The sequence below is a fragment of the Dipteris shenzhenensis genome, chromosome 15, assembly GCF_047967505.1.
Source record: "Dipteris shenzhenensis isolate YYH24624 ecotype China chromosome 15, Dip_SZ_1.0, whole genome shotgun sequence".
NCBI classification, from domain to species: domain Eukaryota; kingdom Viridiplantae; phylum Streptophyta; class Polypodiopsida; order Gleicheniales; family Dipteridaceae; genus Dipteris; species Dipteris shenzhenensis.
In genome coordinates this window covers 37,077,502-37,142,311 of record NC_141610.1, presented here as the reverse complement: position 1 = coordinate 37,142,311, position 64,810 = coordinate 37,077,502, and the positions used below count along the sequence as shown (strand labels likewise).

The window sequence follows — 64,810 nt, the reverse complement described above, 5'->3', positions numbered from 1 at the left end:
GGGAATAGTAGCCTTGAGGAATATAAGAGATAAGAGATGAACCTCGGCCTCTTTCCGAACCTCTCTCCTCTTCCCCCAAACCTCCAGAATGCCTCAACTCCCTCTGAACCTCCAAAATGCCTCCATCGGACCTCCACAAACCTCCCTTCTCTCACGTACGAGATTAGTAGCCTTAAGGAATATAAGAGATAGCATCATAATGCATCCGATCTACCAGTATGCTATTCCTCTCTCAATACCGTCCCCACTACAAGAAATGGTCCCATTATCGATGTTTTTTTAAACACAAATTACATTTTTTTTTTAATTATAACTCTGAAAACCGTCGATATTACCGAATATATTTCCATCGAAAGGACTGCGTTGATATTGCCATCAATATTACCTTGGATATTTGCGTATTGATGCTATTTAGTGGATATTTCCATTGCAAACGATTGTCCCTCCTATTATTTTGACGTATTTATCGATGTTAATATTGACCCAATTAAATTTTCCATACCTATTTTCGACAGTAATATCGACGCTGGTAAAACATCCTGAGAGTGTATCGATGGAAATATTGATTTTTAAGGGGCAGATTAGGGCAAGCCCTATTCTTCCCCTTTGTATAATAAGGTGTTTTTGCAAAATTGTTTTGGCCATTTACAAAAGTGTAGGCTAGTCTAAACTCCCATCCTCATCGTCATCGTCGTCGTCATCATTGTCATCATCATCCTCTTCCCCCCTTCCAGCTGCTTCTTCACAACGATTGGCCTGTTCCAAGAATTCATCTCCATCCTTGGGCTATTTAACAAGCCAACGTGTTAGAGAGGTTAGTACATCTTCACCTCTATTCTTGCATTTGAAAATAAATGTGTGTACTTTAAAGCGCTTATGTCAACAAATGGCATGAATTCCTTGGCTTGTTTGAGCATCTCGAAGAGTGCGGTCATACCATTCTCGTAGGCGTATCTGTATTCATCTTTCGAACATACCTTGCCCATTTTTGTGGACTATCATTTACAAGAACACATGTTAGTTTAAATGATCTAGATTCTATATTCAAAAATACTAAAAGAAGAGAAACAATAGTGAGCTTACGAAGAAATGGAAGAAGGAGTCCTTTCCTCCCGAGCCTAAGTGGGAATGGCTCACTTTAGCCTTCCTAGCAGCCACCGCCTACTTCTATTGGTTGTACTTCTCGGGCTCCTTCTTCAACTCTTTCTTTGAAATCTTCCAGTCCTCATCATGGGCCCAAGCAATCTTGCCTTCCTTTTGTTTGGCTACCTTGCGTACTTGGTCTTTTCTAGATTTTAGCACCACAACCATTTTGGACAACATCCACTGGGAGTCAAACTCCTGCTCCTTCGACATAGAGAATTCCTCCCTTAAAGAAGTTAGTATCCAATCCTTCTTCTTTGAGGGTTGGTGCCGAAAGTCACTGATGACCTTCTTGAAGGCCGAGCTGCAAAGTTGATGCACCCTAGTGATGACTTCATACCTCATGAATCCATCATGATGTGGTTCTGGTCATCCACATCATAGGGGAGATTGGTGGAAGCCTAGGAGTCAGCTTGGTCTCCCGAGCTTGAGCATCTATGATGCATGTTCTCTCTCTCCCTAGTCCCCGAAGTAGCTTGGGAGCTAGTTACGGAGGGAGGTGGCTTACCCTTGACTCGTGCTCTCTACCCTTGAAATCCATGGAGGAGATTTTCCACCTCCGATGGGTCCATTCGAGATAGTAACTTTCTCACTTTCTCTCCACTACTACTTGAACATTCAAACATAGCCTACTTCACTATGGTTCTCAAACATTCATTTCATATCATCCATTTCAAATATCTTACCTCAGGTAGTGTCTTAGAGCCTTTTCCTCCCTCTACCCAAACCTTCATCTGTAATTCAACTTGCCATCTTGCATTCAAAGGTACCATAAAAATTTATGCATAACCCAATAAAAGTGTGAGTCATTCTTAAATATCAACGTGAAAATATTGAATGGACACCATGAAGCAAGGGCATGTAAATTCATAGAGTAGGCTAGACCTAGTACAATGTCACAACAATTTGTGAGGCACAGATTTTAAGGAAGAAGGCCTTCTTCCTCGCAATCCGTGCACTCACGAAATTTTGTGATGTTGTATGAGGTCAACCCTACTCTCTGAATTTACATGCCCTCTGCTCGTGGTCTTCTTCCACGCAATCCACCCATCACATTCTTCCTCGCAATCATTGCTTCAAAAGGAGAATGCATATCTTGATGAAAATAACAAGGGGGAGAAGGAAAGAGGAAAGGAAAAGGAAAAGAGTAGAGTGAAAGGGAAAGAGGAGAGGAAAAGGAAAGAGTAGAGGGAGAGGGTAGAGGGAAAGGGATGACATGAAGGAAAACGGAAAGAGGGAAAGAGAAAGGGGGAAAAAGAGAGGGGAGAAGAGAAGAAAAGAGAGAGGAAAAGAGAGGAGAAAGAGGGAAAAGAGAGGAAGATAGAGGAAAAGAGAGGGAAAAAGACAAAGAAGAGGAGAAAGGGAAGAAAAAATGGAAAGAGAAAGGGAAGAGAAAGGAAAATGGAAAGAGATGAACAGAAAGGGGGGACAAAGATTCAAGAGTAGAGGGAAAGGGGAAAGGGATGGAGAGGAAAAGGGGGAAAGGGATGAAGAGAAAAAGGGGAAAGGGAAGAGAAAAAGGGGGAAGGGGAATAGTGCATTCTCTTCAGAATCTTCCTCTTCATGAAACCAAAGAACGAAGCAAATGAATCTTCCTTCCCCTCTTCCTTTTCCTCTTCTTTCAAAAACAAAGCAAAGAAACCCCCAAAAACCATGAACATGAAAAAAGAATGCAAAGCTTCAACAAAAAGCTCACCTCAGACACTTCTTTATATTTCATTTTTTGGGTGTTCTCCTCCTCGGTGTAGCTGGGACTCCGAAGTAGTATGTGGGAGAGAGCTGGGTGCAAGTTTTAGAGGGATGAGAGTAAGGGATCTAGAGATGAGAGTATGTACACTGAAAGTGACAGGTTACGATATAGAGTTTTGGCCATTAACAGTGTCAATATTACCGTCGTCATTCGTCAAAAATCACTGTACAAAAAATTAACATCAAAATTGTCAATTTTTCCAAATTTGGCAAATTTTACTCACTTCTAGTTCTTAATAGAGTTAAAATAAATGATTACATGTTTTGGATCATGAAATTTTTGCACACGGGAGCAAAACCCTAGTGGGATGCACGGGGACACCTGTGAAGACAAACATCGGTTTTGCATGGGCATGTTGGACATCGGTGGCCGAAATGGTACCAAAATTGGTAGGCTCTAAATCAGTATGGTACAAAGATTCATGCTAGGTATTTTTGCATTTGTAGTAGTGCAAGGCCTCGTTTTAATGTGTGACTACCATTTTTTGTAGCACCCTAAGCTAATTAATTTTCGATAGGGTAAGGCCAAATCCATGGGGTAAGCTGATTAATTTTTGATAGGGTAAGGCCAAATCCATGGCTCTGTGTCTTGTAATGGGACAAGACTTGGTGTGCCTCTAGGACACTAGTGGATCAAGCTTTGTGCCAACTATTGTCCCATAAAAATGTATGCAACGAACAAGAAAACCCTAGGGGCATGTATGATAACACGTGTGGGTCCACAAATGTTGGTTTTGCATGGGGATGTTAGGCATCAGTTGCTGAAACGGAACCAAAACTAGTAGGCCTCTAAATCATGATGGGACAAAGATTCATGGAGAACTTTAAGCCAAGGTCCCGGCCTATACGCTTTTATAAGAAAATATTACTTGGCATACACAGCGTATGGCTTCATGTGCGGGATTAAGGAAACCAAAATGCTAAGTGATTATGGCAAAAGAGAGCTTCTAACATTCAAATAGCCGATAGCTTCTCCAACACCAAAATTGCTATGTGATGCGTGGATGAATTTTTCATTTTTGTTTTGTTAAGAAGTGAAGCTTCTATATTGGTGACAAAATTTTGTATGCCCTGATAAAAATAAAGGGTTGAAACATTCACCAAGATTTGAAACTTTTATGAGGAAAATTTACAATTTTGCAAAATTGTAATATGTTCTATCAAAATTATGAATAAAAATAAAATCAATAAAATTTTGCTAGGATTTTATATGAATATATAAGTATAGCTTTGACAAAACATCCTTGATGTAATGTGTCTGAGGAGTAGTCTTTTGTTTCATGTACAATCTTGTGACATCACTCCATGTATTTGTGATTCTTTCTGTAACTTCCATGTATGGACTTCATTGCTCGCACATTATCTTTGCATATATGTGAGGATCACCAATACATATATCTTTGCATATATGTCAGGGATCAACCGCACATATATCACTACACTAGAGCTAGAGTTCCAATGTAGCAAAGAAAACACACTGATAGAAAATACTACCCACCTCAGACAAAAGATGAAGCGACACCATTGGGAGGTGGGCATGTCAGGTCGTATGAAAGTAGAATCAGAAAGCCAAACTCAATGAACCTCTCCCTATTTAAGTGCACTGGAGAGACAACTAAGAACCCATTCTAAAATCTAGCCCCGAACCTCTGTAGACCAGTCCACCCACTAGAAATCTATGGCACACCCAAAAAACATTGGAATGCGCATGTTCTATCTGAGAACACTGTTGGATGACCTCCACACAAAACCAGACCCAAAGACAAGGGAGGAAAATAGCTACAAGAAGGACATGCTTCGCAATTGGCTATATGACATGGAGTCGATAGATACAATGACTATTCATTCTCTTGGCTATCATTTTTCATGTTCCTTTAAGGTACTTGTCAAGCTCATGATGAAGGTTTCTTTTGGTAGGACATGGCGGAGGCTCAAAGATGTATAGAGCGCTGAGACCAGGATGAAGAGGACCCCGAGCAAAAGAAGGAGTTACTACGGGCATACAAGACAATAGAGAGTAGCAAGCAGTTTGTGAGAAGAGGATGTGCTGAGGTCTACAATAGTGCAGTAGAATGGCCTAAAGAGCTGTCAAATGCTTGCTTCAGAGAGGTTCATCAGATAGTCGAGAGTTTGGAATTTCCCTGAGCCTACAAAATGTAGTATTTTAGTTTTAATAAAAATCTTCTAGGCATTTTGTGGACATCTTGGACTGCCATCATCCATGATCTATGCTAATCTACTCATTTTGTAATACCTGATTTTGTGTCGATCTACTTCCTCATGTTAATACTTAAATCTCTTTGGAATGTCAGTTGGTTTTTTAGTGACAAAATATGTGAGCGTAGTATTTTGTGAGCATATATGAATTATCTGAGTTTTGCCCATGTAAACTGCTAACTGATCTTATTTTACTCGACCAAAGTACACTTGGATCTTGATTTAATACATGACTACTTATACGCGAGCTATTTGAATCTAAATTCACAAGTTGAAATGTCTGCTACCTTGCATGCCATTGCCCCTCAAGTAATAAAAGCCATGGCAGCACGGTGAAATTGTTAGTCCGTGTGTCGAAAACAAATTAAAGCTCAAGACCTATATGTCATATACATGCAAACATCTCGTAGTTGCATTTACTATTTAGGCAATTGTCTTGAGAAAGCCATGCATGTGTGAAGCAAAATGAGTGGTATGGGTGTTTCAGGGCAAAATAAAAAGATTTAGCATGTCACCATCTTCAGAGATAAGGGCATACTGCAAGAAGTCCAATTGTTGGCAGTGACAAGAAACAAAACTTTGCAAAGCAGGCGAAGCAAGACATTGATTAACCCTTGAGAGTGGGGTTCATTTACCCACTTGAAAAGGTCAAATGGCTCCCCTCAATTGTGTTCATGCTAAAAAATAATGATAAGCTATAGATTTGTGTGGATTATCAGAAGCTAAACGCCACCACAAAATCACTAACCCATTCCCACTTTCATTGTGTGATACACTCTTGTTGTCTATGTTTTACCCAAGTGTAGGTTCTGAGGGTGTTGGTCACCTACACTCGTGTCATTGCTTGTTGTAGCATAGGTGTTCACAAGTGTAGCATAGGTCCTCGGGTCATGTTCCGATGAGAGGTGTAGGCTAAAACATGGAAAGCACATCTCATGCGCTCGTGGGTGAGAAAGAGGGCTCGAGCATAATGATTGGTGGAGGCTCTCGCCTCCACCGGAGTTCAAGGGTTTAGAAGGGGATTTTAGGGTTCGAAAGGGGGACAGGGTTGAGAGAGCTAACTAGGAGTTCTAGGGTTCAGAGGGGATTGTAGGGTTTAGGAGGAGTCCAAGGTTGAGGAGTGGAGAGCTAGTCTCCTTCGCGGATTTGAGGGGTAAGAGGAGGAGGAGGAGGAGGAGGAGGAGGAGGGAGGAGGAGGAGGGAGGAAGGAGGAGGAAGGAGGAGGAGATGGGAGAAGGAGGAGGAAAGAGGAGGAGGAGGAGGGAGGAGGAGACGGAGGAGGAGGAGGAGGAGGAGGATGAGGGAGGAGGAGGAGGAAGGAGGAGGAGATGGAGGAAGGAGGAGGAGGAAGGGGGAGGAGAAGATGGAGGAGAAGGATGAGGGAGGAGGAGGAGGAGGAGGGAGGAAGGAGGAGGAAGGAGGAGGAGGAGGGAGTACAAGGGTAGAGAGTGCAAGGGTAAGGGCATGCTAGAACATGATAGTGTAAGAGAGCATGGATGCAATGGAGATCAATCGCATGAACACAATAGTGAGCTTGAACACTGAACCCCAAAGATAGGGAGCTTCATTCCATTGAGAGATATTTATACATGTTGGTCTCTACACAATCTGTAGGTATCTCCGTGGTGGGACCTCTTTTGTAGGAGACCTTTTGGACAGGAGTCCCTCCACTTTTGGGGGGGACCTCTTGGGTCTCTACACAAAGTGGAGGGACCTGCGAAAGTGTAGGCTTTTAGTATTTCTCTCTCTAGATTTAGTCTTTCTCTCTGGATCCTAATGTTGCAAGTATGATTGGATCTTTTCTAGAGAGGATTTTGGCTATCCTCGTCCTTTTAGATTTATCATACCATCTTTCAGGATCAAGATATTACAAGCAGAGCTTTGCCGCTACTCTACACACACAATGCTCTCATAGTTGTTGTCCTAGACTACACTTTTGGCCCTTGTTGCCACAGGGTTAACAACTCCCTTGGACCGATTTGATTACCCATCCTCGAGTTATGGTGGAGTCTATAGATGATGTTGTGATGCAGTTGTCTTTACCCAATGAGTATGGTAAAGATGGCAGCAGTGATAGACGGAGCGAGCTTGTTATCAATCTTTTCCTTGTAATCCACGAACATCGTAGATTGCTTGCTCAGTTTTTAAGAAGCCAGTGTCAACCATTTCTTCAAACAAACACACATAACGCCCTTGAAGAGATATGGATCTTTGAAAGAGGCTACTTGTCGTTTGGGCATCTATTTGTTGATTTGGATTGAAGCTGAGGTTGGGCAAATGGTCATCAATGGTGAGGGCCAACCTCCAAGATGACTGCTAAAGCTTCACTATATTTTGCACTTTCCTTGAGTGTTTTGTCATAACTACCTTGCATAATTGATGGATGTTTGTCCAAGGCTCTGATGAGTGTTTTTTGGCTTGTCCATTTAATTTTAGAGTTTCGATTGATTAACGGCCAATTGCAAGGAGCATTTGCATTATCTGGATCATGATGATTTGCATCCCACTAGTAGCGACGGGGTACCGCATCAAATGTGGGATGTGTATGAAAGGAAGATGGAGCCTGTATGTAGTCAAGGAGGTACTTTTCATTGAGCAGCTTTGGTCTACGCCAAGCAGGCTGTGGCTCCAATTTCATGCTGATGTCTGGAGTGATTTGTGCTTGGTGGATACTCATTGAAATCAGAGAGGTCCCATCCTCCTCTTGACTGCATGTTTGGGTATTGCCTCCAAAAATCACCAATGGGATTACCGGGCATGGGAATCCTATATGTATCTTGTTGCAACTGCCTTGTGGGTGTGTGAATTGGATTATTCAATTCTTGAAGCTCATTGATGGAATCATTAATGGTGTCTTCCATTGAAAACTCAAGGGAGATTGGAGGAACATGTGGTCTTGGGGGAGAGGAAGAGGTTATAGGCGAAAAGATTGAGGTCAAAGCAAGTAGTGAATTTAAGAAGTAGAAGTAAGGATGTTGGTGAAAAGTGGAGAGAGAGTAGGGCAAATTGATTTAGCAACTTGATAATCCTCAAGGGATGGATTGTCAAGTGTTGGAAAAAAGTTAGGTGTAACTGGATGATAGGATTTAGATTCTTGGATTAGGCGATAGTGTTGAGAGGCATGGGCAAAGAGGCATGGCAAGGAATATGGATTAGCATGGATTTCTGGAAAGGCATGGAGGATAGTACTAGAGTTAGGTAGGGATGTGAGTAGATCAGAATAGAGAGTGGCAAGATAGGGGAGATTAGATTGAAGGTAGACCACATATTCCTTCGGTAGATCTCTGTCGCTTCTGGTAGGCATTGACAGCTTAAATTTTGGATTTTTCTGGGAGTTATATCCCATGGAAGTTGTTGGTGATTATTGCAGTAAAGGTAGGAGTCAGGCTACTACCCAAAGAGGGGGTTCGGCTACTACCCAAAGAGGGGGGCTTCCCATCAAGCATTCATATAGTAGTATTGCATCAGCTTTTAACCGTATGAGATTTGCATGCACTGAGAGACAGAACACATTCTTCTCATCTTCATCCATATGATGGCATAGATCTTGAAGAGTCTTGGTGTTTACTCGTCTGGTCCAATCAAGACCAGATACTGCATGTAACATTTTGATTTTGCAAGTGTTTCCAGAGTATCATTAGGAAAAAAGGGAGCTCATTTTGGGGCCTTTTAGGGTTTTGGAAAAATGTCTCTCAAAGCCTGTGCACATGCTAGCAAGGAACAAGAAGAAAAGAGTGAGCAAAGCAGATCTATCCTGATGGAGATCAGGAAGGCTCAGAAAGCCATAGGATATGCAGTACCCATGGCACCATTCCAGAGGCTAGTCAGGGCAGTATGCATGAACTGGCATGTGGACTTTAGATGGCAAAGGACTGCACTACTTGCTCTCCAAGAAGCTGCTGAAGAGTGGCTCATAGAGTTTTTCATGGACACCATGATGGTAGCAGCACATGCACACAGGGTCACCATCATGAAGAAAGACATCCAAACACTTGTCAAGGTCAGATATAGATATGACAAGATCCTTAATGCTCCCAATCCGAAAATGAGGGATCTCTTGTTGATACCTCCAGCCAGGAAACCTAAAGATGATGGATTCAAGGTTGTAGAGGTGTTTCACCAACTTCATACCAGAGGCAAGGTTGCCTATGAAGAGTCCCTAAGGGAAAGAGTCAAAGAAATAGTATCTGTCTTGCAATCCCAGACATTAGTGAGGATGGTGCAAATTCAACAAAAGCTCCTACAACTTGGACCAAGGATCAAAGTAGCCATCTAGACTGTGAATGATGACCTGACCTGGGACTTGACAGAAGGCTGCATCATGGCTTTAGCACAAAAAGAAAAACATGTGACTTGCACAATCATGCTTGTAGCTCTATAGTAAGTATATCTTTATATGTCAATTGTGTTTATGTCTTTGTAGCATTCACTTTTTCATAAGCTAAGTGAAGTTATTTTTTGTAGTTTTTTGAAGAGTCAGATTCACCAGAGCCTTTAGCACTCTGTGTATATAGTTGATCCAGCTATATCTTTCAAGTTGAAAGATAACAAGACATCAACCAAAAGCATTTCCAAGTGGTTTCGTTATTGTAATTTTGATGTGGTTGATCCGATTCTCCTCCCACATTGCTCTAAGTATGTTCCCTGACCTTTTCCACTACTACCCTCTGTTGTTAAAATCCTGATTGTATGAATTAAATTTACACCCTCTTGGTCTAGTCCCCTCATGTTATTTTGTTTCTCTTGCAGCAATCATTGGATTTTGATACATATAGATATACAACAAAAGCTATGCTATACATTCAACTCCTTAAAGGGTACTCACCAGGACTTGGAATTGTAAGTCAGTCATTGCCTATATTTTTTCTCTAAAATGTGATTTTCAAGTTTTCTCTTGAAAAGTTAGCCATATTGCATTTACTTTGCAGAAGTGTGACTTTTATAATTTGTTGCCCTTCATTCCCATTGCAGTTGTCTCAAAAGACTAATGGATGCACTGGACATCCGTGATCCAAAGTTAAAGATGTTAGATTCAGCTCACCCAATGTCATTGCAGGTACAGTAGTCATTGTCACTTATCTTTATCTCCCTCTTATTTTTGCACTCTTCATAGTCCAGCATACATCTTAGCTTTCTATTTTGATAAAACAGACACCACAACAAGAGGATCCTTTTTCTTGTGGATGGAGGACTCTCATCAGTGCCAAATATATGATTGACACATACTTTTCATAGAAACAACCTGAATTTGTGAGTGCTTGCATTGCATACTATTTGAGAAGTTCTAAATTTAATGCATTGATACAAAAATGTTGAAAATATTCTTTGTTTTTATTGTAGATGAAAGAGGATAGAGTGCTAAGGAGGAGAGAGCTGAGAGAGGGGGCGAAGGAGGGAGGAGAGAGGGAGGAGAGAGCCCAGAGAGGGATTGCCGAGAGAGGAAAGGGGAGCTGTGTGAGTGCTAAGAAGGAGGAGATGGAAAGGTGGAAGGAGGGAAGAGAGAGCCAAGAGAGGGGGCGAAGGAGGGAGGAGAGAGGGAGGAGAGAGCCGAGAGAGGGGGCGAAGGATAAGGTGACCACAAAAAGCCGAGAGAGGGGGCAAAGGATAAGGTGACCATGTTCTTGGACTGTTATCATTAACTAGTGTCAGATTGTGGTGGCAAGGCATAAAATCCACGTTCCAGAATCAATCTTCTCTACCCGATTAATCGTCCCTATAATAGCATGTTGCTTTTAAGGCTTAAGATTGTGGCATCCTGGCATAATCCAAGTTTCTGAAAGAATCTCGGCCGTCACCTTTCTCACCATCATTCCAGCTCAATGGGTTGTAATGATGGTCACATGGCTACTTCTGATTGTGGTGTCAGCGCATAATCGACATTGGAATTAGCTCAAACACCACCTGTATCACAATCCTCTACCCAATGAGAGTGCTCCACTATGTTCTCTACCCATTTTCAATATTTGCACTCTGCTTTCTCGTGACCACATACCTTGCATCCTCATACTACTCTCTTGTCATTTTCTCCTCTTCATTCTCTCCCACCATTACTTTCTAAGTCTCTTTGGTTGCCTTCTAGCTTTGCATCACATTGCATTTCTCTCTTTCATCCCTTCTTATTTTCATGATCCATGTTGGGTTATCATCCCTCTGCTCTCAATGCCATGTTGGATTACCATCCCTCTGCTCTCAATGCCATGTTGGATTACCATCCCTCTTCTCTCAAGATTGTTTGTATTCTCTGAGCTCCTCTAATAACTAGTTTCACTGAAGCAAGGCTTAACATATATCTGTCTTTGGTACCTTTAGTTGTGTCATCCATAATGGCTACAGAAGAGGCTTCTATTGAATGGCATATTGAAGGAGTGAATCTATCACACTCTATCCCGCTCAAGGATGGAAGAAAGATTGTTAGTGCACATTTCCTTCAAAGCCTTCTTCCCCATACGCACAAGCTCATCTGCCTTAAGGCAGTCATTGAAGCTGAAGCAACAATGAAGGTAAAGGTTTCATTTGAGTGGGATATTGATGGTCAAGAGCATTACATACTGGGTGCCTCCTTGATCCCTCCTTGACAAAAAGGTATGCTCTCATCCACAATACAATCATGGCAGCAAGTACTACTAGTGATCTTGAAGAGCTTGGTTCATCGCATTGTGTTGCTAGTAGAGTTTACTCCGAAGATTTTGGCAAAGAAGGAAAGAAAACCTCTCAACCATCTCCTTATGTCGATCTTGAAGAGTTAAGTCCCATTGAGAAGCCTGGTATGTACCACAATTCTTATAAGTCAAGGACTGATGTTGACATTGAGATGATGCATACTTCACACATTGACCTTGAAGGCTCAAATGAGGACCAGTCAAAAGATGAATGTCAAATTAGCAAAAGCATCATACCTTGGATCATGGAGAACAAGCAAGCCAATATACTCAATTGCAAATATAAAGCAAAGGGAGCAAGTCATTGAATTACCAAGGGTATACAATGGAAGTATGCTATTGGAATTTCCTCCAACTTTTGGAAACATCAATGGCATGAATGGCATGGAGCAAAAATTTGATGGCCACATATGGACCAAACCATCAACCACAAACATGGCTATCTCATGTACAATAAGGCTTAGCTACTGTGTTGGCTCATTAGAATGCCATAGGATTACTTGCCCTTATTTTGCAAACAATAAGAAGTTTGACACATCCTTCTTTAGAGGCTACCTACAAAAGAAGATGCTAATGGTATATTATGTAATGCCATTTGATGAAACAATGACTAGATTGATGGTCCATGTTGGTGAACATCACCACAAGGCAATGATAGAGAAAACAAAGAAGCTTGTTGCAGATGTTTTGAAGGTGGATAAAAAAGCTAGACCACACAAAGCTCAAATAAGTGTTGCCAAAGAGCTCTTGAATTCATCCTTGATGAGAGGAGGCAATAACGAAGGGGCAAGTGTGGGACATATAGAGTTGACCAACTTTCTTGAGCAATTGGTACCCCTAGTTGAGAATCAACGGTATGTTTGTTTGTAGCTAAGTGATTTTTAGTTTACTTAACTTTAGAATGGCATAGGGACCTTCTAAATAGTTGACTTGTGATGTTACAGGTTCAAACGGATTGTTGCACAAGAGAAGAAGGCAAGGTTACCTGTTGGGGAAGGCTATGACAACCTTCTTTTACTAAAGAAAAGGTTGATGTATTCATTCTTCCATGGAAGTCGTTTTCTAGGGCAAGGCTTGCCAGATGAAAAATGTTTTGTTGTTAAAATGTCAACCAATGGTCCAGCATCTGGTCTGGATCTTGTCAATCGCATGAGAAGAGGTGGAAATGGTGATTTGAGGAATTCATGGGTACAATTTGATCACACCCATCGAATGATTGGGTGGAGCACAATGGCATGTCATGTTTATGATCCTAGGTATAACTTCCCTCCATCCTTATGTATCCATGTTGCTATTATCAAGAGAGTTGTGGTATAATATTTCATAATGTTGACTTTGTCTACCAGTGTGCAGGAATTAATGACCATCGCCACATGTGAGATGAAAGATGAAGATGCTGAAAGCCAAATTCTATTTTGGGAAATGTTGAATGCCACAATGAAGCAATGTGGGTATCCCCCTGTAGATTTTCATGGTTTCATGTCTGATGAAGCTGGAGAAAATTGGATAGCTGTGAGAACTATTTTCAATGGGAATCCAAACAATATAATTATTGGGAGAGAGCACTCATGTCTCTTCCATTGGGAACAAAGCTTGCATAAGCACACAAGGAAATTCGTCAAAGAGGATATGAGGAATGAGCATATCACCATGTGTGAGAATTGGAGATTACGTAAGACAAAGCAAGAAGCTACCAATCAAGCAAAGCTCATTCGGAAGTGGTGGCATGCAGGACATGTCCGTGAGGCTGACATTCCTTCAATGGACATATGGTTTAGTTGGTGGGATGTGCGGATTGCCCATTGGGGGAATCTCATGAGTGCAGTATGTATTTTGTAGATAAATGTAGTAAGCTAAATAAATGTAATAAGCCAATTCTAATTACCTCCTTTTTTACCATAGGTAACAAAGAGTTCCTTGGAGGAGGCACACACTCCAAGGTCAAATCTAGCTGAAAGCATGCATGGTAGTTGGCTAGCAGGAGAAGGGTTTAAGACAAAGATACAATCATATGATTGTTGCATCTTGGACATGGCAAATGCCCTATTACAAAGTGCCAAACAATATGCATATATGATTGGCAGGCATGTTGGGGATGGTCCTAACTTGGAAGCCCTGATGCAAAGAGTGGCCTCAACGAGTACACCTTCACCACCACAAGTTGCACAAATGGTGCATGAAACAGTTGCAGGGACATAATGTATGAAGAACCAAGACCATTACATGGGGATAAGGTAACAGTCCAAAGAAAGAGAAGCAAGTCATCAAGTATACATTTAGAAAACACCTCACATAAGCTAGGGTATGTGATGGAGACCAAAGATCGTAAGCAAAGAGGGCGATCGAGAAAAATTAGGTTCAAGACAGAAGGTGGAGATTGGTATTCAATAAAACCGCAAGGTAATACCCAACCAGTGGATGTTAGGGCTTCCACAATGGAGCAAGGTGGAGTTCAAGGGGAGTCTACAAAAACATCATGGGGAAAACATGGCACTGTAGGGGAAGCTGAAGGAGCTCAGAATGAGACCATGCCCACAAGAGAACAAGCCCCAATGGCTCCACCTATGAGACAAGGAGGCCTTCCTAGTGGCCTCTCTATTGTTGAGGTGCCTATCCACTGTACCTTTTGGGCAATTCGAAGGACCTCCAAAAACTCTAAACTGAAGTGTCTTGGATTCATAGATGGAAAGGTTAAGTGTAATCGATATATACAAAGTATTCACAAGGAGTGGTGGCATCGTGTTTCTACTCTGAATGGCGGCATCCAGGGGTAGGAGGACCAAAAGCACAATGGATGTGGTTTTGTAATGATGATATAACTCCTACATGGCACCCAGATCATAATATCATGCATGTTCCTAAACATCCATCTGTGTGGAAGGTGGATGTGGAAACAAACATCATAAGTGAAGAGATAGGCAATCTCATCAAGGTTGGTTTTAGATTGCAAATAGTGGATCAAGCCCATGTGAATTGGAGGACACCAAATGTACCTCAAGGATCAGCACTGATGCCAACTAATTTTTGTGATGCACATGGAGGGTCGGCATCCATACCAAGGAATCCAGCTCAACACACATTGGTAAGAACCACAAAATGGAGGCATGGCATATCTAAGGAGGTTGCAAAAAGAATAGCTAGTGCTCAATCTATGCATGCTGTTGTCATGGGAGAAATGACAGTGGAGCTTCTTCATCATAGTATTTTCCATTTGAGAACAACAGGGTCTGATAAGGCTCAGATGTCTTATGATGTGCACATCAAGACTAAACCCATGTGTACATGTCCAGATTTTCAAAAAAGAGAGTTGGGTCAAAAACCTTACCTGGCATGCAAACATATCTATTACATCTTCATCCGTGTATTGGGATTGGATCCAAATCAACACATGCTTATTCATCAACCAACCCTTTCCACTATTGATGTTTCCTCAGTCCTTAGCCGATCAATCCATAGACCTGAATGCAAAATATAAACTTGGTTGGTGTTATGATAGCCCACTTTTTGATGTGACACTGTTTTTTGCATCGACATGCAATACATATTGCTCAAAATTTGTTGTGTTGAGTCAACACAATGTTCTTAATGTGGAACATTTTACTAATTGCTTTGGCCTTTTCAAATAATAGAACTACATGAAAATTGGAATATGCTTACTTGAAGTTTCATTAAACCTTTGTTGCCTTGACAACAATCCATAGACTTGAATGCATAATACATATTTGCTGGTATTGTGATGGCTCATTTTTATATATGATATCATTTGATACTGACTTGCAATATAAATTACTTGGATTAATAGCTTTGTCTTTTTTAGTCCATAGAATTGCTAATTCCTAATTGCATTGGTATTTCCTAGGATAAATCCATAGATACAGGATAAGTAATTACTTTGTTGTTTTTTGATTAGTAGGCCTTTTTTTATGGGACTCTAAAAAAGCTCACAAACTTTGATAAATTTCAAAAAAATCTCGCATTAAAAAGCTCACAATAAAATTTTCCCCAAGCATTCATACCAATTAATAAAAAGTTGATCAACATGCATGATCTCATCACTGAATTGAAAAGCATTCTTGGAAATCCATATGAACCATAGTGCATAAGCTCTGATATGTGTGCATTTGGCATAAGGTGTTTTGAGAGCATCCCCCAATAGAATGGCCTTCCAATGTATAGGCTTCCCAATTCTGATTTGCACATACTTCCATACTTTTCTTGCTCTGGGGCAAGCAATGAAGAGATGAAAGATGTCTTCCTTACTCTTCACATAGTATTTGCATGCACCATCCCCCTTGCCAATGCTGAGACTTCTACCATTAGTCTAGACTACCTTATGTAAAGTTATCCATGAAAGAGTAGACATTTTCTCAAGGATTCCTTTGTTCCATATCAACTCAAATATGAGTGTCCATTTTCTTTCATTATCAGAGCTGTTCCATCTAATGTTTAGCTTAGCTACAATCTCCTCTATACCTTTAGATGGTGTGGGTATAGGTAAGAGGGATGAACTGCCAATCCATCCAAACTCTCTAGTGTAATTAAGCACTCTGCCCCCTTCCAAGTGATGTCCCCATCCCACAATTGTAATCTTCCCATGATCAGCTCTTGGTCTAAATTTATCTGTCCATGGGGTATCTTCTTGCATCCAAGCTGATTCAAAAGGTTTAGGTTGTCCCCAGATAGTAAGGCATACCCTATTTTGGAGTGGTTTATTCTTGACCTAGATGCTCTGCAAAAAATGTCTATGCATTCCATTGCTCTTTGTATGTCTACATCTGTGTTTCTGATTGTAAGAGTAGTGTCATTTGCAAATTGCTTATTAACCAACTAGTTTCCTGAGGGGAGTTCTATACCATTGATTTCTCCTGTATTTACTTGATCTTTTATCAGCCATCCCAAGGCATCTGCAGCAATAGCAGATAAGAGGGGGGCTAGAGGGCTGTTGAGATATCAAGCTCCACTCGTGATATGCCAAGGTGACCGTTGTGCATTTATGTCACCGACTTGTTAGCTGTAGATGTAGTTGGTACACCGCCCATGAATAATAGCTAGATGACAGCTATCTTTATGTACTCTAGTTAGTGGCTCAGTTAGTATGCCACCTAGGTTAGCTGAGTTTGGTTTGAGACCCACATATAGGGTTCACCTATTCCTTTTGTACTAAGAGAGAGATTTTTTTGGCTTTTACAACTAAGAAGAGGAAAACTATTTTCAGCCTCCACCTTTGTGTGTATTCCCCCATTGTGTATGTGAGAAAGCTACAAGTGAGACTCCTTACTTCTCTCCCACTCTCTTCACATGGTATCAGAACTTGGTTCATGGTAAGGAGCTCAAGAAAGCAAACCAAGTTCGTGGTGTCTTGGTAAGAGGATTAGTGTTGCTTTCTTTCGAGTTTGGGAGCAAATCTCTGTAGGTAGCATAGTCGGAAGGTGCAAGAGTGCACTGTCTCAGATTGGGATGCCCTTCGTAGTGTGGTGAGAGGGTAGTATATGTTGCGGGCAAGGGCAAAGCCCTTGGCCACATTATTTTTTTGATTCGAGGCCCGTTTCGATGGCGAAAGTTTTCCGCAGGCACTCAAAAAGGTGCCCTGTTTTTGCTGTGTGACCATTGTTCCGCAGGTTGGTGAAAAGTTGCCACAGAAATTGCATCCTATGCCTGTGCGTAGAGATATTGGGAGTGACAGAATCATTCTTATTGCCTGTTGATGCAAAATCGTCACTAAGAAGTGACTGTGTGGTCAAATACCACTTTCGTCAGTTTTGCAGATTTGCCCTTGTGAGACAGAAGTTGTGTTTTTTACAGTGACATAATATTTTTGCAGTGTTCTGTAATGGCGTCTGATGCTCTTTCACAGATAGTCACTGAAAAGCTTGACAAGAACAACTTCCAAACATGAGAGTTTAGAATGACAAATTTCCTTAGAGGAAAAGGCTATTGGGAGTTCATTACTAGAGCTGAACAAGAACCAGTTTTTCCTAATGTTCCCAATCAACAGGAGTTGCAGGCATTTAAAGGATGGCATGAGAGAGCCATAAAAGTTATGTACTGGCTGTCTATCAGTCTTTTAGATTCTATGATTGTGCATATTCAAGATGCAAGCACGCCAAAGGAGGCATGGGATACTTTGACAAAAATGTACATCACAAATATGCAAGCCAGGAAAATGCAGCTCAAGCAGGAGTTGCATAATGTGCAGAGAGAAAATATGAGCATCAATGACTACCACATGAAGGTTAAGAAGATTGCAGATGCACTTGCTTCCATTGGGTCGCCAGTGGAAGATGATGATTTAGTTTCTGTGACCTTGAATGGGTCTAGGAAAGGATTATGCACAATTTCAGACATCCATTGCCGTCTGTGAAAAATTTCTTGATTTTGAGGAGTTGATTGCTCTTCTAATTTCTGAAGAGTAGAGAAATGGTGGTGCATCTTCTTCAGGAGGAACTTCAAAAGAAACTATCTTCTACTCAAATGCTGGAAGAGGTAGGGGCAAAGGTAGAGCAGGCCGCGATCTGGAGGCCATGGCAGAAATCAGAATATGCAGAAAATTCAAGAAAACCAGTTCTATGGAGGAGGACGTGGTAACTTTAGAGGCAGGGGGAGCCAAAGAGGTCGTGGTGGATGGCAGAGAGGCCAAAATGCAAACAACAATGTTAAATGCTACTACTATGGTAAAATGGGTCATATGGCTAAAGACTGCTACAAATTATAATGGATTATATTTCTAGTGGATTTATTGAAGTACATGGCTCATCCTATGTGTTACTTGTCTCAGTATTCTGTGAAGTATTAGGAAACTGTCTCCTTCATCAAGATCACATTGGCCCCACATCCATGAATGGTGTCTCAATGTGACTGGTATAGTAGCATACTTATTCGCTATCTTCCTTTCTTCTTCTCATAACTAATCCTTAAAGAAATATTAGTAGTAAGGCACCATTTGTAGCAACTTTCCTATACTTGGGCATATCTTTAATTATTTGAATTGATCCCATGTAGTCTGTCGAATGTATTTTGATTGGAGAGAGTAATGTATATAGACCTTGATAATTGATGATATGTTGCATAATTACATCAATAATTGATGAAGAAAGTAGAATCGCCATGCAATACACAAGCATCTTGGATGGACCTTATGTGGGGGTTGTTCAAGATACATTGTAATTGATTTTGGTTCCTAAAATACAATTGTGTTTCATGTGAATTGGTTTCTAATAACAATTGGTGTACTAATACCATGAGGACATTCAGGATGTGAATTGGTTTCTAACAATTGGTGTACTAATACCATGAGGACATTGAGGATGGATAGGAGCTCAGATGAGAACCATTTGTTTCTAATAACAATTGTGTTTCATGTGAATTGGTTTCTAATAATTTGTGTACGAATACCATGAGGACATTGAGGATGGATAGGAGCTCAGATGAACCATTTGTTCTTCCAATACATTCAAAGCAAGTCCTCTTTTGTATATATCTAGAGAGCTCTACCTCATCCTTGATGGCTCCTATGAAGTCAAGAGGTCGAAATCTATATGGAAATCATGATATTCCTAGTGATGTTGTGCACGTGCACAATGTATCAAATGTAGATAATGATAGTTATGATTATATTGGATTATTGTATCCAAGTTTGTTGTTAGCTATTCATTTACCAATTCAATGCATTAAGAAAAGGGTCTAAAGCATTATCTCTGACTTGCTTCTTTTACCCCATACATAGAAACTAATCACACACCTACTACACATACTCTATGATTATATCATATATCTTGTAATTATCACACGCATTTTTTGATATCGTACATTTAAGGAATCATCACACAAACAAATTTGTATCACACAGTTTTAATTTGTATAGCACAATTTCACTTGAAACTCACACATGAAAAAACCATATTAATACATGGGATATTCTTAGTAGTATGTAAGGTGGAGAGATCTTTAGTAAAAGACAATGTCGCACATGAAACAAGATGAATTACATTCAAAGGGCCTGCCAAGGAGAGATGCTTCTTCCTAAAGTGTAGTGTATTACTAGTAATGAGTGATCATACCAACATATAAAGTTTGTTCCACTTTACTTGTTTTGGTTGAGGGGTTTTGCCAAAATAGGTCAAGAGTGGAGCCATGGATTATTGTGGGTATGTTAAATTGTCCTGATTTGCCAAGTTACATAAATTTGCCATGTTTTGTATTTTTCTATTGTAGTCTATGTTAAAGTCTCCTAATATGTATCTTAATAGGAGCATTAGAGTTTATTGTGTCTACCATTTTTTAAAGTGCATGTATGTACTTGCTTTTGGTGATTTGTACACATTAATTATTAATATGGTTTGTAATGTTAAGGAGTGCAAGATGGTGAGCAAGCACTCAACACCTTCATTGAAGTATTATTTTTTCTTTAAAAGGTGGAGTTCTTGTTTAAGGTATGTTGCAATGCCTAGGCCCTTTTCCATGAATAATTTGAAAATTGATAATGTGCACTTCATGTGAGGTTACTTTTTCCATCTCTTGGAGATAAGATTATTTTTCAAGCAAGGATGTTGGTGGGACTTGAGATGATGTCTAATTTGTGAGATCTAAATTACATTGTATTTAGTAATTGTTGCAAAGTGGGTGTGGGGCTTTGTAGTGCAATGAATTTGACTTGGTTTAGGTGCCATGCATAAGCCTTGAGGTGTCCAATTTCTTAGAGAATTGCAATGTCAACCTTAATGTATTTCATTTGCAACTCCTCCAAAATATGAGAGTGTTTTGTAAACAAGCCCATGAGACTTATTGCTAGTGGGATTTAATGAGTCTATTTCATGTCCTTGCATTATGATGTATTGTCCATGCTACTATTGGTTGTATGGGTATTTGGTTCATATAAACTATTGTTAGATTATTTTCCCTATTCAAAACCCATGAGCAATTTGAAACATGGGAGTCCATGATTTTTTGTGTTTTCTCTATAAAGGAATGAGTTGTTAGAAGGTGCTTTGTTTTTTGTCTTATTATTTTGAAACTAAGTGTACACAAAAGATTGGTTGTTCGGTTGTGTCAGAGTGCTTGAAAATACCATCAATACTATTAACAAGCCGGTCCATAATCTCCAAGTTGCCTGAATAGATTTCCCCTATCATGCTTGCTTTATCTAAGCCTGACATGCAAGGTGGTAGAGAGCGTTTAGGTTTTTAAGATCACTGGACATCTATATCCCTTTGCATACAAAGTTTAAAACTTTTAAGAAGTAGTTTTTGCTTTAGTATGCTGGTTGTTTAAGCTTGCATAATTTCAAGACATGGTCTCTCTAAATGGGAGGTAGCATTGCCAAGTTAGTTGATCTTTATTAGAAAATCCAAGCATCTTTGGTGGGTCTTCCTTGGCACAAGTCACCCACAAAAATGAACATCTAGACTACAAAGAGGTCCAACTAGTTGTGATCGATCTCTTGCATATGCATGTCTACAATAATAAAGGTGTTTTAGCCTATCACAAGGAAACCTCATAAAAAACTATGAGTTTTAAGTTTTGGTACAAATCTTATCTAAGTATTTGCAAGCTCTCTAAAGATAGGTAGTTATAGTTGGATGCCAACAAAGGCGAATGAATGGAAGAGTGCATAGTTTTCCCACCCACATGTTGGCTACTTTATTGGTGTATGTTAGTGCAGGTTCTTGTCTGTAGTAAATCTTTGAGAAAAAGCAACAATGTGAGTTTTCCCTAGTTCCTACATTGTTGGACAAAAACAAATGTAGACAAGATGTTGATTCTATGTGTTGCTTTAGGAGAATGTCTTCCAAGAGTACACATTGCTGCAAGTTCAGTTCATGGAGCGCGACATGGTAGTCACGTTAATTGTTCATGCTAATGAAACTAATTGTCTTTTGTTCCTAGTGTTAGGATCTTTTTGCAGATCAAAATTTCCCTCATTGTCTTGGAGTTGGAAATACTCTAATGATGATGAGTTGGAAGCAATTGGGCATCTAGAAGGTGGTTTAAAGGACACGAGTTTGTTGATTTTTGCCTAAGTTGAATTATCTATTCTTCGTGATTGTAGATATCATGTCATGTGGGAACCTCATTACTTAAAGAGTGCTCTTGGACAATGAAAAAAAAATACAACAAAAGTATCATAGGGTCAAGGCGAATGAGGTTATGCATGTGGAGGGAAAAAGAACTTTGGTCACTTGGTATTGGCTTATCTTGCAGGTTTGGAAAGAAAGATATTAAAGTTTGCTATATTTGTTAGTTGCCAAGAAGGTATTAAAAAAAAGGGAGGCCTTGGCTATCTTACCAAGGCAAAAAAACTTTTTTGCAACTTATGCTTGTAATCAAAGGACATCTGAAGGCAAGATAAGTCACAAGATTCAATATAGGATTGCAAAAGTCTATCAACATATGTGTCTTCCAATATGTCCTTCACTTGGAGTGTTCAATCTCATAGGAGCTATCCTTTGCACAGACACCATGTCAAGGAGAGGACTTTACAGACCAAAATTCTCATTGTTTTGGAAAGAAGATTCTTTATAGAGTTTGCAAAGCTCCTGTGTTTGTTGGTGAGCTCCCATTACGCTATGCTTTGATACGGCATGCACTCAGGTATGTTATAATTGTGAGCATGGCCATAGGACAAAGTGGGAAAAGCTAGCTTCTAGCAATATTTGTCTTTGAAGATGCTCAAGGGCAAGAATCCTTGTGAAGGAAAAATTTTTATTGACTTGTCTTCAAAGTTATGACTTTTTGGCTTATGTAGATTCCATGGACAAGAGTGTCTATTTCAAGCTTTTGAATTGCATAGCTTATTTGCAAGATCCCAGCATTGTTTGACCGTTTGTGCTTGTAGGTTCTCTACGTGGTCAGCCCAAATTTGGTTGAGTTGAACTTTGTATTTGTTGTATAAAAGACTAAGTTCATTCAAGTCTCTAATTGTTAGATTAGACGTACACGCCTACTGATTGTTAGATTGGGACCTCCAAGGCCACCCATGTAATTATGACCATACTCAAGCTTTCTTTTCAAGGAGATCATCATTGTGGTACCATCGATCAAAAACCATGGGGGAATGAATTGTGCTCTATTGACATTTGAAAAAATGTTCACCACACTCCCACGCAAGCCGTGTTGGCAAAATTGTGGCTCACTTTGAACTAAGGCAAGCCTCAATGTATCCAAAGTTCTTGTAAACTTGGCTCTCAATGCATAAGGTATCCTTATTTTTTTCTCTAAAACATTATAATATGTACTCAATATTTGAGTTTCTTAAGGTAGAAATGCATGCATCAGGTTTGAATTTGTAATATTAGCCTATGTCATCCTATACATTTTTCTCATAAGTGATTGAACTAAGTATCTTGAGCATTGCATTTTGTTGCAACCTACTTGGCATTTAGCTCTAGTGAGCTTGTTATCAAATGTGCAAGCTCTTCTTCATGCTCCTATAACCATGGAATGTATGGACGTTATATCTAACTTGAAACAAAGGAGTTATCGTAGCAGAAGTGCATGTCTCATAAAAAAGAGTGCGTGACAATGTTTTGTGGCAAAGAGTTTCACCTCAAACATAATTTTACTATGTGTGCGGTTGTGACATAATATTGTGAACGCATAGTTGAATGCATTTGAAAAATATATTAGAAAATCATGAAGCAATGCATGTAACCATTAGAGAAACGTGCTCTCTCTCTCAAAGACACAAGCAATGTCATGGTGAGACATTGTAGCAAGGACCATCCAAGTTGAGTTTGGGTTGTTATCAAGGGAAAAAATCGATTCGCAAAGAGTTTGGAGCAATAAATCATAGGTAGAAGAAGGGAAAATTTCCAGCGAGCAATGAGGGTGTCAGTATTAAACGAATTTCTAGCTTGAAAATTTTCATTATTCACAAGACCATATATGGAAAGGTTTTCAATTGTCTCCATCTTCTATGAGGAGTACACACCCTTTTGCAAAAGCTTATAAATCTAGAAAGCAAGAGTAAGGCTTGTACTAAAAATGTTGCTGGACATAGAGTTTATAAAACCAATACAATTGAAAGAGGACATTGAATCATGCATCTGCCTTGAAGCTAATCACAAACCTAGAGCTATTAATAATGAAGCTCTCGTGGGATTTAATGTCAAGAAACATGGTACATGCACACAAAATGATTTCACTATGCAAATGCAAATGCATAAAATGAGACATAGAAGATTATCCACATGCAAATGCAAATGCATAAAATGAGACATAGAAGATTATCCACATGGGTTTCACCAATGTGTACTGAGACTTTTGCACCCTCAAGAAGGAAAATCTAGCCTTTGCATGAAGGCACCTACAAAATGAGCTAGATGTTGTTGCAAGTATACTAGATAGGGTATGATGGATCACAGCTTGCATGTGTGCCTCCACAACAATCGCACTGGTACTCCACCAAATGCACATTCAAATTCATGAAGTTAAGCATGCAAGTCCCCTATATGAAACCAAGGTCATAATGCTTAGTATAAAATACAATGGAAGTGCAAAATAAAGTACTTGGGGAAAATATTACCATACATCCATAGCCAGGGTTTGACACTTGGCTAGCAAAGGCTTGCTTAAGCTCATCCTGCTTGTTTCCCTCTAGAATATCAGCTAGAATCATGAAGTTGAATATGCCAAAAGTGTTTTTTGCATGCATATACAATACATTCTTAAGGGTGTACATGGCAATACCCTTGTCATTGTATTCTTGTACAAGGCACGTCAAAATGCTTTTTCCCTCACCCATAAAGAGGAGTTGGCACAGAGGCACACCAGAAGAAAACTCAAAGTAAATTCACTTAAGACAAATACTTTGACATGTGAACTCACAAATACTTTGACATGTGCACACTCAAAGTAAATTCACTTAAGACAAAATACTTTGACATGTGAACTCATAGTTGTGTGGTCCCTATCTCTGGGTCCATCTACGATAATCACTTGGGCTAGCCGCACTCCCATTAGTGTCAACCTTAATGACAACAAAGGATATTGTCTGCATGACATAGAGATTGTTCTGTTCAATGACTTAATGAGGGTCCTTGTCTCTAGGTCCATCTACAATAATCACTTGGGCTAGCCGCACTCCCATTAGTGTCAACCTTAATGACAACAAAGGATATTGTCCATATTACTATAGAGATTGTGCCCTTCAATGAGTTAATGAGGGACATTGCCCACAGGATATAAAAAGAGATTGTGTGCTCTGGCAAAAAGGTGATAGTGCCATGAAATGGTTTTTCCTTCAATATGATGGTTGTTGCATAAACATGCAATGAATATAATGAAGTTTCACCCTTCCCACTTGCATGGGGAACTACCAAGGTGATTGGTCACAATTGTTTTTGTCGATAAAAATGCTTTGATGCACATAGGATAACTCAGATCTCTTGCCTTGTAAGTGCCATATTTCACTAATAATTTGCATTAAAAGGCAAATTGATGCCTTATGCACTCTATGACTTGGCTTATGTTAATAAGCAAGGGCAAGGAGTTTCCTCTTGCAATGAATATACTTGGTGTGGGGATCAATGTACATGTGTATTGGCATCATCATGTAACTCCAAGGGAGGCTCCTCTTTGTGATCCATTCCCATAGAAATTACCTCATCGTTGTTGCTATGTTCTTGAATGATGATGCTTTGTTAGCTACAATAATGGAGGCAAGGTGAATGAGAAGACTATTGCAAATTGCAATGCATTAAATTTTTCCTTAGATATGAAAGCGTCTCCTTTTTTGAAATGCTCTATTGCAATATATAATCTTCACAATTCGTAATTAAATATGTTGGTAATTGCCCAACATAATCTAAAAGAATATCTTTATTGTTTTAAAAGTTGCTTTAAAAATGATAAGAAAAATCTATTAATTTAACTAGTGCATATTCTTGAGGAGCCAAATAGACACCCTATATTAAAGAGCATGGTTTTCTAAATGCATGTCATTGACAATTACAAGACACTAACAAATCTCATATTGGATGCCATTTTACTTAATAGCATACAAAAGGCTTAACTAACAAAGAAGTTAAGGTAAATTATTATGCTACCATATTTCAGACTTACCATTTGAAAAATTCAATAGTATTATCACAATGTATCAAGTGTTAATAGATTGGAAAGAGAAAAAGCTGCCAATAAAGGACTATAAAATAGATTCTAAAGCTAAAACCCTACAAACAAAACACCATAGAGCTAGATGATTCTTAAAGTAAAAAAACAACAAACAATATTGCTTCAAACATTCTCCATAGAGCAGAGGAAATCCCTAGAGCAGCAATCAAGAATATTGGTTCAAAGATTATCGAAAAAATGATATCCACAAGTCAACAGAGTTTGATTTCATGATTTGGTCTAGAAAGATTAATTATCCCACTGAAAGATAATCAATCGATGTTTTGTCATATTTTGATATGTAGAAAACAATGATTTAAAACTACCACAATTCCTAAATATAAAGAATTAATTTCACTTTGAAAAAATGTAAGCAGTATCAAAGTCTAAAGCTATTTGTAATCTGATCAAAACTCAGAGGGTATCATCTACAGAGACTGTAAGTGCAACAGTAGGTTGGTAGTCTACTATCCCAAGGCCATTAGAATATGTTAGTGCTATTTGAAAGAAAAATATGTATGAACACAATTTGCAAATGCCTCTTGTGTTGGGACTTCTTTGCCATTTTCCTAATTGCAGAGTGCATCATGTGTTTCGCTGCCTTTGGTGCTTTGCTAGGACTTGCGATATTGATAGGAGTACTGTGACATAAAGTTGGGGGTAATAAAACTTCAGGCACCTCTTAGCTTCCTATTGCTTCCAAACTTAGTGAAAAATATCTTTATCATTGGAAAAGGGTAAATAAAACAAAAAATTTCATCCCAAGAGACCACACTAGACATTCCTGATGGGATATCTCAAGGTGTATGCCTCAGGCACACCTTGGTTTCTATGTGTGAGTGCTAGAGGCACAGTTAGGTGCCCACAAGCACAGTTAGGTGGTGGAGAGCCACATAGGATGATTGAGAGAATCTAGGAGCAGATTGAGGAGATGATTGTGGAGCTCTGAAGTCATCAGTGATGTCAGTGAGCATGTATGAGGTGCCTACTTAAGGACCTCACTCTTCTTCATTCCATAATGCAAGTATTCTGAGTTTGTGTCCACTCTTTCCTTTCCTTTCAGTTTACCAACATGGTATCAGAGCCCTTTGATCCCCCTTGAGCCCATTTCTGCCACATCATCTTCTTCTTCTTCATCTTCTTCTTCCCAAAATCTTTGAGAGCTTGGTTCTCTGCCTACAAATGACCATTGCCCAAACCCTCTGAGCTGCAAACTCCTCTAGTATGGGCGAACTTCCACCTGTAAGCAATTGAAAAAAAAACGTCTCTGTTGGCTGCCATTCTCCAAACAACGCATTTTTTCGCCATTCTTCTATTGCACACAATACTCCCTGCCTGCTCCGCCATTGCTTGAGCCCTCTTAGGAGTAGATGGGCGACCTCAAGATGAATATTTTGAGTCATTTTTCAGCTCATTTGGTTTAGTAATGAAGGAGAAATCGTCAAAACTCAGGTTCAGCCTGTAGCAACTCCCCCGGGCAATAGCGTGCGCCATTTCATCCAACCTTTGTGCTGGATCCTCTCTGGTATATGAGCTTTCTTTTGCTTCAGAAAGCCCTCTTTGCCTTGCTTTGAAGAGTGAGCTACAAGCCCTCCAAGTTCAGCCTTTTGGTTTTGACAGTTTTGGACAAGTTTTTGAAGATGATGCTACATAAAATGCTACTCTAGCACTTCTGAGTTTTTGAAACTTTCAATAACATCAGTACAAGTGTGGCTTCAGTTTTGTTTTGAATTGCTAGACCTGGTTTTGATTGGAAAGTATTCATTTTAGCCACCTCTGTGAAGCATGTAAGTGAAAGCATCATTGTTTAAAATTTGGTAACAAGACTTTGCTACATTAAATGCTTATATTTTGAAGCATTTCAGTTGTTATTCTAAGCCCTGTAAGAGAGAAGACACTGCCCAATACCTGGGTTAGACCCTCTCATGGCTTGCTTATGCAAAATATGTGAAAAGCCAAAACATAAAGCAATGTCTTGTTATGCTACAAAGGATGAAAATGCCAACCTGACTTCCTTGTTGAAGATTGCCAAAACAATGGTTGCCAAAAAGGAAGCAACTACAAAGCCAGAGATCTACCCTCTCATGGCACTTTTATTTGACTCCAAGTACAAGAAAAAGATGAAGGTCAAATACCTAAGATATGCTTCTCTACACAACTATGGAGATGACAAGATAATTATACTCTTGAAGGATATGATTTTCAGATCCACTTGTTCTATCATAGTACCATCTTATAAGGCACTAGACACTGCCCATGTGGTAAGACCTTGCCTTGACATGGATATTTTGCCTCCACAAGATGAGGCATCCCATGAAGATTATGCATTTTAAATCAGCTCTATGTATGCTCCAGATCTCTCTTTTTATGTCAAGGTACTCAGCCTGGATAGTCCTCCAAAATGAATGAAATAAATTATTGTGTCTTGTGTGTTTTGTAAACACCTCTGGTCACCTTATGATGTAGGCCATGTGTATGTTTTGCTCCATGGTACCTCCTGCAGACATTGTGTGCATGTACATGCAGGGGAGATAACCATTGGAAGGTCTTTTGTATTCCCTTTTGTTTACCTTACACCCATGGGAACCCTTGCTAGCATGAGAACCTAGCCATAGATTTATCTGTGACCACCATGAGATGACATGAGAAACTATGAGACTAGATGTATCCTTGACATAGCCTGAGGCATTCCCTTGAGGGGGGGTTTGATGGGATATCTCAAGGTGTATGCCTCAGGCACACCTTGGTTTCTATGTGTGAGTGCTAGAGGCACAGTTAGGTGCCCACAAGCACAGTTAGGTGGTGGAGAGCCACATAGGATGATTGAGAGAATCTAGGAGCAGATTGAGGAGATGATTGTGGAGCTCTGAAGTCATCAGTGATGTCAGTGAGCATGTATGAGGTGCCTACTTAAGGACCTCACTCTTCTTCATTCCATAATGCAAGTATTCTGAGTTTGTGTCCACTCTTTCCTTTCCTTTCAGTTTACCAACATGGTATCAAAGCCCTTTGATCCCCCTTGAGCCCATTTCTGCCACATCATCTTCTTCTTCTTCATCTTCTTCTTCCCCATTTTCCTCCTTCTTCCCAAAATCTTTGAGAGCTTGGTTCTCTGCCTACAAATGACCATTGCCCAAACCCTTTGAGCTGCAAACTCCTCTAGTATGGGCGAACTTCCACCTGCAAGCAATTGAAAAAAAAATGTCTCTGTTGGCTGCCATTCTCCAAACAACGCATTTTTTCGTCATTCTTCTATTGCACAATACTCCCTGCCTGCTTCGCCATTGCTTGAGCCCTCTTAGGAGTAGATGGGCGACCTCAAGATGAAGATTTTGAGTCATTTTTCAGCTCATTTGGTTCAGTAATGAAGGAGAAATCGTCAAAACTCAGGTTCAGCCTGTAGCAACTCCCCTGGGCAATAGCATGCGCCATTTCGTCCAACCTTTGTGCTGGATCCTCTCTGGTATATGAGCTTTCTTTTGCTTTAGAAAGCCCTCTTTGCCTTGCTTTGAAGAGTGAGCTACAAGCCCTCCAAGTTCAGCCTTTTGGTTTTGACAGTTTTGGACAAGTTTTTGAAGATGATGCTACATAAAATGCTACTCTAGCACTTCTGAGTTTTTGAAACTTTCAATAACATCAGTACAAGTGTGGCTTCAGTTTTGTTTTGAATTGCTAGACCTGGTTTTGATTGGAAAGTATTCATTTTAGCCACCTCTGTGAAGCATGTAAGTGAAAGCATCATTGTTTGAAATTTGGTAACAAGACTTTGCTACATTAAATGCTTATATTTTGAAGCATTTCAGTTGTTATTCTAAGCCCTGTAAGAGAGAAGACACTGCCCAATACCTGGGTTAGACCCTCTCATGGCTTGCTTATGCAAAATATGTGAAAAGCCAAAACATAAAGCAATGTCTTGTTATGCTACAAAGGATGAAAATGCCAACCTGACTTCCTTGTTGAAGATTGCCAAAACAATGGTTGCCAAAAAGGAAGCAACTACAAAGCCAGAGATCTACCCTCTCATGGCACTTTTATTTGACTCCAAGTACAAGAAAAAGATGAAGGTCAGATACCTAAGATATGCTTCTCTACACAACTATGGAGATGACAAGATAATTATTCTCTTGAAGGATATGATTTTCAGATCCACTTGTTCTATCATAGTACCATCTTATAAGGCACTAGACACTGCCCATGTGGTAAGACCTTGCCTTGACATGGATATTTTGCCTCCACAAGATGAGGCATCCCATGAAGATTATGCATTTTAAATCAGCTCTATGTATGCTCCAGATCTCTCTTTTTATGTCAAGGTACTCAGCCTGGATAGTCCTCCAAAATGAATGAAATAAATTATTGTGTTTTGTGTGTTTTGTAAACACCTCTGGTCACCTTATGATGTAGGCCATGTGTATGTTTTGCTCCATGGTACCTCCTGCAGACATTGTGTGCATGTACATGCAGGGGAGATAACCATTGGAAGGTCTTTTGTATTCCCTTTTGTTTACCTTACACCCATGGGAACCCTTGCTAGCATGAGAACCTAGCCATAGATTTATCCGTGACCACCATGAGATGACATGAGAAACTATGAGACTAGATGTATCCTTGACATAGCCTGAGGCATTCCCTTGAGGGGGGGTTTGATGGGATATCTCAAGGTGTATGCCTCAGGCACACCTTGGTTTCTATGTGTGAGTGCTAGAGGCACAGTTAGGTGCCCACAAGCACAGTTAGGTGGTGGAGAGCCACATAGGATGATTGAGAGAATCTAGGAGCAGATTGAGGAGATGATTGTGGAGCTCTGAAGTCATCAGTGATGTCAGTGAGCATGTATGAGGTGCCTACTTAAGGACCTCACTCTTCTTCATTCCATAATGCAAGTATTCTGAGTTTGTGTCCACTCTTTCCTTTCCTTTCAGTTTACCAACAATTCCTCCCTTTCTTCCCTTAGATAAGAATGAAGATGGTAACATCCCAATTGATGTTGTACTCTAGCATAGGGAGAAGGAAAGGATCAGTGGAGGCCATAATCTCACCAAGCCAAGTTGCACCAAATAGAAGAGCAATACGTTGTTGAAAGAAGATTTTGCAGATCCATATGACATGAATTGATATATATCAAGAAGTTTGAAGGGGCTGATTGGGTCAAATGGGTAGGTTCTAGGGAAACATTGCACCTCCTTCATACTAGCTCTATAAGTAGCTCAAAACACTCTGTAAATTGTGATTCAACATAGAGGACTATAACTTATAGAAATACATGATATCAAATATTCAAATACAACAGAGAAACAGAGGACTATAACTTATAGAAAGACATGATATCAAATATTCAAATATTTAAATATGTGCCTCAAAATGAGCTTTTTTCTAATATAAGTTTTGTAAGAAACAGAGAAGCGGTTGAGAAGTTATGGATATTTTACTGGAAGGGGGTAAAAATTGTTCAAAACATAAATAGTCACACACAGAGACTCACAAATTTTTGGTTTGACATCTAATATACAAGATGCATATGTAGGATGGTGTGCCTTAAAGAGAGCTTCACACTGATATAAGTTTTGCCAAAATCATAGCATTGAGAAGAAAGTTATGAGCAACATACTCACAGGGGGTCAAACCGTCATGAAAAACACCTACTCCTTCTACTGATGCCAACCTGGGAGAATACTCCATCCATGCTTAGACTTCATCAAAGATCCAAGTCCCATAGAGGTTGCCTAAGAGGGAAGTAAGATCTCCCTTTGTGGCTTGGAAAATGGATAACCCATGTATGCGCAACAATGAGCAGCCAAATAGACTGCACTTTTGAAGACTTTGGAAGAGAGAGCAATGGAAAAAGGGGAGAGACACTTGAGAGAGAGAAGTTGAAGTGACCTGCATTACCAATAGAGTGAGACTCCACTCAAATGCAACTCAAAATACTACAAACACAAGGGAGAAGAAGAGGTTTCATACATACAAGAGGGAACATGAGCTCTAAGACTACTCATAGAAAGAGAATGAACTAGAGAGATATGGACTCAAGAGTCTACATAAGAGGATACCCTTAAGAGGGAGGGAGAAGACTCATAGAAGTGGCTTGAGGACACTAGAGCTATAGTAGAATGAGGCTCCATGGTGGAAGAGATGTTGAACAATGGATAGGAGGGCTCGTTTTAAAAAGATTTTGTCACCCTCCTTCACCCATTTACAATTTCTACTTGTAGATTCCTTTCCCCATCAATCACATAATCTCGTATGTCACCTTCCATGTCATTTTTGGCTACTTTTGACATGTGTCATCAAAATACGCTCAAGACTGTTAAAATATTGAGAAAGTCATGAGTCTCCCTATATGGAGCCCACAGGGACTCTCTCTTTTCTAGATGTCTGCATCCTCCTTATTCCACATAGGAATTCTAGAAGGATTCCTCTTGACTCCACACTATTTCACACTCCCCCACATGCCTTCCACACGCTTGGCATGTGATCTCTCTTACATAATTGGAACACATGGACATGAGACCCACCACTTTATATGACTCACTCTTCCTATTTTCTAAAAGCCCCATAGTATCCCACTCTCACCCCATACCAAGGTATTTATCATTTATATACATGGTATTTACAATGATCCATTTCAGTCATCCTCTCAATCCCATACAATATCTTAGAAAATGGAAATAAGTGAGAGCCACTAGGCTATCACTTGATACTCACACTCAGAAAAGCAACACCGATGCCAAAGAAAAGATATCAATTTTTAGTGTCACATCTCCCCCCCCCCCCAAGTAGATCCTCTCTAGTAATAGAAAGGGTCTGCTGGCCCTCAAGGTGTTTGAGTATAGAAGAATTGTAAGCTATACTTATTGGTGCATCCGGGTATCACCATGCCATCAACATCCTCAAGTTGATAGGTTCCATTGGTGAACTTCTTTGTGACTCGATATGGTCCCTCCAATTGGCTAATAAACTTGTTGTCTACCTGCTTGTCCAAACAACTATCAAAGACATGATTTCTTGAACCTTGTCAAGATCCATTTGCAAGCCTTGTTCAGACACAATATGCCCCAACGAGACTACTTTTGTTTGAGCCAAATGACACTTGCTAGGATTTAGAGACCCTTTCTCCTTATCAATCTTGGGTAAGGCCATCTTTAACTTCTCCATGTGATCTATGTGCCGAGAATAAATGCGAAAATCATTCAAAAACACCCTTATGAACTTTCCCAAGTAAGGCTCAGGCACTTGACTCATGAACCTTTGAAATGTAGTTGGTGCATTGGTCAAGACGTTTCCTTGCCTTGTCAACCATGCATTTCATCTAGAGGAATTGATAAACCACGATTTTGACTTTGTATATAGGATGACATAGTGTGGTACACAAATGCTTTAATCACATTTTTTGGCTTTACTAAATGAATGATCATGTTTATTGTCCTACTTGCGGTCATGAATTTATGATGTACATGGTGGGTAGAAGTGGTGTATTATTTTTTCCATCCTATTAAGAAGATGCTTGTAGCACTAAAAGGACTATATATATTGGAAAAAAGTTTTGAATTATTTACTTCATTGAATTCAAAAGGCATCACTCTATAAGCAAATACTTCCCAACGTGTGACAAATGACATCTTCTTTTGATCTTCCTCTTGAATGCGAATTGGAAAGTACCCAGAATACCCATCGCATACATAATACATCTCATGCCCTACTACTTGGTCTCGTATTTTATCTTGGAATGGCAAAGGAAAATGATCCCTCTTAGTGCGTGCATTCAAAGGACAAAAGTCCACACAAACCTGCCATTTATTTCCTTTCTTTGGTGTGACAACTACAAGAGATATCCATTCTAAATCATCAAAAGGAAAGATGAATCCAGCCTCAAGTAGTTGTGTTACCTCTTTCTTTAGTGCCTCAGCTTGGATGACCCCCAATCGCCTTAAGCATTGCACAACTATCTTGCTTTCTAGCTTCAACTCAATCTTGTGCTCCACATGAAAGACTGGTTGAAATTGTGAATAGCTTGTTGCAAAGAGATATGGGAAATCATCTAACATATCCAAGTACTGGATCTTCTCACTACCTGATAGAGAATCACTAAGAAGCTTTTCATTGCATTGGCGCCATTCAGTGTGATCCCCATCCTCCACATGAAGTGTCTCTATAGGATCTTCTTGTACCACCACGTTGTTCCCTCTTGACTCCTCTCGATTAGCATCAAGACAAAGACCAAAGGCCACTCCTTCCACCTCACCCTCTGAGTTGGACTCCTTGGAGCTATACCCTATCTCTTTTCATCAGTTAATTCAGGGCTTGGAACTCTTTGACGCTAAAGACGACTCCTTGAAAACTTCCTTTTTGTGGCTTCGGATGTTGCACATCTTATTATCATTTCCCTGTAAAATCAATTCTCCAATATCCAAATTTTGAATAGCCTTCACCTTGCATAGCCAAGGCCTTTCCAAAATCAATGGATAGGCACATGCATCTAGGTTGGTAGGGATCATGTGAAAAGTAATCGGCACAAAAATTCCACATACATCCACTTCTAGATTCTTCCCAACTCCCAAGGTCTTTACCCTAATGTTGTCACCTAATTTGATGTGATAAGGAGAGGTAGTACTAGAGTATTTTAAATCAGCACCTATCATGGTCTTCCCACTCATGACATTAATCAATGCCCCTCCATCAATGTAAACATTAGAAATCACTTGACCATCAATGATCACATCAACCACAAGCACATCATCACCAACATATATATCTACCTTTGAACAATTGGATTGGCACCTTTCTTCTTTTTCTTTTTTGACACCCTTGTGCTTGCTCCAACGTAGAGACCATCTCACCCTCTCCTTGATAGAACCGGTCCAACTACAACATCAAAGCATTTGGAGACTCCACTTCCCCAAATCTCTACCTCATTACAGCCACAACTTGGTCCCAGAGGCCTCATGCCAACTCAAGGCTACACCTTCAAGAAAATCAGGCAAAATCTCTGATCGATCCTTTATGGACCATCCAGAATGCTGGCATCCTTGAACAAAATTCCAAAGATAAGACTCTAGGTCTTCCCCTTGGGTCCCTCAAAACACTAGAATCTTCACCATGATGAAACACAAAAGGAAACTGTCTGAAAGATATAAAGTCACACAAAGAGACTCATAACGTTTTGATGATATACAAACTGCATATGTAGGATGGTGTGCCTTGAAGAGAGCTTTATGCTAATACAAGTTTTGTCAAAATCATAGCATTGAGCAGAAAGTTATGAGCAACATATTGACAGGTGGTCAAACCATCACGAAAGACACCTACTGCTTCTATTGATGCTGACTTAGGAGAATAATCCCTCCATGCTCAGACTTCATCAATGATCCAACTCCCATAGAGGCTACTTAGGAGGGAAGGAAGATCTTCTTTTGTGGCTTGGAAAATGGATAAACCATGTATGCACAACAATGAGTGGCCAAATAGACAGCACTTTTGAAGAATTTGGAAGAGAGAGCAATGGAAAAAGGGGAGAGACACTCAAGAGAGAGAACCTAAAGTGACTTGCCTTACCAATAGAGTGAGACTCCACTTAAATGCAACTCAGAATACTACAAACACAAGGAAGAAGAAGAGGTTTCATACATACAAGAGGGAGCGGGAGCTCCACGACTACTCATAGAAAGAGATTGAATTAGAGAGATATGGACTCAAGAGTCTACATAAAAGGATATCTACAAGAGGGAGAGAGAAGGCTCATAGAATAGGCTTGAGCGGACTAGAGCTATAGCAGCATGAGGCTCAATGGTGGAAGAGATGTGAAACAAGGGAGAGGAGGGCTCCTTTTATAGAGATTTTGTCACCCTCCTTCACCCATTTACAATTGCTACCTGTAGATTCCTTTCCCCATTAATCATATAAGCCTGCATGTCACCATCCATGTCCATTTTGGCTACTCTTGACATGTGTCCCATCAAAATATGCACAAGACTGTTAAAATATTGAGAAAGTCAAGAGTCTCCCTATATGGAGCCCATAGGGACCCTCTCTTTTCCAAATGTCCGCATCCTCCTTATTCCACATAGGAATTCTAGAAGGATTCCTCTTGACTCCACACTATTCCACACTCCCCCACATGCCTTCCACACGCTTGGCATGTGATCTCTCTTACATAATTGGAACACATGGACATGATACCCACCTCTTTATATGACTCACTCTTCCTATTTTCTAAAAATCCCATAATATCCCATACACAAATAACTCTCACCCCATACCAAGGTATTTATCATTCATACACATGGTATTTACAATGATTTATTCCACTCATCCTCTCAATCCCATACAATATCTTAGAAAATGAAAATAAGTGAGAGCTACTAGGCTATCACTTATACTCACACTCTTATCATAGAGAAAAGCAACACCAATAAAAATATCAATTTTTAGCATCACAAGTACCAAAGATACTGACTACCTATGAACCTCATCTACCTTTTCTTTCATAGGCTTAGGTGTCTCTACAAAAGCATGACTGCCTCAACTTTGATTACATGCAGACCAATTCAAATGACTCAGATACAAAAACTTCAATGCTTTCTCAATGGTTATCTAGATGAGGAAGTCTATATGAAACAATCTACATGGTACCTTGTGAATAAATTTAAAAACAAAGTTTCTAGATTGTAGAAATTAGTTTATGGTTTGAAACAAACACCAGGTGCATGGAATGCACGAATTTACAATCACTTTCTTGCTCTAGGTTTTCAACAATTCACTCTACTTGGAGATGGAGAGAATATGTACAAGATGAGCTTGATAAGAAGGCTTGTGCCATGAAAAAAGCAAGGGCTTACACCTTGATAAGAGCAAGGGATTGCATTCTCTTATAATGGATAGAGCATGAGTGATTTTGGTACCATGTTAGAGGATCAAGGTAAAGCCCAAGGCCGTGGAAGTAAATAGGAGAAACAAAATTAGCCCCAAAACAATCAAAATCAAGGTGGACATGCAAGAGGCAGTGGGAGAAATTAAGGCCTGGAGGAGGCCAAGCATAAGGGAGAACACCTGGGTCATGTAACTACTATGAGATTGCAAGACATTATGCCTATGAGTGTAAGAGAAAGAAAGCTTATATTTGCTCGGGAAAAGTCTCATAGAGTATTATGTGTCACATGATTAGTCACATGCAGGTGATTTATAATCCATGCAACATGTCTTTGGGGCCATGCTCAAGACATATGAAGAGTGGTATACTGACTCAAGTGCATTAAATCATATGACACCACATGTAGAATGGTTTGACGGGATGATGCCAATCTCTCAAGAATCTTATGTATACACAAGTGATGATAGTAAGCATTAGATTATGCATACAAGGAATGTACGCATAGAGTTGGACAACGATCATAAGAAGGTCCTTGGTGAGGTGATGTATGGGCCAAGCATGACAAAGATTCTCTTGTCAGTAGGCCAAATCACCAAAAGGGATTTTGAGGACTGATTCAACAAACATGGTTGTACAATACTTAATACAAATCATAACATCCATGTGGTGGCCTGAGGCAAGAAGGTTAGGAGAATGTTTAAGCTAGATGCTACTATGCTAAATGAGAAGCAGGAGAGTCTTTCCATGCTACATGCTGAAATTTTAGATTTGGGAATGTGGCATGAGCGCATTGGCCACATGAATTATCAGCAGCTACATAGTCTCCCAAGCTCAGGTGTGGTCACAGAAGTGCCAAGGTTCAATGTGAGTACGCCATCATGTGTATGTAGTGCCTACTAGTTTGTTAGACAGGCATGCAAATCATTTTCACATGAAAGAAAGAGAGCTCACAAAGACTTGGAGCTTGTACATACAGATATTTGGATGGCATCATAGCCTAGCATAAGCAGGCTAAAATATTGTGTGTCCTTCATTGATAAAATTTCATGTAAACCCAGCTTCATTTCTTAAGGGACAATTCTAAAGTCTCTGAAAAGTTCAAATTTTTGGTCATGGTAGAGAAGGAGACAGGTCAATGCATTGTGACCATCCATTCAGATGGAGGTAGAGAGTATATGTCAAAGGAGTTTACCTCTTATTTGCAGTAGCATGCCATTAAAAGGTAGGCCTCATGTGTGTATACATCTGAGCAAAATAGTGTTATATAAAGAAAAAATTGGAGCATTGCAAAAGTTGGGTGTGCATTATTAAATGAGTTAAACATGCAAGGGTACTTTTGGGATATTCATTAGGAAAACACAGTGCTCCTTTTGGGGCCCTATAAGAAATCCATGATTTTCTTATTTTCTTGGTTGTTCAAAGTTAAAAATTTATAGTGAGAAGCATAGATTTGTATGGTCAATCATTCAATTGGAGGTATAGTTGCAAAAAAGATAAATTGACATTTTGAAGTTCCCGCTCGAGTGTTTTTTAGTGTGTCATAAATGCTATGTCCAAGGACCCAAATGGATTTCTACTATTTTGGTGTGGAATTTATTGTTTTTGGCATCACCATTGTGTCTAAAGTGAACAAAAACCCCCAAAATGCTTTCTTCAACATAAATGCTTTCTTCAATCTAATTTTTTTCTGGTGCCTGCTATCTTGGTCATTTTGCCTCTTTTGGATGCTCGAGGGGGGCAAAATGATCAAATAGGCACCAAAAGGGGATTGTGCTGAAGAAAGCATTTTGGGGGTTTTTGCCACAATGGTGATGCCAAAAACACTAAACTCCACATCGAAATAGTAGAAAGCCATTTGGGCCCTTAGACGTAGCAACTGAAAAGTACTCGAGTGGAAACTTGAAAATGTTTATTTAGATTTTTTGCAATTTGATGTAGCATTTATGATACACTAAAAAACAAGACCAAAAGCTTCAAAATGTCAATGTATTGGGCATCTTTAGAGAGATAAAGTCTTGTTTTTTAAAAAGGAAAAGCATTTCCAACGTAACGTTGGCTCTTTCTCATTGGGGGATCTCAATTTTTTGTCCAACCTAAAAGAGCTCTGTCGTTTCTTAATGGAGCTTCACATCAATCCACGATGTTGTGTTTGATGATCTTGACAACTAGTAGTATAAGCCACAACATGTAGTTCCAAATTTATGCATTGATCTGCTTGAGATATAGGTGAATGGGCATCCACATGTTGATTAGTGCAAGTGGGGTTTCTACCATTGGAAATGTGAATCCATGGTCATTGGTCAGGTTGGTTATAGAGAAACTTAGGTAACACATGAAATATAAGAAGTGCCAGGAGTATGCCTAATATGGTATCTTTGAATCTATCACATGCTTGAGACTTCAATGATACATGTTCAGCGCCCATTAGCCCAGATATGCATGAGATGGGAAGCACAAATATTGGTCATAATGTTAATGCTGGTACCACTTATTTTCAGCAAAAAGTCAGCACACAACCTCATGCAAGAGGTACATTGGAAGGTCCTTTACCCTTATTTACCTCATAGGTCTATTCGGGTAGAATATGTTGCAATTCAAGGATCTTAGAGTTAAGTGCACAAAGAAAACAAGATCATTGAGCATGGGATAGGAGAGAAGAGGATAAGGAGAAGAGCACACAATAGAATCAAAGAAATCCTTTGATTATTAGCCATTTTACAGTATGGACCTCATGGTAGCTTTATAGGAAGCCACTTGAGCTCCAGGACTTGATAGCCTAATATTCTCCACATGCTTGTTGGACCTTCCTAGCCACATGCGTAGTTTTCCAAGTATCACCACTTTTACATGTAGTAACATACAAATATTTCAACACCCCCCCTCAATGGCCCCTCAATGGCCCCTCAATGGCCTACATGGCCATGGAGAGCACACTAATCATAGGGATAAGCCTTTATGAAAATAGGCTTTTACAAGGATAGCTCTCTTGCAAATGGAGTTACGAAAACACACTTAGGTACACTTACACGGGTTGCCACTCACACAAATTCACATGCCTACCAAGCATGCTTTGATAACCTTCCATGTGGGTGTTCCTCTAGTCGGATCGACGACCATATCACCAGCATTGGTAGACCTATAAACCACACATGTCCTTCATGCTACATGGTTATCATGTATTAGGCATGCATCCTACGCTTCCATCTCTCCAACCTTATCACATACATGTGGAAGTGTGTGACATCAAGGATAAAATAGGGGGTCTTACCAATGCCTTATAGAAATGATATGGAAGAGTCTAACCCATGTACTAGAGAGATATCATTTGGATAAAGAGTTACAATGATTAACGCTAGTTTGATAGCATAACAAGAAATAAAAGTGTCCTTATGATGTTTTGGGGAAAAAATCACAATTTGTAGATGTGTATTTTGGTGATTTCCTCTCTTGAACTTAAGGTAGACTCATAGGACTATTTTCTAAAAATGCAAGGATTTCAAAAAACTATTACATGTGATTACAAATGCTCACAAATGTATGGTAACATAGTGTTTCATCTAGATAGTACTCAAATTTGAAATTTTATCTGGCAATCCTTTAAAAAAAATGATTTCAATGAGCCATAATTTTTTACATAGTGTTTATACATATATCAGACACCTAAGAGTGACGAAACTTTGTTAGAATTCTTTTTGACAAGATTGATGTAACAATTAACAAGAGTGGTTAGCCTAGCGGGCCGCATTACATAAATAAGCATCTTTATATACCACATAGAATAGACACGAAGAGTCATATCTTAACTATAACAATATTATATCATAAGGGAAAGTAACCACATCACAAAAAAGGCAAAAATGAAAAGACATTAAGTGCTCCTAATTTCAACTACTAAAACAGGTTCTACATTAAATCTCGCTTTTATACTTTTGAATTATCTTGTATATAAGTGTATCACTTTTGTGAACCAAGATGAACAAGGACATTAAAGCTGTGATGATAAATCTTGGCAACGTAAAGAATTTCCTCAGCATCACCAAAAACGTGAGAGAGAAACTTCTATGACTTTGTAACAACAAACAAGTGTCCTAAATAGTAGCATATCCTCTAGCAAATCCCATACTAGACAAACCATATTAAAATAAGCTCCCTCGCAAGCAATTGTTGAGGGAAAAATATGATTAGTAGCAATATGTGTGTTATAGAGCCATTTACGTGTTGGAGCATTACACTCCAATATCTCAGAATGAGAAAGGTCCTTGAAGGTCTGAAATGGAAAAAACCATTGATAGAGCTCAAAAGGAACATCGTGACCACAATAAAGTGATGGTCATAGCAACATATAAGGCTCTAGGCACCCCATAGGAGCTGCTAAAAAAAAAGTAGTAATAGATGTCTACTCACTATCCTTTTTAAAGACATATGAAGCATAAACCATTGGCTACATTGTGCTTATGATAAGGTCTAGCCTTCTTGCATTGCCTTCTTGCATTGTGCAAGATACTCCTTGGAAAAGTTGATAGGCAGAATAACGACTATCACAAACCAAGATTGGCATGAAATAGCAAGATGAACTAGTATGAGAGGCAACTTCTTCCACATGTAGAGCTTTGGGACCAACAACAATAGCTAGGAAGAAGTTATGCAACAACTATAGAAGCTTCTACGAGGAAGCAACTACAAATAGAAAGACTAAAGGTTATCTAGTAGTAGAGATTGAGCAAGAGATTCATAAGTCTCTGATACCATGTTGCAATTCTAGGATATCAGACATAAGTGCACAAAGGAAAGGAGATCACTCAATACTCCTAGCAATGGAGATAATGGAAGAAACAAGTGAAAGGAAAATCATATCTTGAGCTCCCATAGGAGAAGAGGATAAGAAGAAGACCACACAATAGAATGAAAGATAATCCTTTGAATCATTTTACAAGATGGATCTCTAGTGGCTTTATAGGAATCCACTTGAGCTCCAAGACTTGTTGGCCTAATATTCTCTGAATGCTTATTGGACCCTCCTAGCCACACGCTTCATTTTATAAATGTCACCACTAACTTTTACATGTACTAACATACATATATTTCAACAAAATACCCAGTACAAAGGCTTATCTATGATCGATTTGCAACCACACAATGTAATACATGCAAAAGAGCCAAAGGCATTCGATGAAGCAATAAGTAATCATGAGTGGGTTACATCCATGATAAAAAGATGCATGCTTTAGAATAGCACAGCAGCAGGGTAGATATGTTGGAAGATAAAAATGTTATTGATTACAAAATGGTTTATAATAAAAGATGGAAGCATCAATAGGTATAAGGATAGATTGGTTGCCAAAAGGCTATGCCTAGCAGTATGGCATTGATTATGATGAGACATTTAGTCTCGTAGCCAAGATGTCTATAATCACAGCGGTGGTAGCCTTAGCTACTATGACTAACAAATGGTAGTTGCATTAGATGGTGGTTCCCTTAGCTATGACTAAAAGATGGTTGTTGCATTAGATGGATGTAAGACTACATTTCTTCATGGAGAGTTGATGAAGAAAGTCTACATGGTTCAGCCACCAGGTTATGAGGATGCTAAGATTCCACATAAAGTGTGTTAGCTACAAAAAGCTATCTATGGCTAAAGCAAACTCAATGACATGGCTGTATCACATCAAATTTATAGCATATTGGTTTTTTAGTATGTCTTGCGCACTCCTATTTGTTCATACTAGCCAGGTGGGGTGATAGAGTCTACATCATTCTCTATGTGGATGACTTGGTTCTTACAGGTAGTAATGAGGATTTGATTGCACATCTCAAAGCGTAGTTGAGAGGAGAGTTCAAGATGAAAGATCTAGGTAGTCTTAGGTATCTTCTTAGCATTGAGGTGGTAGGATATGGCAGTAACACTTAGCTTTTATAATGTCATCATGCACTTGATGTGTTGGCCAAGTATGGTATGATGGCATGCAAGCCAATGTTTACACCTCTTGATGAAAATGCAAAGATGATGGAAGACATGGGTGATGAGATAGAGGATAGTAATATGTATCACAAAATGGTGGGGTCTCTCATCTATCTTACCATTATGCAACCAGATCTTATTTTATCTAGTTGGGCTTGTCAGTTATGCAGTTGGCCTTCTCAACCAACACATGCATACACTCAAGAAACCATACTTATATGCTATCAAACACATTATTTGATATGTGAAGCATACTCTTGGCTATGGTGGACACTACAGTGTTGATGTAGAGCCAGAGTCATATGCATTCACGAATGCTAATTGGGCAAGATGTGTAGATGATGGGAGGTCTATGTCAGGTTATGTCTTCATTCTTGGAAGAGCTATAGTGCCTTGGCTTTCCAAGAAGCAGCCAACAGTAGCACTATCATCTACAGAGGTAGAGTACAGAGGATCAACTACTATAACATGTGAGGTAGAATGGTTGCTACTAGCTTGGATATGATGTGGTGGACCCAGTCACATTGTACTATGATCTTATTAGCAGCATCATGCATGCTGATAGCCCTCTATTTCATGCCCATACAAACACATAGAGGTCCACTACCACTTCAATAGTGAGAAAGCACTCAATGGAGAGAAAGACTTGTAGCACGTGTCCACCAGGGAGAGTACATTTCTTAAGTGATGCAAGCTCAAAAACTCATCCTCATGAGAAGTTACAGTACTTCATGAAGGCATGAACTTGTGAGAAGTTAGAGTACTTTCGATAGGCTATGAGATACTCTAACTTCTCATGATGGAATTAGCTCATGAGTACTTTTTGATAGGCTATGAGAGTACATTCTTAAGGGATGCAAGCTCAAGAACTCATCCTTCTCATGACAAGCTTGAGGGGGAGTGTTAGCATACATGGTGTATAGGATGCTAGACTCTATCTGCCAACTCATTTTGGATAGGTAGATGATCAGCCATGTGGAAATAAGTAGGACACATAGCTTCCAGCTACCCGTATATTAGATGTAGTGTGTATGAGTAGGTGGTTGAGTATATAGGCCACACTTAGCTTCCAGCTACCCGTATATTAGATGTAGTGTGTATGAGTAGGTGGTTGAGTATATAGGCCACACTTAGCTTCCAGCTACCCGTATATTAGATGTAGTGTGTATGAGTAGGTGGTTGAGTATATAGGCCACACTTAGATTACTTTCCAATGTAGCACATTTTGAACAAATACACAAAGCTCATCCAAGCTTCTTTCCCCCATCACATTTGTGTGTGTGAGACAGAGATACTTGTCTCTATATTTTGATACCTTGACCCCCCACTTTACAATTCAATACCAGCCCCTTTTATAATTCCTTCACTCTCACTCTACAAATCCTTACCACCCCTCTTACAATTCCTTGGACCCCACCATACAAACCCTTAGCACCTCCCTATTCCTCGTTACCATCCCCCTTGAATTGTAAAACCTCTGATCTTAGCTTCACATTCTGCTCCAAACGAACTGAAATAGGCTTACAGCTTGTCATCCCATATTTGGACAGCATGTCCAATACATATTGCCTCTGCAAAAGCCATATCCCACTTGTGGATCTAATCACCTCAATGTCCAAGAAGTAACGCATCTCTCCTAAATCCTTCATCTCAAACTTCTGCTTCGATAGCACTGTCACATGAAGGATATCTTCATCACTATCACCTGTGATGATCAAATCATCAACATAAATGACAAGCAGCATAATACCTTTCTCTGTTTTTCTCACATAAAGTGAGAAATCTTCCGTGGAAATCTGAAAACCAATAGTGACAAGATACTGTCCTATCTTGCCAGACCATGCTCTAGGTGCTTGCTTCAAGCCATACAAGGCTTTCTTCAACCTTCAAACAAACTCAGGATGAACAACATGCACATAACCTGGTGGCTGCTCCATATAGACCTCTTCTTGCAAATCACCATGTAAGAATTCTTTACATCCATCTAATGTAAAGACCATCCCTTCGATGCAGCCATAGCAATGGCTGCTCTTACAGTTGCCATCCTTGCAACTGGACTAAATGTTTCTTCATAATCAATGCCATATGTCTGTGCATACCCCTTGACAACTAATCTTGCCTTGTATCTGCTCACAGAACCATCTGCATTGTGCTTCACCTTATAAACCCACTTGCAGCCAATTGCATTCTTGTCTTTAGGCAAAGGCACCAATTCCCATGTAGCATTTGCTTCAAGGCATCCATTTCTTCATCCATGGCTTTCTCCCATTTTTCTTTTCCCATGGCTTGCTCAAAAGAAGTGGGTTCTGGTTCTTGTATCACTTTGACCATATAGGCATAGTGAATGGCTGTAAATCCATGATATTTCAGCCTATCCACAGGATACTTGACTCTGGTAGACCTGCGCAAACTAGGCTCACTACCAGGTGCTCTCAAAACATCCCTTGTCTTCCTTACTCCAAGTGTAACAACAGAAGGAATATCCAAATCATCAAGGCCCTGTTCTGAGCCACTGGATTCACCATCCACATAAGAATGACTTGCATTCACATCACCCATGGGCTGATCTACTTTCTCTTTTCCTTTTCATGATACTTGCATACCACTATCTGCATTGCTTTGAGGAGATTCTCCCGATCTCAATCTGCCTGTCCATGGTGAAGTATGTGAACCACTACTAGAGGACACTACAGGTCCACTAATATTTTGTGATTGCTGCTGTGAATTCTGTGCAGTATTACCATTTTGTGCATCTACATCATCAATCACATTTATTGGTTTATACCAGCTGCTCATCTTATCAAAAACAACATCTCCGCTCACTGTAAACTTACGAGTAGAAGGATTATAGCATCTATACCCTTTCTGTTGCAAAGAATATCCAATAAAGATGCACTTCTCAGCTTTTGGATTCAACTTGGATCTCAACTCATCTGGCACATGAACATAGGCAATGCAACCAAAAACTTTCAAATGAGAAATATAAGGTTTCCTACCAGTATACCTCTCCTCTGGCATCCTGCCATGTATTGCTGTAGTGGGAGTCCTGTTCATTATGTAGACTACTGTAGCAACTACTTCAGCCCAATAAAAATTTGGCAGGTCTTTTTCGTTGAGCATGGCATGAGCTACCTCTCCAATATGCATATTTTTCCTTTCTGCAAGTCCATTTTGCTGTGGGGTATGATTGCATGGATATTGCTGCTTTATGCCATGCTCCTGTAGGAACCTTGCAAACTCATTTGAGAGGTACTCTCCCCCTCCATCTGACCTTAGGCATTTTATTTGCAAGCTTGTTTCTTTTTCAATCATAGCTTTAAAAGCTTTGAAATGCCCAAGCACTTCACTTTTCTTTTTCATAAAATACACCCAAACTTTTCTGCTGTAGTCATCAATAAAAGTGATAAAATAATGACAGCCTCCAATAGATGCAGCTTTAGTAGTCCACACATCAGAGTGGATTAATTCCAATGGCCTCTTACTCTCTTGAACATGTCTTGGAAATGGTTTCCTTGCATGTTTTTCAAATTGGCAGGCTTCACATACCTTATGCATTTCTGCAACCTTGAACTTAGGCAATTGGTGCGTCCTCCATAGGACTGGTTTTCTTGAATTTGCTACATATTCTGATTTCTGCCATGGCCTCCAAATTGCGGCCTGCTCTACCTCTACCTCTACTTCTTCCAGCATTTGAGTAGAAGACAGTTTCTTTTGAAGTTCCTCCTGAAGAAGATGCACCACCATTTCTCTGCTCTTTAGAAATTAGAAGAGAAATCAACTCCTCAAAATCAGGAAATTTTTCACGGATAGCAATGGATGTCCGAAACTGTGCATAATCCTTTCCTAGACCATTCAAGGTCACAGAAACTAAATCATCATCTTCCACAGGTGACCCAATGGAAGCAAGTGCATCTGCAATCTTCTTTACCTTCATGTGGTAGTCATTGATGCTCATATTTTCTCTCTACACATTATGCAACTCCTGCTTGAGCTGCATTTTCTTGGCTTGCATATTTGTGCTGTACATTTTTGTCAAAGTATCCCACGCCTCCTTCGGCGTGCTTGCATCCTGAATATGCACAATCATAGAATCTGAAATACTGATAGACAACCAGTACATAACTTTTCTGGCTCTCATGCCATCCTTTAAATGCCTGCAACTCCTATTGATTGGGAACATTAGGAATAACTGGTTCTTGTTCAGCTCTAGTAATGAACTCCCAATAGGCTTTTCCCTTAAGGAAATTCGTCATTCTAAACTTCCATGCTTGGAAGTTGTTCTTGTCAAGATTTTCAGTGACTATCTATGAAAGAGCATCAGACGCCATTACAGAACACTGAAAAAATATTCTATCACTGCAAAAACAACAATTTCTATCTCACAAGGGCAGATCTACAAAACTGACGAAAGTGGTATTTGACCACACAGTCACTTCCTAGTGATGATTTTGCATCAACAGGCAATAAGAATGATTCTGTCACTCCCAATATCTCTGCGCATAGGCATACGATGCAATTTCTGCGGTAACTTTTCACCGACCTACAGAACAATGGTCGCGTAGCCAAAACAAGGCACTTATCTAAGTGCCTGCGGAAAACTTCTGCCACCAAAACGGGCCCCGAAACGGCCTCGAATCAAAAAAATAATGTCAGCCGGGGCTTTGCGCTTTATCGTAGCATATACTACCCTCTTGCTGTATTTTGCGAAGGGCGTCCCAATCTGAGACAGTGCACTCTTGCACTTTTCGGCTGTGCTACTTGCAGAGATTTGCTCCCAAACTCGAAAAAAGGAAAGCGACACTGATCCTCTTACCAAGACACCACGAACTTGGTTTGCTTCCTTGAGCTCCTTACCACGAACTTGGCTCTGATACCATGTGAAGAGGGTGGGAGAGAGGTAAGGAGTCTCACTTGCAGCTTTCTCACATACACAATGGGGGAATACACACAAAGGTGGAGGCTGAAAATAGTTTTCCTCTTCTTAGTTGTGAAAACCAAAAGAACTCTCTCTCTCTTAGTACAAAAGGAATAGATGAACCCTATATGTGGGTCTCAAACCAAACTCAGCTAACCTAGGTGGCATACTAACTGAGCCACTAACTAAAGTACATAAAGATAGCTGTCATCCAGCTATTATTTTTCCAATAATAGCTCTAGGAAATCCCTTAAATATTCCTTGAAGGCTATGATTATTAACCTTTGGAATGTGACGAGAGAATTAGTCAGCCCAAAGAGCATCACTCTAGAAGCACAGACTCCCCATTCCATGGCAAATCTTATGATGATCCACAGGTGCTATGGATACCTAGTTGTACCTAGAAAATCCATCTAGGAAGGTATAATCTTCCTTTCTTGTGACCCTCTCTAACACATGCTCTCTAAAGGGCAGTGGATAGTGGTCTTTATACATATAAGCATTGAACTTTTTTAAGATTGACACATATTACAATTTTGCCGTTCTTTTTTAGCTCAATGACTATGGTGATACCCAATCCATATGTTTGATCTCGTAGATGAATCCCATGTTGATGAGTTTTTATATTGCTTCCCTCACAATCATCGCGTACTTGGGATTCATCAGATAGAACCTTTGACTAACTGACCTGATATCATCCATCATTTGGATGTATGTTGAAAGACCTCGAGAGGCATACCATCATCCTCAAATGCAAGGTCTACTTAACCTTCACCGGACCATCATAACCATATTGGTTTCCCTCTTTGGCAGTTCTCTTGGCTTGCTCGAGAAGTATTTTATGGTCTTGGACCGTGTAGGATTTAAAGTGCTTGGAGACTTGGCGTAGATTAGCTTCTTGCTCTTTGTCATCCTCCAAGCCTTCGATTTGGGCTGCTTCTCCTTAGGAGAATTCTTTTTGTTTTTAGCTCTGGGGACCTTGTCCTCGAGTGGGGGCTTAGCTTTTGATGAAGCCTTACCCTTGGGTGGAGGGGCTTTCTCTACCTTCAAAGACCCTAAAGGGGCCTTTATCCTTTCCAACCTGGCTCCCCAGCTTGATGAGAACGCATGGTGTGCCATGACAGCACTGACATACCTCATCTAGTGGAGGTTGGTCTTAACCTTCCTTACCCCCTTTCCTTCTTTAGGTGCCCTTAATATATTAAACATATTCAATGGGACTATAGCACCTGGCACCTTAGAGTCATAAGCACCATTTGTATCCTTGACTTTATGACCAAGTCTAGCATGTGCATCCAATTATGGGAGAATTCAAGTTTTGGCAGTGGAGCATACCAATGGTCATCCTGATCCTCTCTTGCATCCTTCTTGTTATAGGCTTGGAACACACTTACAGAGGCAGTCCCCTAATTAGTGTCAAACTTCGCTACAAATAGGTTACCAAGCATAGGTGATCAGGAATACAACATTGGTGTCATCACTTTCAAATTGCTGACCTAGCTTATTGATTGGTATCTTGAGAAGGTTTAGCTCTTCCTCGTCGGGTGCTTCTACTACTCAGTGGGCACCTTCTTCGGGGTGACCATTTGTCCACTCATGCAATCATAGAGATCTTTCCAAAGGATGGGGTTTCCTTTTAACAGTGTAGCAATAGGCATTTTAACCTCTATGGAGAAGAATGTGGCTAAGCCGACCACATCTCAAGGTTGGTTAATTGGCTCTCACCCTATTGATCGTGGCTCTTCAAAGCCATGAAAGGGCATATGGTCTTGTTCTACTACTTGATGCTATGTGGGGTCCTCCTTGAACATTTTGTGCCTTAGGAGTGAATGTGCCACTGAGGAGCCACCTGATCCTTCCTCCTCCACCTTTTCCAAGATGGGAGAGGCCCTAGGTGCTCTATTGAGGGCTTAATAATTTGGATGGACCATATCCGTGCCCTTACTGGTCTTGAGCCACTTCTCAAATCTCCATTGACAATCCCAGTAGCTGTTGTGCCTTAGCGAGGTATTATTTTTCGATAGTGGGGTCGGGGTATTCACCCTAACCCTTAGGGGTTGGGTTTTCCTTATGACTTGGCACCCCCCTTGTATTGTCCCTACCCTTAGGCAGTGGGTTGGTTGGACTTTGAACTGACAAGGTGTGTCCTAGAGATGAAGAAGTGGATATAGTAGTTGTGTCCTCATCAGACCCTCTTTGAATAATTACTCTATCCGATTCTCTTCCTACTTTTACCACACCCGTACGGTTTGTATCCTGGGCTTTGTTGTACCTATTTTATTGCTCTTGGCATGCTTATAGAATTCCTTGCTTAGAGCTCTAGCATGGGCCCTAGTTACAATGTTTATAGACATTGAAGAAACTTGGCCCCTCTTGGTACTCAACAAATTATAGGATCTGTGGCCGTTCTAGGGGTCCTACGTATTGGACGATACTTGTGAATATGGTTTACCCTGCAGAGCCAGAGCACAATGGAGCACCAATATTAGTGGTGGTTGTTGTAGGTAGTGGTTGATCATCCTTGTGAGTGTGTTCCATTAGGAAGGGAGGTCCTTGGCATTTAAAACAAGCCACCGGTTGATTTGTTGGCATCTTATAGGGACACTCACTAACTCAGTGGTGGGGACCTTGACATAGCATTGTATAGATGGTCTACATGTCAAGGCATTCATATCTTGGGCTTTTTGAATGGAAGGAGCCATTTGATACATGGAGATATACTATTTCTCCTACATGATGTAATGACTTACATAGCTAGACTAGTATAGGGGACTCTCGTATCACGACGAGTCACTTGCTGATAGGGCGTGTTCTAGTTTCTCCCACTCACTAGGTGGCTCCTAAATTATTACCTGGTTCATAAGAGTAATCCAAGGTGGTAGGGGATGAGGAACCAAGATTAGTGGAGTCAATGGGAGGTTTTGAGCCCTATATTTTCCTTGATTGGCTAGAGGGGCTCCTTGAATGATCAATTGTTATCCTTGATTGGATGGATTTGGTAGTGTGAGCAAGGTCAGGGATGGCCTTTGTTGTTGGTACAATGGCTAGGGGTAACCTTTGAGTAGCAACACTGCTTGACTTCATATAGTTGGTTGATAGGGATCCATTTGGGACCACTGGGGGAAAACCACTATGAATGATTGTCTAAGTGTATCCCAATTGATTTTCTCTTTAGGGTTTAGTACCCTATACCACTGGCCAACTTTAACATCAAGGCTCAATTCGAATGCATTGACCTAACCCAAGTCACCTGTCCCCGAAGGTCTCACAAATTTGCTTGAACCTTTCCATGTGGGACATTGGATCTCCTTCACCTAGGAATTTAGTGATGAGTTTGGAGATGATTGACTGGTTTACTCTTTGAAGAGTTGGTATCCCTCCAGTGAAGGACGATGGCACATCCCCCTTCCTACTGTTTGCACTAAGTTCCTCATAGCTTTGTTTATGAGCACCATTGGTGGCACATGAGGATTTACTTGCAAGAAAAGTGTAGTGCCATAATTAAGCAATAGTGGAGATGGAATACAGAAACTCGTTGGCCGTGAAAATGTGGAATTGGTAGGTCCTAGCCCACTAGGCCCTCGAAATGGCACTTGAGGTGGTGGGCTTGGCCTTAAGGACTGCATTGGTGATGGCCTAGGCATAAGCGCAATCATGTTGGGTATCGGTCTATAGGGTAGGTGCAGCCACAAGGTAGGGAGTGTCTTTTGTGCCACCTACCCATGTTGGGTATAGAGGGGTGAGGAGGCATTGTTCATGGTAGTGTGTTACCCCCAAAGTCCATTTTTTCATTGCTTTGCACTACAAGATTTGACGGTTGGTAACTAGGTATCCTTGGCTCAAAGGTTCCACTAAAGGATGGCTCTCCTGCATAGCCAGTTAACTAGTAGAGGGATCCATTGATGTGACCAAGGTGGCTAGCTAAGTGTCCACTCGCCTTGACCCACCTACATGCAATTAAGGTTTGGGAGAATCGTAGGATCTCCGGAGGACAATGCTTCTAACAACATTATATCCGGTCAAGCACCTACCTCCTTAGCATCAACCCAATTCAGGAACTCAACTCTAAGCTCATACTCTGTGCACGGTCCATCACAAGCCGAAATCTCCAGCTTAGAGTGATGGGTAAACCTATCGATAGCCTCAATGACAAAGCATAGCATTGTTGTAGGTGTTAACTTTACTAGTAGGTAGAAATCAAGAGCTATCTTTATGATTACCAAATTGACTTATGGCATCAGTCATGGACTTATGCCACTACCATTGGCATGCCAATATGGGAAGAAGGGGTAGCTTGATAGATAAGGTAGTCTTGGTTGAGATACAAAGTAAGGAAATTCAAGGAAAAAGGATGGTAAACATAGAGTTGCCATGTAGTTGAAGGAGATATGTACTTAGTAACATGTTAGAAGTTGCATGCCCAAAGCCTAGAGCCACAATGCAAGAGCGGCATGCTAGAAGTCACACTACATGAGCGACATAGCTTAGACATTGGAGCAGTGTACTAGAAATCCCACCATGAGAAAGTGAGGAGAAAGTTGTGCTAGAAATCCCATACTAAGATATATATTCTAGAAATCCAAGGTGAACTTGAGCAAGAGCACATAAGTCCCATTGGATCCCTTTGTAAGGACATGGAAGATTATTACCATCATCTCTTCATGCTTTGTAGCATGGGTGCTATTGTATACTTTGACAAGCTTTGTTAATCAAGGTATGGTTTGGTGCAATCCATCTTATTGAATTCAAAATTTGTTTCCATTTGTGCATCCTTTTGAACTATGTATTTGTAGCATCAGTTGAGTATAGGTCTTTGGAGAGAAGTTCTCAAGGTCAAAAATCTACCAGTGAAGAGCCAACGACGAGTTTTTTCCTACATAGTTGAGGAAACAATTGGATAAATTTTGAACATGGCGAGCATGCTGTGTCTTCCAAAAATCCACCAGTTGCCCCTCCACCATTTTCACCACCACCACTACCATCTTCTTTGCAATTCTCCAGCTACATTACCCCCCCCCCCCCCCCATCTTCTCTACTACTTCTACTTCTACCACTACCATCTTCTCCACCACTACTATGACCAGCACCACCCTCTCCACCATTCTCCCTTCTCCATCATTCTATCTGTCCACTATCTTCTTTACTACTTCTACCACCACCATCTCCACCACCACCCTCTCCACCTCACTTCCATTCTTTCTTCCTTTTCTTCCCACTTCTTCCTCCTCCCTCTTCCTCTCTTGTTCCTCCCTCTTCTACCTCTCATGGATCCTCCACTTTCCCCTTGCATTCTCCTCCTCTCTACACTCCCTTATCAATGATGATCGAACTCTGCACTTGCCCTCTTGCGAAACCTCCCCCTTCATCCCGTCACAGTCCCTCCGTCTCCTCCTTCACTCCCTCATGCCACTACTACTTTTTTAGAATTCGACCCAAAGTCCATATCTGGGCCATTAAGAATGCTATCGAAACCTTGACTTACATATAAAAATTCATGTTTTTAAAAAAAGTATGAGGCATTGACAACCATAAATTTGAATGACATTATGTATCCTAGTTAAAGCCTAGTTTTGACCATGAATTTTATCACAACTTGGTCCATTGTTGTCCCAATTGAGATCTTTATGAATGCAATAATTTCGATAACATTTTGCACTTTTTCAATCAAGTTGTAAAACATTGTTGAGGAAAGCACTTGATGTTAAATTACACCAAAAGCTAAACCATCTTAGCGTGATATTCTTACAATCGTATTGGTCAAAACAAGTTGGATTTAGCACTTCCCAAGCTACTTGACACAAAAATTTAATAGTTTCTAAAGTCAAACCAATACTATTTCAAAGGTCAAACCTAGTATTGCAATATCCTAACCTAGTATTGCAATATCCTACCTGAGGGGAGTCTTAAGCATCAATTATTCCTCCAAAAGAACCTCGAGAGATCAATATCCTAACCTAGTATTGCAATATCCTAACTCAGGGGAGTCTTAAGCATCAATTATTCCTCCAAAAGAACCTCGAGAGATCACCTTCAACCAATCCAATGTTCACAGAAACTTGTAAACTATATGTAATGAACCTACAACAGTTGTAAAAAATATTAGTCATAGTTTAGCTAAAAGATTATGTAATTGTCAAGAAAAACCTTAGAAAAATTGAAACCCCAAGTTTAAAATACTAACCTTTGTGGAAGCATCAACTGTTTTAATTACTATTCAAAATCACTCTCTCCCGTATCATCATCGTTTGCTGATCCTCCATCATCATCATCATCATCACTAGACTGCTCATCACTAGATTGCCGAGTTGTGTTCTCCTCAGCCTTTGCAGCCTGATGCGCCTGGAGTCAAGCATCAGACGTTACGTAGGTGAAGATCATTCGTAACAAACAGATTCTCTACATGCTTTGAAATCAATGCCTTTCAAAATTCATACGTTTGTGTGCTGGTCAGAGTCGCCTGCAGGCTTGAGATCATCACTCTTCATGAGGGTAAAAAGAGAGTTGGTCCTCTCGCGCGTCAGGTCCTCAAAGAAATGGACTATTTGAGTTTTGATCTTGCCACGGTCCTTCTTCGAGCGCATCATTGTATCCCAAGTCGAGTGAGATTGCTGAGCAATTTTAATCAGTTTCTGCTCATACTCGGATTGGGCAAACTCCTCGCAGAAACTTATGTAATTGTCCACAGACTTATCTGCATCCCACTTATCTTTAGCTACCTGAATCCGCCTGACATACAAAATGATTCCCAATATCAACAAGGAGTAAGCCATCAACAGCACTTGGGTGCCCCTGGTATCCGCCACGCCAGATACAGCCAGCGTTCCAAAAACCGTAGGCGTTCCCAATCCCCCTGTAAGAACAGTTGCCCAAACGGTGACCACTAACCCTGCAGCCGTCAACATATCCTTCAGGAAGTTTCGGACGACGCTATGTTTGCCTTCCTTCATCAAGACGATTTTGAACAGAGCCTTCTCGAAATCTGGTGGCACCCGCCAGATCTTGCACAAACTTTTGAGAACACGTACAAATAAACAGATGAGTTTGATTTCGCCCGCAACTGGTATTGCCCCTACAATGCAAGTGAAGACGGCCGCCCTCTTGTAACGCACAATGAGTTTCGCAGATGCACCCAACTTTCCATCCATGTCGACGGCCTGCGATGCGACCCACGTGTACCTCAGCTCTTTACCCATGTGCTCCTTGGTTCTCTTTGCCAGAAGCTTCAATGCCTTCAAATCCACCAGACCGATTAGCTTGTTATCATCATCCAAGTGCACTCTATTACCGATTCTGACCATTTTCTTTTTCACATCTTCGTTATTTTTCACGTCGCTCAACAGCTTGTCGAGGTTCTGTTCTGTTACATTCTGGTCAACGGCATCTTTCCAATCGTTGTGAGTCATTATGAGCAGCACAGGGATACCATATTCGCTAATGATCTTCATTACGTCCCCGTCGTCCAGAAACCTTGAGTCTGATGCGCTGATGACATACCAAACTAGGTGGACTCTTTCCGAGAAGTGGGGGCTCTTCTGATGCTTGCCCAGGAAATTTTTGATGGTATCGACACGCTCTTGTCCCTTGGTGTCCATGCCATTGCTGTCGTGAATGACGATGGGAAGCTCTGGGTCTGGATTGTGCCATTCTAGGTCGATATCTTGCCTCCCTGCCGTTCCTCTCGAGATACTTCTTGGGCCAGCATCGCCCATGACCAGCCGGATGAGGGTCGTCTTTCCTGATCCAGACCTTCCGAAAACTGCTATTCGCGCAGTTTGAAAGGTTTTCTTCAGGCCTTCCTTTACCTCCTTCACTTCCAACATACGCGCATAAATGTCTTCGATCCGTTTAAGTGAACTCAACGGACCTCTATCGGCGTCATCGCGTTTGGCGTCATCGCGTTTCTTTCCGCTTGAGAACGTACGAGCGATCCAGATCTTCTCGGAGCTTGACTGGGCCATCGTCTAGAGACTGAAGGGCTGATGCAAGGACTTCTTTTCGCAGGCTAATAGCGCGGGGGGGCGCGATTGCAACAATGGAGACGAAAGTCGAGACTGGGGAGCAATTTTGATAACGTGATTCGCGTGGGTAAGCTTTTAGAGCTCCATCGAGAGTCAAAGGTCAACATCAAATTTGATGGCATTTCAAAGCCCACGTGGTCACTTGGTCGATGGCAGTAAACTAGGTAAGAGAATTCAATCTAAAAAACTATTTTGCATGCAATTTGGCTGTCAACACTCGTGCCCTCGCCAATCCTAATCTCCAAGAGTGCATCCATCCCATCACCTGCGGTTGAATGCTCTATCTAATTCGCTCCTTTCACGAATCACTCCACTTTCTAGCACGATAAAGGTCCTCCTAGATTTTTTCCTTTCCCATCCCTCACGGCTTTGCCTCTTTTGTCTATTCTTTGTCATCCACCTTTCTAGCTCCTTGGAGTTGTAGCCATTGATTATTCATGGAGAGAAAATGAACGGGTTAAGCTATACCTCCTCATGAAGATTGGTTGATGCACAACTTTATTCTTCTGACTATTGCCGATGATTGTTGTATAGTCAATGCAAGCACAAAGTATGTCACGCTTGATGTTAATTATACTTGATGCAATCACAATGCAATGTGACCCAAAGAGCAATCCGGCAATCCCAAGGAATCATCAACTTCTTCAAAGCTTGTGTTCAATCTTCCTTGCTCAGCCATAGTTGTTGTAATAGGAGTTTGCAGAGAACATGACTTGCATCTCGCAGGCAAAAGTTTCGCATTAGCTTTGTATGATCTCTTCTAATAATGCAGGCTTTATCATCATTGAGCATCGCTTTCATGTATCTCCTCCTGAAACGAATCACAATCTCTCTTGCTTATACCGGAGGCATACCATGTTTTGAAAACCTTGGCAGAACAAGGACAGAACAAGCGGTCTTCCAATTTGTAAAGCAATATGTTGCCTGGCAGTGCCCTCACCATGCATGCCTCAATAGTAGTGATTTATTTCCTTTCAATGCCAATATGCAAGGCCAGTTCCAAAACATAAAAAATGTAGACTGTGTTGCTGTTCGGCCGTGCAATGTGGTGGAATCATCATCCCTGGCTATCTCGGCTCAAATTATGCTAAAAAAGAATGAGAAAATGCACCTCAAGATGGTACATCGATGAAGCTTTGACAGGTTCAAAAACTGAGCAAATATGAAAGTTTAAAGCTATCTAGACCCTATGGAAGCAAGAGGTTAAATAAGGTTGGCTCTTTTCAAGTCTTTTGGAGTTCTCTAAAGCAATATGTTGATTGAGAATGGAGATGAACATGTCAGCAATATGTTTGTTATGCTGACACTGACATTCAACGTCTCTTCCAAAATTGCAAAAGCTTTGAAGCTACGTGGATGGTGGGACCATCGACCAAGTTTAATTTCAAGGCATGCCAATGTTTTACGTAGACAAATATAACAAAGGTCCAAAAAATGAAAAGCTAAAAAGAAACCACTTCGTGTGTGGGTCAGCTTACAGAAGAATTGGAAAAGATTCTGCAGAAGAATCGTGTGACCCATTCACTCTCTATAATGGCAGGCTTGAGGTGGGCCTTGGTTGGCATGAGCAATAGAAGCAGAGACATAGAAGGTGGAAGGAGCCTCCTGTGGAAGGGATAGTGTTGGCAGTACCAAAGGAGCCTCTTTCATCAAAAGAGGATGGGACAAAAGAAATCCCAACACCAAGAAGAAGTGAGGAGGGCCTGAAAAAAGAGAGGATCCTAGGAAGAGTTCGATCCTAGACCATGCCCTCACCAGGGAGACCTTCAAGCTGAGGTTTCCATTTGTTGAAGTCTACAATGATATGCGCTACATGACGGAAGAAGTATATAAGTGTGGCGATAACATGCTAATGGAGTATGATGCCATCACGGATTTCATAAAATTCTTGGGGCCTTGTCTTGTGGAGCTTTTTGAATCTTGAAGGACAAAAGGGTTGGAGTTGGCTACAACATGGATCTATGCAGGCTTCCTCCAGAAAATTAGTAAGCTAGCAAGTGCATTGGTGGATTTGAGCAGGAAGGAAGAAGAAAGAAAAGCAAGAATACAAAAAGAGAAGAAACTTGAGGAAAGTGGGATGCAACTCAAAGTTGTAGCCGAAGAAGAAGAAGAAGAAGAAGAAAAGAGTAGGAGAAGAACCTAGAAGAAGCGAAAACTTGTATTTTTTTATAAGGGCTTATAACAAAGCTTTTATTAAACACACCATAAGCTTCTCCCTAATGATCCTATAGCACTACGAACCACCATGGTCTTAGATCCCAAAGGGCTAAACATAGGAAGGGTACCTTTCCCTTCCTTAGCTCGTTTCCTTCAAATTGTTTTTAGGTTATCCAGATATGGAGGTGTGTGTGTTTTGGACTAAGGCAATAACACTATTTACATGTACAGGTTCGGAGGAATGGGCCAGGAGGTATTTTTCAAGTTGGTGTCAAAGGTGTTGATGAGGGGTTCATCACCATCCAAAATGGACAAAGAATCCCCATCTACCTCATGACATGGGCAAAGGACCATTGGAGTTATGGTGTGTTAATCATGGATGACGTATTGACACAATCAATGCTAGTATATCGGGTTCATGTTGTGATCAACAACTAGTAGCTCATTACATCTTACATTGTATAGCAATATTTTGTATACCACATAGTGTATAACGCTAGGATGAACGTTCAGTGGATGTTTTTCTTTGCGATAGGCTCCAACGGTCTGAGTCATGAAGAAATTATAGGCAAACTTTTCACTCTCTAAGAAAAGTTTAATTTGAACTTGGGACTAGTTCGGATGTCAATTTCCACCAACAAGATTGATCTCATTGTCTTTGCATTGTTTAGCTTGTTCTTGACAATATTTAATTTCAAGTCGTGTGACAATGGGAAAGCTATGTAGATTCGAAAAGTGACATATGAAATGGTAATCACAAGAAATTCTCTACTGTTGAAAGGTGCTATTGTGATGGACTTAGGGTGTAGAACATGCATATTAAGGTATGAAATGTTTGGCCCTTTCATCATGTTTCTTTGCTACTATGGACAGGTGAAGTTTGGGAGAGCTGGCCAGCCTCAAGCTACTTTGTCACCTTGATGGTTCCAATTTGTTTGCAGCGAAAGCTGGAGCAAAGAAAGTATTAGCAGTTGCCCGTGGTGATTTTACCAGCGTTCGACTACGACTACGACTACGACTATTGACATTTAGGTGATATGCCAGTATCTTATCCATTCGCAAGACTTATTCTCGACGATTATATTCTCGGTGCACGAGGAAGGGCTCATTCCCTTGGGTTATAACTCTTTGGGGAAGGAAGTGCGCTGCGTCCCCGCCCACACTAGTGGTTATAATAATTATATATTACATATTATCATACCAATATTTTCAATTGCTTATCCATGCAAAATTGCTTGTTTTCAACCTGGATTCTTACAACATTCCTCTCTTTTGATGCATGTTCTCGATGTGAGGGAGCAAGGGAATCCAAGCTGGATACAAGATCGAACCTTTATTCATATGATTGTAATCCACATAACAATATTGTATAGACTGCAATGAGGATCAGTTTTGAGCTTTTGTGAGCGTTGTCTTATTCATGTATTTGGTGGGCTTCAACTCCCACAATGCACAAACAATATGGCTAAGTCAATAATAAATCACCACCCCTGACATTTGCCGGGAAGATCGGGTCCTAACAACGGACCGTGTGTTGTGTCTCATATCCACATTTTTACTCATTCCCTTTCTTCTTTTGAAAACTTGATAAAATGCTAGGATTCAAGTTTGATTTTGAGTTAGTAATTACATGCTCAATCACGGAAAGGCTGCTTGCTGCAACCTAGTTTCCATGTTATTTAGACATGTTCCATGAGAAAGATTCTTCCATCTCTCAATGTTTGAGAGATGTTGTTGTTTGTTTTCCCTAGGTAGGCAGGCTGGCAAAGTGCCCTCCTTTAGTTGGCCAAATATTGCATGTATCTCATTTTATTATCATATAAGCCATTATTTTTTTTTTAAAAAGCTACTTCATTAAAAGGTTCCTAGTCGACTAACTTTTTTTTTCCATAAAATGCCGTGTATATTAGAAGGGTGGCCAAGGCTAGTATGGCTGATTCCCTAAGGCCGACTGGGATTCTACATTGGAAAACTATCCTATTTCTCACCTCCCACACGGCCATACAAATGGCAATTCTCAAATAAAACCAACAGGCGGAATGTAGACAAAAATCATGTGGCATCCCCCGTGAATACTGGTTTCCATTGTGATCCCAGATAGCATTTCGCCATCAACCCCGACTTCTTGATGGTTGCCTCAACCTTGAACCAGATGCACTGTGCAATCCCACATGAGATGCCAAACCAATTCTATTGTTTTGCCACATAATGGGCAATAAGGATTCACTATGAATCGATTGGCGATCTTCCTTCTCATAGGCAGCCACTCTTCCAAAGCAAAAAGCATGCTTTCCCTGAAGCGCAGGCCTTCCTTTGATTCTGTCCCTCCACCACACTTGGCCTCTCCTTAGCATCCCCAAATGGTAGTCGGCTAACTTTATTGTCATGACTCATGCAAGTCAAGTCAAGGACCATGTCAAAACACATATATATAATATGATATTATATATGCAATGAGTGACTCTTTCTATGCCCATGAATGTCATGACTATATGTACCTTCACTCAAAACCTTGACTTTGACTCTTGACTCTGAGTCATGATATGGAGTTACTCTTGATGCTTGAGTCCTAGTATGGACTTGGAATATGACCTTATATAAAATATACTATACATGTGTATTAATTTAATAAAGGCCCTCACCCATGGGCCATAGTAAGAGTCATTAGTCAAAGTGGAGGAGTTAAGTCCATGTCAAAATACATATATATATATCTTTAACCTATTAACCATGGACAAAAGAAGAAAAAAGGAGGACATGTGGAAGCTTAGAGGCACACAACATGCCACATGTCATCTATTCGAGAGTTCCACCTCCCTCAAAGTCAAGAAAGGTTCATTTATGCTTGGAATCCAAAACGTTGCATTTGGAATTGGAAGAGGGAGCAACTGAGAGAGAGAGTAGGGGTCTTGCCAAATTCGGTCTACCTTCAAGGTTCATGCTCGAAATCCAATAGGGATTGAAAATGTTTGTGTTTGAGAGAGAGAAACAGGGAGCGAGGAGAGAGAGAGTCAAGGTCTTGCCAAATTTAGTGTGTGAGGCGTCACCAAAAAAGAGAGAATGAGGAAAGCAAAGCATCGAAGGTGATGGCCATCACTGGACAAGTTTGGAAATGATATCTGAAAACCGATTCTAGGCTAGCATCAATTTGCCAAGGCTTGAACAATTCTCAAGAGAAGCAGGTGAAGTTCTAGTCTCCAGACAAGCTGTTGTTCCACATTCCAAACCTAGAGAGCTCGGAAAAGGTTCTTATGGAGGGGCATGGTATGTTTGAACAAAATCTAGGAGAGAGAATTCTATGCAATTTAGCAACATCGACACACTGTGGTTCTACTACCTTGGTGAGGATAATACATAATATTTTTTTGGTGGATTCAGCCTATCCATTCCCTTGGGGGTGGTAGGGAGTGGTTTTTCTACGGAATATCATAAAGCCAGGCAAGAGTTATTGGATAACCTCATTGACAAAATGTGTGCCTCTATCCGACACAATTTCAATGGGGCATCTAAATTGGGTGATCAAATTAGACCATGGTGCCATATTTTGAATTTGTTCAATAAGGTCCACATACCCTAGGGTGGGCACCTTCCCTAATAGGTATCATGTGTACTGCCACTGCTGGTGAAATTCCCTTCATTTCCTTGTATAACCATGCTAGGTAGTCTCGATATTCAATTAAGAGTGCTTTGAGCTTTGTTTCATCTTCCTGTGTAAGCAATTTCCCAATGAATACCAATTTTTCTTCCTCCCCTTCAAGGGCGATGTTTATTGTGCAAGTTTTCGGTCCCTCATAGATCAGAGTCTCTCCAATGCTATCGGTTTCTTGAACTTCAGATTCTCTTAGTGTCCTTGACATTGCTATGGGGACACTACCACTGGTGTAGTTCTTGAAGTAGTTAGGCACTTCTCGAAGATCAACCTCTGATGGTGTCGAACTATGGGCTATGGGCATTGGGTGGCATAGTATCATTAACCAATTTTTGAGGCTCTTGTGGACTTTCTATTTTTTAAGTCTCATTATCAAGCTTCATCCACACATGTGGCTTAAACTTTCGAAACTTCTAACGTTGGGAACTGTGGGGTAACTTTTCCACTGGCAAAGTAGTCCCAAGTAAGGGTTCATTTGATGTGCATACTCCTTCAAGTCCATCAGGGGACCATTCAAGAGGAGGTGGCTCAGATTTTGGGGGAGCTAGCTTGGTAAGATACAACTTGTCGATCCTAGTCCTAGTTTGGACTCGTTCGAGCTCATTGAAGTGGTCAGCCTTGGCTTTGTGCGACGATGTCCTCCTTCAGCTTTCTTGCGGGATCTTCTACCTATTAGTCATCTTTGGAGTTTCAACTTTTGGAAGTTCAACTACCACTAGGGCATGTAAAATGGCTAAATCATTGTCAAAGACATGGTCTTCAAATTGAGCATTTTCGAGGCATTTTCAGCCTTTGTTTCAAGGTCCCAAGGAAAATCTCAGTCCTTATTGGAATGGATAGCTTCTTCCCTATTCCATTAAAGATCCACCATAAAGAATGGCACCTCTAGATTGATTGGTTCTTCGTGTGTGAGTGGAGGATTTACCTGCATGACTTAGCATCAATTTGCGAGAAGATGGGATCTAGTGAATGCTAGTTATCAACGGTCACCAATGCTTGGATCCAATTATTAACATTGCTTTGTGTGTCTCTTGCTAAGGCATGTTGTTGCAGGGGTGCTGATTTGCACCACAACCTTGGCAGTGGATTGGCTTCTGCATTGATCCTGTCTCTTAGGATCAGGAATTCATTTGCTGTATGATTGGTCATGCAATGTGGACACCATATATTTTCTCGCCGTGGATAAGTTTGAGGTGGCGGTTGAGACATGTGAAGCTTTTGTTCCATGGCCTACATCATGTCTTCTCTTAGCTTCATGGTCATGGCCTCTGGATGATCTTCATTAGACATTTCTGTAGTGGACTTGTATTTTTCCTTTTTAGAGAACTTTTCTCACATATTGGCTCTTCCATCATCACTGCTGGTGTGAGAGGCCATCCTCGATGTCAATGGTTACTGCATGAGCAGCACTGAATGTTTCATAACTGCTAATCTTTTTCATGTCTTTGTAGATTTTCTTTCTTAGTCCTGCAATGAACCAGGCTATGAGGTACTTATCATTAGGGTGTGGCTCACATTTGTCAATTAATCATATCATCTTGCCCAGGTACATGCGTACATCTTCTCACCGACCTTTTTTTAGCTTGCTTATTGTGAGAGCAAGATCATCTTGTAGTCTCTCTGTTTGAAAGTGCCTCTTGAATTCAGTTTGCAGCAAGTCCCATGTGGCTCTTTCTTCCACTAGGAGGTCTAGGTACCATTCTGAGGCTTCATCAATTAATTCCATGGGGAACCAGGCAAGCTTGGTTTCAGTGGATTGATCTCCTCCAGCCCGGCATGCATCATCAAAATGCTGGAAGAATATTGCTGGATTGCCCTGACCATTGTATTTGGAAAGTTTGAGTTTGCCCAAGGGGCGTGTTCCTTGATCGTTATTGTTGGGGCCAAAATTGTTGCGAGGGTTAAAGAAATTGTTCCCATCTGCTTTGAGTTCAAGGTTATCATCATAACGATAGTGATCTGCCATGTCGTGTCATGGAGGTGTCAAAGGGATTGGCTGAATTTCAGGGGGGAAATTCGGGGCAGAGGGTTGTTGGAGGCATTGGCCGGAGTGTAGTTGCATACAAAATCATCGAGATATGCTGCAAGTATAAGTGTTGATGTAGGTGTGTTAGAGGGGTTAGAGATTCGTTAGTATATTAGGGACCATTATGTTAAGAATTTGCCTAGGATTGTCCCACATGAGTAGGAAAATTTGCCAGTGCAGATGGATTGTCAATCGGAGATCACAACAGAAATTTATAAGCGAATTAGTGCGAAAAGGGGCCCACACGGGGGTGCAAACTAATGAGTGCTATGGATGCCAGAATGGTGTGCAATGGGCTGGGAAAATGCCTCATAACATTGTGTTTTTGTGTGTGAAATGGCGGTTCAAATTGGGTTCAATTTGGCTGCCAAATGGGCTAGTTATGAAGGGTTCAATTAGGTGTAAAATGTGGCCTTTTCTTGGGGGGGGGTCCTTTGGCCAATAGTGAGGTGTGAATGGCCCTAGGATTTGAGGGAACTGGACTAGGGTTGGTTAGTCTAACTGGCCAATTACCCTAACTATCTAATTACTCTAACTTCTAGTTAGAGTAACTAGGTCAACTACACTAACTGGCAGTTACCGTAACCTAAAAGTAGTTAATCACCCCAACTTGGTTAACCTAACCTAGTGACAGCTACACTAACCTAATTTCAGTCAAACTAACGTGATGTCAATTAGACCCAACTAACTGTAGTTATTGTAACCTAACATAACTAACTCCCATTAGCTAAACCCTAAGGCGAGCCGAACTAAACTATAGTACAATTAACCTAATCTAGATAAGACTAACCTACCTAGGGTTAGTTTAGTTTTTTAAATAAAAAATTTAATAAATTAATAAACTTTTTAAAAGAAATAAAAAAAATGGGCGGGGGGGTGGGAGGGTGTCTGCGAGGAGGAGTGGGGGTGGATTTGGGGTGGGAAGGGAAGAGCTTTCAAAGGGTAAAGGGGAGGGGGTTGAGAGGCAGAGGGCACAGGGGAGGGCGGCTAGTGGAGGATAGCGCAAGGGAGGGCAGCCTGTAGAGGAGGGCAAGACAAATAGCGACGGTGTCGAGTGATGGGACCATCGACAAAGAAGGTGGCATAATTGACGGAAGGTTGCGCAGCCAACATGGACTTAGGTAGCACATAATGTGTGTGTAGAGTAGCAACAAAGATCTTCTTGTACTTGCATAAGGCTAGGAATAATATCCATTGCAAGTTCTACATGTGATTCCTACATGCATGTTCTACATGCAAGTCCTACATGCAATTCCTACATGCATGTTCTACATGCAAGTCCTACATGCGATTCCTACATGCATGTTCTACATGTAAGTCCTACATGTGATTCCTACATGCATGT

The 64,810-nt window shown here is 40.5% G+C and overlaps 1 protein-coding gene across 4 annotated transcripts; it reads right to left on the bottom strand.

Annotated features, from left to right (window-relative positions):
• Positions 1 to 39,764: 39,764 nt before the first annotated feature.
• Positions 39,765 to 55,679, bottom strand: LOC147893754 (uncharacterized). Of its 4 annotated transcripts, XR_015542239.1 has the most exons (4): positions 54,050 to 55,679; positions 53,797 to 53,954; positions 53,591 to 53,693; positions 53,319 to 53,486 (listed from the first exon to the last, which is right to left on the bottom strand). XR_015542239.1 is itself a non-coding variant. In XM_087386169.1 (3 exons), exons 1-2 carry the CDS (start codon positions 55,571 to 55,573, stop codon positions 53,826 to 53,828), a joined length of 1,653 nt encoding a protein of 550 aa, XP_087242295.1. In that variant the 5' UTR covers positions 55,574 to 55,679; the 3' UTR covers positions 39,765 to 39,877; positions 53,797 to 53,825. The 4 variants fall into 4 exon arrangements, 3 of the variants coding, with proteins under 3 accessions (XP_087242295.1, XP_087242293.1, XP_087242294.1); XM_087386169.1 differs by lacking the exons at positions 53,319 to 53,486; positions 53,591 to 53,693 and adding an exon at positions 39,765 to 39,877; XM_087386167.1 differs by lacking the exon at positions 53,319 to 53,486 and having other exon boundaries at positions 53,496 to 53,693.
• Positions 55,680 to 64,810: the final 9,131 nt, after the last annotated feature.

Bases quoted from the DNA above. Each gene is read 5' to 3' on its own strand.
- LOC147893754 (XM_087386169.1), bottom strand. From the start codon at position 55,573: ATGGCCCAGTCAAGCTCCGAGAAGATCTGGATCGCTCGTACGTTCTCA. The intron at 53,955-54,049 runs GTATGAATTTTG...GCTTGACTCCAG, and splicing joins ACTCTGACCAGCACACAAAC to GCGCATCAGGCTGCAAAGGC.